Below are 62,101 nucleotides of genomic sequence, written 5' to 3'. Positions count from 1 at the left end.
GGTAACTGACGGGGGCCCTCCTTAGCCGTTCCGTAAGACGCGCGGCTACAAAGCAAGACCATGCTGAGGGTGGCTGGGTTCGATTCCCGGTGCCGGTCTAGGCAATTTTCGGATTGGAAATTGTCTCGACTTCCCTGGGCATTAAAGTACACTCTAAAAAATCATCACGTCATATTCACGTGAAAAATCACGTAACACGTCTGTCTTGAACAAACGACGATTGTTACGTGACGTTAGTAATGCTCACCTGAAATTCACGTAACTTATACTAAAAATCTTGGTGAATATGACTGTATACCCACGTAAACAATTTAAGTGAGATTGTGTTAGTGTGATTGCAGCTTCGGCATTTGCGGAAGACCTGCATTGTAAACAAGAATGAATGATACATAACCTAAACATAATGAGGCTTCGCGGAGGTAAGTGATATTTTCCGTACCTGCATTTTTCCTCCTTGGAAAAAATCAACGGAGGTTGGATAAAATTTATTAGAATCGTTGAAAAATGATGTGAAAGAAAAAGAAGCTGCTTGGAAGTCTAGAGCTACAGTTTTCCGATCGCGTTGTAGTCTAGTTTCCACTACTTTTTGTTTAATTAACAGCGGCAATATTAGCAATTTTCGAGCAAAAAACTGGTTTAAAAATTCTAAGCGATTATCATTGAAATCATTTCTCAACAAATCTGATAAATTCCATTCAACATCCGCCGATAACTTTGTTTTTTCTTCAACAGTGTTTCTGCAATAACTCCAAAGCGCAAGGACCAAATGACGGCATTTCAATGTATCAATGCATCAACAACGTGAAAAAGATTCCCTTTTATAGGAAGTCCCTGTTCATGTTTGCATTCATTCCAAAATCACTATATTTCAATACATTTCAAAACATGTAGTGGTTACCTGCTGTCTTGTAGCTTTCACGTAACCAGTACGACCAAATCACGTCAGGTTCACCTGATCAAACACGTAACTACTTTCAAGCTTCACGTCATTAGTACTGGAAGATCCAGTCAGAGTCACCGGATAAATCACGTAACTCAAGGGAACTAAAATTTGTTCAGGTTACTTGTCATTCAGGTCACTCTTACGTGAAAAGTACCCGGATAAAAAATATCATTAAAATATCATAAATTTTATTGTTACAACACCATTTAAAACATAATTTTTACCATTGAATATAATGGAATTTTGACAATAAAATCACATGAGAAATAATGGTTTTCCACGATAAAATGAATGGCAAATGGGACTTTTACAATTAAAAAGGGGGGTTGTTATGTATCTTTACAATAAAAAAATCGAAAATTTTCCATACAAAATTCGGAGCAAAACAATTGATTTTACGGTTCTTCAATTGGATGATTTCGAGCGACAAAACAATAGAAAACTTTTTGTTTTAAATGTTTTCAATTACTGTTTCTATTGTTTTACAATAGAAATACAACAGGATTTAGAATACATTATACTCCAATATTACAATAAAAATACAATACAATTAATTGTTTTTCAAATTATTTTATTTTCCTCCGGTTGTTTAGCATATCTTTAGACGAATCCTGCGCACTACTTCCAAAGTTAAGTGGGTTGCCTGTATCTGGAGAAAAATCCAACATCGGTTTGAAAAGCGTACTAACTTTGTTCCGAATAGACAATACATATAAATATAAATCTGTGAAAAATGTAAATTATAAAAGAATGTCAGTTTTATTAGAAAAAATACGTCGAGAAGAAAAGAAAAAAATACCTGCATCAGTTCTTATTACATCCCGTTGGTGAGATTGGCCAATGGTAGCCACTGAACGATCTTCAATCAGTGACCAGCAAGCAGCAGTATTTTATTTATCATAAGCTTCATTTCTGTAAAGGAACAAGGATACATGTTACCAGGCATGTCATCAGGTATTATGATGATAAAATTTTCATTTATTTTTTGGTCGGGATTATGTGCATTGAACTTTTGTAGTATAAGATTACGATTACCGGTGGTGAGTATAAACCGTTTGTCAGCGCAATATCATTACTTGACACTTTACCGGTCGCTACTAAACGCGCTGCTAAAACAGTAGCGCAGCTGACAGGTGACCAAATTGACCAAATAACAGCGCTACTATTTGATGAACTATCAAACGTCGAACGTCACCGATACGGAATGCAGTCACCGAAATGATAACCGAAAATACCGAAAATAGTGACCGATGCGAAAAAGAGTGACTAATCTAAAATGACAGTACAGTGAGAGTGATCAAAATACTCGCGCCCAGTAATGATGCTCTAACGCGCTTCAACACTTTAGATACTCACCACGGTACAACAGCCATAGTGATCTACCGCTTTCCCAGCAGCAGAAACTGCAATGAAAAACACTTTCTGCACCATGCAGTTTCATTATTTTCCCCTCTTCACTAATTATAAACACAACTGTACACGCTCAAATGAATCCAGCCATTCTCCGAGTAAAATTATAAGCAAAAGTTTTTGTTCCCTTTCATTTTTTTTAAATCAAATTTTTATTGCAAAACATTTCTAGACCTGCAATATAGAGTTTGCTGACGTTTACTCATCCTTCTCTTTCAAGCGCATAGGGAGGATAGGATTTGTTTTCATCGGGAAACGCTTCCGAAACAAAACCCATTATTTCTGTGCGCGTGCAAGAGAAAGGTGACTACACAGCAAAAAAAGTTGTTGAATATTACATCGAATCCACTGCAACCAACTGAATCCATCGGTTGTTTAATATTACACTGCCCGATGTACTCGAGTACCTTCGGTGTAATGAAGAGGTACGATGTAATTTTGATTCAGACGTACAAAATAAATGACGTAATCGAAGGGATGTAAAATAATTTGATGTAAAACAGTGCTATGTACATGGTGTGTGCTAAATTGAATATTTTCTTCATTTCTTGTATGAACTCAAGTATTTTTCAATCCAAAATATAATATTGTTTTATTTTCCTTTTTAATTCCTATTCATTGGAACAAGTCTAATACGGAACATGAAAAAAACAATAATTATGCATTCTACCAAAAAAGCGGTGCCCGGTGCTCATGCTTCAGATGAGGCTTCTTGGCAGATTCTAACTATCGTCGTCGCACGCAGGTGTCCTTGGTGGTGTCCTTGTTGAAGGTTGTCCGTGTTGAACAAGTGGATCATTGCCCAGCGTAGTGGCCGGTCTCAGCCAGAAGTTGTTGTTAGCACCCTGAATAAAAGTGGTTTAATTGAAGGTAAACTATTTCTGCTATGAGATATTTACTATACCTGAGACCAATTCGAAGTAGAAAAGAAGCTAATGAGAAGAACTAGTGGCATACTGTCACATCTCCGAGGGCACGCAGTTCCGATCCAGGACAGCACGGCGAAAGTTGAAAAGCCTACTTCCAACCACTTCCTTGGCTAACCAGAAAGCCGATGTCGAGGCCGGTGTAGTGCGAATCATTGACACTCCGTTCCGCCCGATTCAATGATTTCCTGCATCTTAATTTCTTGCAGACATCCAGGATCTCACGGAGATGCATCCTCTTTCGTTTCAATCTCGATGTATTTTACACCTTCCATCTTGGCGTACTATGGATGAACTTGGAGTGATGGACAGTCGTGGAATATAGTGAGAGATAGGTACACCGTAGCTACACTATATAGATTACGAAGAAATAATGGCGTTCTGGATTCGACCGCCAAAAACAAACGAATTTGCAATTCGCAGGTTACCGTTCAGCCGTCAGTTACCTAAAAAAAATAGGAAATACTCTTCACTATCAAAGATTAAAAAGATTATTGTTTTTCAAATGGCATCCTTCTGAGATTCCGCAGTGAGGAAATCCTATAGGGATTCCAAAGGAAATCCTCCCGAGGTTTTCATCGGAATCTTCCCTGCATTCCCAACGAAATCCTCTTGTTATTTAAGAATTCCGTTCTCTAAGAATTCCAATGGAAATACTTTAGGGACTCCGACGGGAGTATTTAAGGGATTTCGACGAGAGTCCTTAAAAGGTTCCGAAGGAAATCATATGGAATTCCGACGGGGATCCTTTATGGTGTTCGACGAGAGTTCTTCAGGGATTTTGACGAAAATCCTTGGGGGATTCTGACAAGAATGCTTCCACGGGAACCCTTTAGGGTTTCTGACGATAGTTCTTTGGGGAATCCGACGAGCATTCCGATGGAAATCATTTAAGCATACCAAATGAGAATCCTTTAGGGATTTCCACGGTAAGACTTCAGTGATTCCGACGGTAATCTTCTAGGGATTCCGACGGGGAACCTTAAGGAATTCAAACAGATGTCCTTTAGGGATTCAAAAGACGGTAATTCAAATTCTGACGGTAATCTTTTGGGGATTTCAACGCTAATATTTTAGGTATTTCGACGGGGAACCTTGAGGGATTCCAGCGGGATCCCTGTAGGGATTCCGACGGGAATCCTTCAGGGATTCCGACGGTAATCCTTTAGGGATTCCGACGGGAATCCTTTAGGGATTCCGACGGGAATCCTTTAGGGATTCCGACGGGAATCCTTTAGGGATTCCGACGGGAATCCTTTAGGGATTCCGACGGGAATCCTTTAGGGATTCCGACGGGAATCCTTTAGGGATTCCGACGGGAATCCTTTAGGGATTCCGACGGGAATCCTTTAGGGATTTCGACGGAAATCCTTTAGGGATTCCGACGAGAATGCTTTAGGGACTCCAACTGTAATCCTTTTGGGATCCCGACAGGAATCTTTCAGTAAACCTGATGGAAATCCATAAGAGATTTCGATGGAAGTCCTAAAGGGATTCCGATGGAAATACTTTAGGAATTACAATCCCTAAATCCTATAGGCATTTCAAATGAGAATCCTTTAGGGATTCTAATAGGAGTTTAGAGTTTTCGACGAGAGCCTTTAAGAAATTCTGATGAAAATCCTTTAGGTATTCCGAGGGGAATCCTTTAGGGATTCCGACGGGAATCTTTTAGGGATTCCGACGGGAATCCTTTAGGGATTCCGACGGGAATCCTTTAGGGATTCCGACGGGAATCCTTTAGGGATTCCAACGGGAATCCTTTAGGGATTCCAACGGGAATCCTTTAGGGATTCCGACGGGAATCCTTTAGGGATTCCGACGGGAATCCTTTAGAGATTCCGACGGGAATCCTCTAGGGATTCCGAGGGAAATTCTTTAGGGATTCCGACGGAAATCCTTTAGGGATTCCGACGGAAATTCTTTAGGGATTTCGACGGAAATCCTTTAGGGATCCAATAGGAATCCTTTGGGAGTTCCGAAGGGAATCCTTCAGGGATTCCGAAGGGAATCCTTTAGGGATTCCGACGGGAATCCTTTAGGGATTCCGACGGGAATCCTTTAGGGATTCCGACGGGAATCCTTTAGGGATTCCGACGGGAATTCTTTAGGGATTCCGACGGGAATTCTTTAGGGATTCCGAAGGGAATCCTTCAGAGATTCCGAAGGGAAACCTTCAGGGATTCCGAAGGGAACCCTTCAGGGATTCCGAAGGGAACCCTTCAGGGATTCCGAAGGGAACCCTTCAGGGATTCCGAAGGGAATCCTTCAGGGATTCCGAAGGGAATCCTTCAGGGATTCCGAAGGGAAACCTTCAGGGATTCCGAAAAGAACCCTTCAGGGATTCCGAAGGGAATCCTTCAGGGATTCCGAAGGGAATCCTTCAGGGATTCCGAAGGGAATCCTTCAGGGATTCCGAAGGGAATCCTTCAGGGATTCCGAAGGGAATCCTTCAGGGATTCCGAAGGGAATCCTTCAGGGATTCCGAAGGGAATCCTTCAGGGATTCCGAAGGGAATCCTTCAGGGATTCCGAAGGGAATCCTTCAGGGATTCCGAAGGGAATCCTTCAGGGATTCCGAAGGGAATCCTTCAGGGATTCCGAAGGGAATCCTTTAGGGATGCCGATGGGAATCGTTCAGGGATTTTAACGGGAATCTTCTTATTGGCATTACATCCCCACACTGGGACAGAGCCGCCTCACAGCTTAGTGTTCATTGAGCACTTCCACAGTTATTGACTGCGAGGTTTCTAAGCCAGGTTACCATTTTTGCATTCGTATATCATGAGGCTAACACGATGATACTTTTATGCCCCAGGGAAGTCGAGACAATTTCCAATCCGAAAATTGCCTAGACCGGCACCGGGAATCGAACCCAGCCACCCTCAGCATTTTCTTGCTTTGCAGCCGCGCGTCTTATCGCACGGCTAAGGAGGGCCATGATTCAACGAGAATGCTTTAGTTATTTCAACGGGTATCCTTTTGGGATTCTTACGGCAATTCTTTAGGGATATATGGGGGGAAAACCGCTGACTAATTCTCGAGGTGTGAGGCTATAGCCTTTACTGCCGGGATTCTTAAAGCTGTCCAGTTGGAATCTCTGAAAGATTCCTATTGAGGCCCCTACAGGATTTCCGATCGGAGTCCCTGAAAGATTCCCGTCGAAATCTAAAAAGGATTCTAGTTGGAGCCATAAAAGCATTTCCGTTGTTACGCCTAAAAATTTTCGACGAAATCCCTGAAAGATTTCCATTGCAATTCCTAGAGAATTCTTGTTGGATTCCCTAAAATGATTTCGTCGAAATTCTTCAATTATTCCCGTCGGAAACCATAGAGGATTTCCGCCGAAATGTCTTAATCGTTTTCGTCGTTTTCCCGAAAAATTCTCGTCGGAATCTCCAAAGGATTTTATTCAAAAATCCTTATCTTTTCGCATTGGATTCTCGCCAAGAGTATTCATGTTGAAATCTCCAAAGGATTTTCGTAAGAATTTCTTAAAGGCTCTCGTCGAAAACTCTAAACTCCTATTGGAATCCCTAAAGGATTCTCATTTGGAATGGCTAAAGGATTTAGGGATTGTAATTCCTAAAGTATTTCCATCGGAATCCCTATAGGACTTTCATCGAAATCTCTTATGGATTTCCATCAGGGTTACTGAAAGATTCCTGTCGGGATCCCAAAAGAATTACAGTTCGAGTCCCTAAAGCATTCTCGACGGAATCCCTAAAGGATTCCCGTCGGAATCCCTAAAGGATTACCGTCGGAATCCCGAAAGGATTCCCCTCGGAATCCCTAAAGGATTCCCCTCGGAATCCCTAACGGATTCCCCTCGGAATCCCTAAAGGATTCCCCTCGAAATCCCTAAAAGATTCCTCTCGGAATCCCTGAAGGATTCCCGTCCCGTCGGAATCCCTGAAGGATTCCCGTCCCGTCGAAATCCCTGAAGGATTCCCGACCCGTCGGAGTCCCTGAAGGATTCCTGTCCCGTCGGAATCCCTGAAGGATTCCCGTCCCGTCGGAATCCCTAAAGGATTCCCGTCGGAATCCCTAAAGGATTCCCGTCGGAATCCGTGAAGGATTCCCGTCGGAATCCCCTCGGAATCCCTAAAGGATTCCCCTCTTACTAACTTACTTACTTATGGATCCTGTACACCTCCGGTGGTGCAAAGGGCCGACTTGAAAGATCTCCATCCTGAGCGATGCCCGGCTATCGCTTTAACCTGTTGCCAGGTTAGATTTCGGTCGACTTCTTTTATTTCTTTATTGAGGCTTCGCCGCCATGAGCCTCTGGGTCTGCCTCTGCTGCGATGTCCCGCTGGGTTCCAGTCTAATGCTTGCTTACAGATTTCGTTTCCGCCCCTACGTAGAGTGTGTCCGACCCAGCCCCACTTCCGATCCCGAATTTCTGTTGCTATCGGCCTCTGGTGACAACGACGATGGAGCTCGTTGTTTGAGATCCAGTTGTGAGGCCACCAGGCCCGAATTATATACCGCAGGCATCTGTTAATGAACACCTGCAGCCGTTGAGTGTTCTCCACTGATACACACCATGTTTCGCTGGCGTATAACAGCACAGATTTTACGTTAGAGTTGAAAATTCGTATTTTGGTGCGTTCACTTATCTGCCTGTTTTTCCAGATATTTCTTAAACTCGCAAAGGCAGCCCTTGCTTTCTTGATCCGTGCGCCTATTTCGATCTTGGTACCGCCGTCTGACGCCATTTGACTACCAAGATATTGGAAGCTTTCAACATTCTCCACTGGTTGCCCGGCTACTGTGAAACTGGAAGGAGTCACCGTGTTTACATCCAACGATTTGGTTTTGTTGACGTTGATGACTAAACCTGCCGAGGAGGAGCGATCGGCAAGGTCGTTGAGCTTACTCTGCATATCAGAGCGCCGTTGCGCGAGTAGTGCAACGTCATCCGCCAATTCGAAGTCGTTTAGGTGCTCCATGGTTATAGGCTGCCTTAACAGCCCGCGGTTTGGTTCACGGTCAATCGCATCTACCAGAATCTCATCGATTACGATGAGGAACAGTAACGGTGATAGAATACATCCTTGCCTCACACCAGCTACGACCCGGATAGGGTCGGACAGGACCCCATTGTGCAGCACTCTACACGAAAAGGCCTCGTACTGTGCTTCGATGAGGCCGATGATTTTCTCAGGAACTCCCTTGCGTCTCAGGGCGCCCCACATATTCTCGTGATTGAGACGGTCGAAAGCTTTTTCGTAGTCAATGAATACCAAGTAAAGGGACTCTTAGAATTCGTTGACCTGCTCCAGAATTATGCGGAGCGTGACAATATGGTTCACACAGGATCTTCCGGCACGGAATCCGGCCTGCTGCCGCCGGAGAGTCGCATCGATCTTCTCCTGAATCCGGGCTAGGATAATTTTGCACAGAACTTTGAGAACGGTACACAACAACATAATGCCTCGCCAGTTATCGGATACAGTCAGGTCACCCTTTTTGGGCATCTTCACTAAGATACCTTGCATCCAGTCGACCGGGAAAGTTACGGTATCCCAGATATTACGAAATAAACGATGCAGTAGTTGAGCGGATGTCATGGGGTCAGCTTTGAGCATCTCGGCTGATATGCGGTCGACCCCTGGGGCTTTATTCGATTTCATGCTTTGGATGGCTGTTTGAATCTCTAGCAGTGATGGAGCTTCGGTATTGACGCGTGTTATACGTCGGATCCTAGGCAGATCATGCCGAGGTGGTGATGGCCTGGCTGGCACTTGAAAAAGTTGTTCGAAGTGCTCGAACCAGCGTTTCAGCTGGTCAGTTGGGTCGGTCAATAACTGATCATTCGCGTCTTTCACAGGCATCGTTGCATTCATCTTCGCCCCGCTTAAGCGTCGTCAGATATCGTAGAGGAGGCGAATGTCCCCGGTTGCGGCGGCTCTCTCTCCTTCGTCGGCCAGAGAGTCTGCCCACGCTCGCTTGTCCCGTCGACATGAGCGTTTTACTTCCTTCTCAAGAGCCGTGTATCGTTGACGGGCTAAGACTTTGGCTCCTCTGGTTTTCGATCGCTCTATCGCGGCTTTGGCTTCTCTTCGCTCCTCTATCTTCCTCCAGGTCTCATCGGTGATCCATTGTTTTCTCTGGGTGCGTAGTTCACCCAGATTGTTCTCGCTGGTGGCGATGAAGGCATTCTTGATGGCGGTCTATTGGTCTTCCACGCTGCCACCTTCCGGAATATCTGCAGCACGCGTCTCCAGTTCTTCAACGAAGGACCGTTTCACCGTGGCATCTTCCAGTCGGCGTGTGTTGAATCGTCGTCCAACTCTTTCCTCCTGCCGACGAATTCGCGCAATGCGCAGGCGTATTTCACCGATGAGGAGGTGATGATCAGACGCGATATCGGCACTACGTTTATTCCGTACATCAAGAAGGCTCCGTTTCCATTTTCGGCTGATGCAGATGTGGTCGATTTGATTTTCTGTAAAGCCGTCACGGGAGACCCACGTGATCTTGTGAACCGGTCGATGAGGGAAGAGCGATCCCCCGATCACCATGTCGTTATTACCCCTCGGATTCCTCTCGGAATTCCTAAAAGATTCCCCTCGGAATCCCTTAAGGATTCCCCTCGAAATCCCTAAAGGATTCCCCTCGGAATCCCTAAAGGATTCCCCTCGGAATCCCTAAAGGATTCCCCTCGGAATCCCTAAAGGATTCCCCTCGGAATCCCTAAAGGATTCCCCTCGGAATCCCTAAAGGATTCCCCTCGGAATCCCTAAAGGATTCCCCTCGGAATCCCTAAAGGATTCCCTTCGGAATCCTTAAAGCATTCCCCTCGGAATCCCTAAAGGATTCCCCTCGGAATGCCTAAAGGATTCCCGTCGGGATCCCTGAAGCATTCCCGTCGGAATCTCTAAAGGATGCCCGTCGGAATCCCTACAAGATGCCCGTCGGAATCCCTAAAGGATTCCCGTCGGAATCCCTAAAGGATTCCCGTCGGAATCCCTAAAAGATGCCCGTCGGAATCCCTACAAGATGCCCGTCGGAATCCCTAAAGTATTCCTGTCGGAATCCCTAAAGGACTACCGTCGAAATCGCCAAAGGATTCCAGTCGGAATCCCTAAAGGATTGCCGTCGGAATCCCTAAAGGATTGCCGTCGGAATCCCTGAAGGATTCCCGTCGGAATCCCTGAAGGATTCCCGTCGGAATCCCTGAAGAATTCCCTTCGGAATCCCTAAAGGATTCCCCTCGGAATCCCTAAAGGATTCCCCTCGGAATCCCTAAAGGATTCCCCTCGGAATCTCTAAAGGATTCCCGTCGGAATCCCTAAAGGATTCCCGTCGGAATCCCTAAAGGAGTCCCGTCGGAATTCCTAAAGGATTTCCGTCGGAATCCCTAAAGGATTTCCGTCGGAATCCCTAAAGGATTCCCGTCGGAATCCCTAAAGGATTCCCGTCGGAATCCCTAAAGGATTCCCGTCGGAATCCCTAAAGGATTCCCGTCGGAATCCCTAAAGGATTCCCGTCGGAATCCCTAAAGGATTCCCGTCGGAATTCCTAAAGGATTCCCGTCGGAATTCCTAAAGGATTCCCGTCGGAATCCCTAAAGGATTCCCGTCGGAATCCCTAAAGGATTCCCGTCGGAATCCCTAAAGGATTCCCGTCGGAATCCCTAAAGGATTCCCGTCGGAATCCCTAAAGGATTCCCCTCGGAATCTCTAAAGGATTCCCCTCGGAATCTCTAAAGGATTCCCGTCGGAATCCCTAAAGGAGTCCCGTCGGAATCCCTAAAGGAGTCCCGTCGGAATCCCTAAAGGATTTCCGTCGGAATCCCTAAAGGATTTCCGTCGGAATCCCTAAAGGATTTCCGTCGGAATCCCTAAAGGATTCCCGTCGGAATCCCTAAAGGATTCCCGTCGGAATTCCTAAAGGATTCCCGTCGGAATCCCTAAAGGATTCCCGTCGGAATCCCTAAAGGATTCCCGTCGGAATCCCTAAAGGATTCCCGTCGGAATCCCTAAAGGATTCCCGTCGGAATCCCTAAAGGATTCCCGTCGGAATTCCTAAAGGATTCCCATCGGAATCCCTAAAGGATTCCCATCGGAATCCCTAAAGGATTCCCATCGGAATCCCTAAAGGATTCCCGTTGGAATCCCTGAAGGATTCCCGTCGGAACCCCTAAAGGATTCCCGTCGGAATCCCTAAAGGATTCCCGTCGGAATCCCTAAAGGATTCCCCTCGGAATCCCTAAAGGATTCCCCTCGGAATCCCTAAAGGATTCCCCTCGGAATCCCTAAAGGATTCCGTCGGAATCCCTAAAGGACTTCCGTCGGAATCCCTAAAGGATTTACGTCGGAATCCCTAAAGGATTCCCTGTCGGAATCCCTAAAGGATTCCGTCGGAATCCTAAAGGATTCCGTCGGAATCCCTAAAGGATTCCGTCGGAATCCCTAAAGGATTCCGTCGGAATCCCTAAAGGATTCCGTCGGAACCCTAAAGGATTCCCGTCGGAAGCCCTAAAGGATTCCCGTCGGAATCCCTAAAGGATTCCCGTCGGAATCCCTAAAGGATTCCCGTCGGAAACCCTAAAGGATTTTCCTCGGAATCCCTAATGAATTCTCTTCGGAAAGCCTAAAGGGTTCCCTTTGGAATCACTAAAGGGTTCCCGTCAGAATGCCTAAAGGACTCCCGTCGGAAGCCTTAAAAGATTTCCGTCGGAAGCTCTAAAGGATTCCCGTCGGAATCCTAAAGGATTCCGTCGAATCCCTAAAGGATTCCGTCGGAATCCCTAAAAGATTCCGTCAGAATCCCTAAAGGATTCCCGTCGGAATCCCTAAAGGATTCCCGTCGGAATCCCTAAAGGATTCCCGTCGGTATCCCTAAAGGACTCCGTCGGAATCCCTAAAGGATTCCCGTCGGAATCCCTAAAGGATTCCCGTCGGAATCCCTAAAGGATTCCCGTCGGAATCCCTGAAGGATTCCCGTCGGAATCCCTAAAGGATTCCCGTCGGAATCCCTAAAGGATTCCCGTCGGAATCCCTAAAGGATTCCCGTTGGAATCCCTAAAGGATTCCCGACGGAATCCCTAAAGGATTCCCGTTGGAATCCCTAAAGGATTCCCGTTGGAATCCCTAAAGGATTTTCGTTGGAATCCCTAAAGGATTCCCGTTGGAATCCCTAAAGGATTCCCGTCGGAATCCCTAAAGGATTCCCGTCAGAATCCCTAAAGGATTCCCGTCGGAATCCCTAAAGGATTCCCGTCGGAATCCCTAAAGGATTCCCGTCGGAATCCCTAAAGGATTCCCGTCGGAATCCCTAAAGGATTCCCGTCGGAATCCCTGAAGGATTCCCCTCGGAATCCCTAAAGGATTCCCGTCGGAATCACTAAAGGATTCCCGTCGAAATCCCTAAAGGATTTCCGTCGGAATCCCTAAAGGATTTCCCTCGGAATCCCTAAAGGATTCCCCTAGGAATTCCTAAAGGATTCCCCTCGGAATCCCTAAAGCATTCCCGTCGGAAACCCTAAGGGATTCTCATCAGAATCCATAAAGAATTCTCGTCGGAATCCCTAAAGGATTCCCATCGGAAGCCTTAAAGGATTTCCGTCGGAAGCCGTAAAGGATTCCCGTTGGAATCCCTAAAAGATTCCCGACGGAATCCCTAAAGGAATCCCGTTGGAATCCCTAAAGGATTCCCGTTGGAATCCCTAAAGGATTTCCGTTGGAATCCCTAAAGGATTCCCGTTGGAATCCCTAAAGGATTCCCGTTGGAATCCCTAAAGGATTCCCGTCAGAATCCCTAAAGGATTCCCGTCGGAATCCCTAAAGGATTCCCGTCGGAATCCCTAAAGGATTCCCGTCGGAATCCCTAAAGGATTCCCGTCGGAATCCCTAAAGGATTCCCGTCGGAATCCATAAAGGATTCCCGTCGGAATCCCTAAAGGATTCCCGTCGGAATCCCTAAAGGATTCCCGTCAAAATCCATGAATGATTCCCGTCGAAATCCCTGAAGGATTCCCGTCGGTATCCCTAAAGGATTCCTGTCGGTATCCCTAAAGGATTCCCGTCGGAATCTCTGAAGAATTCCCGTCGGGATCCCTGAAAGATACCCGTCGGAATCCCAGAAGGATTCCCTTTGAATTCCCTCAAGGATTTCCGCCGGAATCCTTGAAGGAATGACGTCGGAATTCCTATGAAATTGACGTCAGAATCTCTAAAGAACTCTAGTAAGAATCCCTGAAGGATACCCGTCGGAATCCCTGAAAGATACCCGTCGGAGACCCTAAAGAATTCTCGTTGGAATCGTCGAAGGATTTCCGTCGGAATCTCTAAAGGATTCCCGTCGGAATCTCTGAAGAATTCCCGTCGGAATCTCTAAAGAATTCCCGTAGGAATCCCTAAATAATTCACATCGGAATCCCTGAAAGATACCCGTCGGAAATCATAAAAAAATCTCGTTGGAATCTTCAAGGGATTTCCGTCGGAATCTCTAAAGAATTCCCGTCGGAATCTCTAAAGAATTCCCGTCGGAATCCCTAAAGGATGCCCGTCGGAATCCCTAGAGGATTCCCGTCGGAATCTCTAAAGGATTCCCGTCGGAGTCCCTAAAGGATTCCCATCGAAATCCCTGAAGGATTCCCGTCGGCATCCCTAAAGGATTCCTGTCGGTATCCCTAAAGGATTCCCGACGGAATCTCTGAAGGATTCCCGTCGGAATCTCTGAAGAATTCCCGTCGGAATCTCTAAAGAATTCCCGTAGGAATCCCTAAATAATTCACATCGGAATTCCTGAAAGATACCCGTCAGAAATCATAAAAAAATCTCGTTGGAATCTTCAAGGGATTTTCGTCGGAATCTCTAAAGAATTCCAGTCGGAATCTCTGAAGGATTCCCGTCGGAATATCTGAAGAATTCCCGTTGGAATCCCTAAAGGATCCTCGTTGGAATCCCTAAAGGATTCTCGTTGGAATCCCTAAAGGATTCTCGTTGGAATCCCTAAAGGATTCCCGTCGGAATCCCTAAAGGATTCCCTTCGGAATCCCTAAAGGATTCCCCTCGGAATCCCTAAAGGATTCCCCTTCGGAATCCCTAAAGGATTCCCCTCGGAATCTCTAAAGGATTCCCCTTCGGAATCCCTAAAGGATTCCCGTCGGAATTTCTAAAGGATGCCCGTTAGAATCTCAGAAGGATTCCCGTCGGAATCCCTAAACGATTCCAGTCGGAATCCCTAAAGGATTCTCGTCAGAACCCTTAAAGGAATCTCTAAAGCATTCCCGTCGGAATCCCGAAATGATTTCCGTAGGAATACCTAAAGGATTCTCGCCGGAGTCCCCAAAGTATTCTAGCCGGAATCCCTAAAGGATTCTCACCGGAATCTCAAAAGAATTCCCGTCGAAATCCCTAAATCCCCTTTGGTCGGAACCTTTAAAGGCTTCTCTTAGAAACTTCAAAAGATTTCTGCATAGGAATCCTTAAAATCCCTAGTTCTTAATTGCATCCCTGAAGAATTCCCGTCAAAATATCTAAACGCTTCCCAAGTAACCAAAAGTTCCTTTAAGAGTACGTTTTTCGCCTAATCAGCTCAGTCAAGCTGATTAAGCGAAAAACGTACTCTTAAAGGAACATTTGGTTACTTGTGTTACCGTCGCATCGGAGTTTCTAAAGTATTCCCGTCAAAATCCCTTAAGTAAATCCGTCGAAATTTCCAAGAGTCCCATATAACTGCTCGACAAATCCGGTATCCTTTAAGGATTCTCATCGTCATCCCTGCAGGATTCCCGTCGGTATCCATATAGGATTCCCATCGCAATCCTTTAAGAATTCCCGTCGGAATCCCTGAAGGATTTCCGTCGAAATTTTTAAAATCTTCCCGTTGCAATCCCTAAAGGACTTATTATCTCTTTGGAATCCTAAAAAGATGCGCGTTGAAATCGTCACAAGATTTGCATCGTTTTTGCAAAAGGGATATTGGCAAAAATTCTCATTGGCAGTCCTGAAGGATTCCCTTCGGCATTCCTTTGAAAATAATTGATTATACATTCCATCTCTCGGATAACACTTCGGTCAATAATAGCCCTGATAGTTAAACTTTCACTTACCTCACTCCAATTCAGATTTCTATTTGCAGTTCCTACTCTTGACAGGAACATTCGACGAATGTGCTGCGAGATCGCTTCCCTCATATTTGCAAGGAAGCTTCTGTGAGATCCGTTCACAATATCTTTATTCCTCGGCAGAACAGTAGCTACGTCGACTCTGCAGGGTACCATTAGATTCGTTACGTAATGATTTTGATAACGAATCCTGAATCTGAAGAGTGGCCGCGGAGTGCCTTATCGCCTATCAACTATTACTACGTCGCGTAAATTTCATGGAGCGAGCATCCGCATTGAGGAATCTTCAACGAATGGGACCGAAAATCACTAGAAAAAGGAAAAATAAAAGGGATAAAAATATTGTTAGATAAAATGTATGAAAATCTCTCAATTAGGCGTTTTTTAGCAATAAATACTTAATACTTACTAGTTCTCTTTCTGCTCTATGGCATGGGATTCGATTTAGATGCGATGAAGGACAAATTTCACTGTAATTTTGATTTAAAAAAAAGATTTCCCCCAAAACAGCACAAAACGAATCGCCAAGATGGCAGCTGCTAAAACGCCACCAGCCTGCCAGGCGCAGTCATAACAAATTACGCAGTGTTGCGAGAAAAGCACATAATTTTTAATGTGATATTACACTCGATTTGTGTAATAACACAAAACAATATCTGACACGCTGGGTTGCATGTTTTACTGTGTAATATTAAATGTGACAACACTATAATATCACACAACTGCGACAGAATGACAAAAAGTGAATCCGTTCCACTGTAATTTCCAGGAGATGTAATATCACATTCAAATGAATGTCAATTTGTATCTAAATTTTGCTATCACATCGGAAAATCGGTACATCGTTCAAATTACGTCGATGCACTTTACATTTTTTTTTGCTGTGTAACGTCAGCAAGCTCTATAAAAATATATACTTGAGAATCGGCATAACATTTTTATTTATTTAACAAACAAAGCTATTGTAATTTTATTGTTTTCAATTGTTATTTCATCAATATAATAAGGCTGTGAACCATTCCACCGATTCGTTTAACTTTTAGTTAAAATTTGACACTTCGATGGTTATTTTCCCATCGTGGTTAAAATTTTACTCCGAAGCCGACCCATTTGAGTTTTGACAGATTGATAGTTATTCGGAACGAAATGGATTTGGCGCCAATTTTCTCGCGAACAAAGTTTAACTATTGAACTGTCAAATCTAACCATGCTCCGGAGCAGGGTTATTTTTAACCACGGCGAAATAACCATCGAACTGTCAAATTTTAACTAAAAGTTAAACGAATCGGTGGAATGGTTCACAGCCTAAATCTATGAAATATTCCAAAATTATATTAATTCAATAACATTAGACGGATTTCCAGATCATCCAAACCGAATACTTTTAAAAATTGTTTAGTTTTTGGATGAGCAATACTAAACATAAGCGAACAATAAAAATATAATAGAATATATCGGAAACATTTAAATATATTGTTATTTTAATGTACGTACAATAAAGATCTTTTACAACCGTGAACATTTTACAATAAGCATACAATAGTTTGTATTGTTTGCCACACAATCTATTGTATTTCAATGGGTTATGTCATACAAGTTACTGTAAATTTTTATCCGGGTATGGTGGATGAGAACCACATTTGTTTTCAGGTAAATATGACGTGAAGATTTTTCAGAGTGTATCATCGTGCTACACGCTTAGTTCAGTTCACCCAAATATGGGTGAAGAGTACCCATAATCGCCAAAAAGTGCACATACCTATTTATGGGTGAAATGGCATTTACCCATATTTGAGTACAAGCCAATTTCAGAAAAATTGGTAATGTTTACCTATTTATGGGTATACTATTATAGGTGAAATTAACTCACATATGGGTGAACTTTTTGTTTTGGTATTGAAAATAGCATTCGATAAAATTTTCGTATTCCGCACGTAATAAATAAGTCAATTGTGCGAATTCTTATCATTTTTATTTATTAATTGGTGGCAGTATCTTGACCTGCCTTTTTAATCGAATCACAATACATAATAATCTACTCGTTGCCGAGTGTTGGGAAACGGCTGCGTTACCAAAACTGATGATCGAAGCATTAATATCACGTGAAACCGGAACTAACGACAGCTTGGATGATCGGGTCGGGCAGCAGCTTCAGTCGAAAATCGTTAATCGCAGCAGGCACCGGGTCACCTGCTGGAAATGTGTATAATCCCGAAACATGGCAGCTAAAAGATGATAGACGTACGAAGAAGGTATTGGTACTGCGTCTAAAAATATATTTAAAATCATAATAAAAACTAAAATATGCTTCATATGCAAATATGAAGAGCCTACCTTTAAATCAAGATCAACGATCCGGAAGCCACTTTTGGTATCGCATAGCTGCAAAGAGAATCAGCGCCCGATGCTTTCACTTTTTCGCGTTCATATTTCATCTCGCGATTTCTCGATGACGTCTTCTTGAATGACTTCTTTTAGGTTTTTCCTCCAACGATCATGTTTTCGGTTGCCTCTGGGAAAGGTCATCAGCTTTCTCCGGACCCGCCAAAACAGTAATTCAAGATCTGATCAGTTAGGCGAAACAATTGGTTATCCGCCGCATGCTTAGTTCTAAAATAATATAGTTGATTATAATAAAGTTATTAAAATTCAATTAAACTAAATAACTTACCCGTCAAATGAAAATGTTCGGTCCGGAAGCCACAGCAACACCATCGGAAAGCAGCGAAAATAATAAATATGAATCTCAGGGCTTCGGTCTACGTGCAAGGAATTTAACAACAGTATAGAAGGCAAATGCGTTGGATCTGAAAATAAAAAGTTAAAAAAATATTATAAAGAACCGGATTCAATTTTTTAATTATCTTACTCTTTATAGCGAGATCAGTTATGTTCTTATAATTCAACTTATAATTCTGACGGATTCAGTCAAGTTCCATTTTTCATCCAAATATGGGTGAATTGCCGTCACCTAAATTTGCGTAAACTCAGTTTACTAATAAAATCAGTAAATATTACCGATAATATCAGTACATTTCATCCATAATATAGGTAATGTATACAGTACTCATATATGGGTGAAAAAAGAACCCAAAAATAGGTAAACTGATCTAAGCGTGTAGCACAGACAAACAGACGTAACAGTTTGGACATTTTTCAAAAAATTCCATCGTCCAACTCCTCTACACTGAAAACCAAAACTACCCAAAAGTGGGTTGTTTGCACTCAAAACCGTGGTTTGGGCCAATAACCCAAATTTGAGTAAAATGACTTTTCTGACACTAGGTAGTTTGCCTTTAATCCCATGTAAACAATTTACCCAAAGCTGAGTTTAATTTATCCAAAGCGGACCTTGATCAACCCAAAATAGAGAATATTGAATTTACTCAAATTTGGGTTATTGGGCTGAGCAACCTCGATGAGGTGTTTGCATCTTGCTCTATTTTTGATAGCAATCATGGGAAAGAAAGGGAAAACTACCCAAATTTGGGTAATTTTTTTCTGCGATATTCTCAATAGTGCGTATATTGAACTCAAAGTTTGGGTTGATTTATCTGTCCGTGTACCACCATCTTGCGAGCACACTGTGCCACCAAAGTACTCTTTAATGGGTAAAAAAGTACCCATTATGAAGTTAAATAGTTCAACTCATTAAAAGAGTAAACGTCGTTTACTCATTAATGAGTAAACCGAGTATACGTCAAACTAACGAGTGATTTTTACCCACTATTGATCAACAGCTTTCCCGGACAATGTGTACAATTTACCCATTATTGTTTTCAGAAACAGCCATTAGAATTAAACTTTCAATCCATCAATCAAATAGTGAAAGAAATTATTTGTAGCAAATGAATATGATCATAACGTTTATTAAAACTCTAAACGGCATAACAATAAACATTAGTTCATGTGAGTTCAGTTTTCTTCACCGGTAGATAGGGAACTCACTCATCTTTCCAACCGTCTATTCTCATGGGAAGAAAACATTGAAATTCCTTTTCTGTCTGCGGATCCGGGAGTACACAGGATTGTCCATTATTCTCCGCAAAACAAAACCAGCATAGCTTCAACAAAGGCGGATATCCGTCCAGAACAGCGATTCTGTTGACCAGTGGAACTCGTTCACCATTGCAAAGCATATTCTGTCCCGGGGAGAAAACATTCCATCAAACAGGTTCCTTTTTCATCGGCGGATCTAGCGGTTTACGGGTATTATAAGGCTTCCACAGTAAACAGCCCCGCTACGTGTGTGGCCCCAACAGTTGCAGAGGCGGAGTTCCATCCAGTCCGGTGATAGATATGGTTTTTTATGTTCCCCGACGCCAATCCAAAGGGAAAGGCGTTAGCCGCAATAACTAAATGATTTAACTACTTTTAATTATGTAATCAAACTAAATTGAGCAAAACAATACTTACAATTAAACCACACGAAATTGTCTCTCCTTCTCCCAGCTTCTTCTCGATTGTTTGGCACAACATCTTTCAAGTAAATTTTCACCCATTAATGGGTAGAAACTTTTAACTTTAAAATGGGGTGAAAGTACACATTATCCGAAATTTCAAAGTACCCATTATTTTGACAGCTCAGTATATCATCAAAAAATGGGTCTTTTCAACTCTTTAATGGGTATTGTCGAGTTTACAGTGCATATGTTGCACGAAACCCCGCACGGAAGGATGTCTAAAAGCGAACAGGAATCTACCTGGATAGGACGCAAACCACCTTAGCCAAGTTTCAACATAAGTTTGGACCCAAACCAAATGTATAATGCCTTTCGATTTTTTTGAGTGTGTTTGTTTGTTTACTTCTATACATTCGCACATTGAATCAGTTGAATCCGTTGAAACGGTTTAGCCCGTTCATCCGGTTTAGTTTTCTTCGCGCGTAGTCGCCATCTTTTTTACTTCGTTTTCAGCTCGAGAAATTGCCGAGAAAAATCTCGAGATCGTGAAGTAAATCTTCATAGAAAAAGGTTGCAATTGATTTGCAAAAAAACGGTACGGCTTGGGTGTTTCGGTGAGTGGTAGCGGAGGTGGATCGGTTCGCCGTTCTCGCGGGAGTGCAAAAGCGGAGATATACAGCATGGACTTGAGCGAATCGTCTCTGGACAAAACGAAGCTGATTCGTCGCATAAATTGTCCCCTACCGAAGAATATTCCGGTGGTTATCCGGCCCAGTAGGCCTCAGCGACGGACATCAGCTAGGATGTCATTTTCATGGGAGAGATCCTTGGAAAAATTGATTTACAAAGTGGTTTGACTAGTGACGGGGGAATGAGTTCATCTTCAGCCAAAGCGATGGAAATGTTTCAGTTCCGGTGTGAGCATGAAACATAGTGAATACCACTGGATCCCGTGGTCATACCGTTCGAAGCAGCTAATTGTAATTTCACCTCTATAGCCCGTGTAACCAAGAGGATATTTTCATAGAACTATACCAGCAACATCATTAGATCAGCTCCTAATCGTCATCCACGGAGGAGAAAGAGTCGCCATTGCACTATGATAATGACTCATACGGGTATGTAAAAAAAAAAACATTCTTAAAATAAATTAATGGTATACATATTAGGGAATTCCTTCGAAAATTTAAAAGAGATTCTTTTGAAAATGCAGTAAGGATTCCTTCAGGAATCCAGAATATATTCTATCGGGTATCCAGTAAGGATACATTCAGGAATCCAGTAGGAATTCCTTCGGGAATCGAGTAGGGATTCTTCCGGGAATCCAGTAGGGATTCTTTTGGGAATCTAGTAGAGATACCTTCTGGAATCCAGTAGGGATTCCTTCGGGAATCCAATGGAGATTTCTTCAGGAATCCAATGGGGATTCCTTCACGAATACATACCTTCGGGAATCCAGTAGGGATTTCTTCAGGAATACAGTCTAGAAAGCTTTGGGAATCCAGTAGGGATTCCTTCGGGAAGCCAGTAGGGATTTCTTCGGGAATTTAGTAAGGATACATTCAGGTATCCATTAGAGATTCCGTCGGGAATCCAGTACAGTTTCCTTTGGAAACCCAGTAGGCATCCATCGGGAATCCAGTAGGGATTCATTGGGGAATCCAGTAGGGATTTCTTCGGAAATCCAGTAGGGATTTCTTCGGAAATCCAGTAGGGATTTCTTCGGAAATCCAGTAGGGATTTCTTCGGAAATCCAGTAGGGATTCCTCCACGAATCCAGTATCGATTCCGTCGGGATTCCTTCGGGAATCCAGTTTTGATTCCGTCGGTAATCCAGTAGCGATTCCTTCGGGTATCCATCAGGGATTCCTTCGGGAATTCACTAGGAATTTCTTTAAAAAAAAATGTTCAAAGAATTTCAAGCAAATTACTCTACAATTACAATTAACTCTGATCGTTATATTGTCTTATAAATTCGCAGGAGTTAGTAGAAGCAACAGTTCGAATGCCAATAGGAATGGAAGCAAAGATCATCTCTGGCGTGAAACCGGGATATGGTAGTGATGCCCCGAAGGTAGCACTAAGCACCTGGATTTGGGACGCTATGTCAGCCAAATCGAGTGAAACTTCAAGACGTGAAATTATGTAAGAAAATAACATCCGTTGACCCCCTGCTGATCGTGGCCGTGCTGATAGTGTATTGAAGGACATCACACTGACATCAAATCAAAACGTCGATGCCGAAACGAGAGACTATTTAACACTACCCCATCAGCATCGACATCGACATCGACTTTCCGGCGCATGGGGACACTACTCCTCATATGAACTTATGCGGTAACGTTCCGATCGTGCACAAGGTCATGGCAATATCAGCCCCAAAAAAATATGGTATCTATTACACCTGAACAACTGAACGTCACTCCGTCATCAATAACAGGAAACTCCGGGGACAATAACGTCGATCGACAATTAACCCATGGACAGTATGCCTTTCATGAAACCGGAAGTTTCGGTAAGCTATCAGTCCTGAAGAGGAACGCAAAATAATGAAACTTTTCTCAAAATCCAGTAAGGAACACCTCTAATGCGAAAGTCGTCTCTCCGATAAATACTATTTATCGACAAAGCTCGTGAGTTCGGCAATGGATCGCTGCTCAACCGAATCATCTCACTTTTGATGAGTCCCGAACAGGGTCAGGAACGTTGAGTCACTTGCTGGTCAAAATCATCGAGCGAATCCTATATAAGCTGGACGATATATCTTGGATTGGCTACCATAATTTTCACTATGCGTCTCTATTTATAGTGACAACTTTCATGAATATGTACTTGCGTAACACAATGACCGTTAATAGTGATTGCGTTCGGCTACCGGAATTGTTTTGATCTGGGATTTTGATGTTGCAGATTTCCATTTTGATGGGATGCACTGTTTGCCCTTGAACTCGCTGGCAGAAATCATCAAGCACGTGCTGGTGTACGACTTTACAATTACGGCGCAGCGTACTGTATCGCGTCAAATAAATCAAATGCGTCAAATCTCTTTTTCCCTCCTAATTCCAGGCTGTGGATTTGATTTGACTTAAGTTGGCAAGGATCGGTAACGGTAGAACTATTGTCGGCAAGAGGACCCTGAAGACACGATTGGTTTTGGAGGTGAGTTGATGTTACCCCTCCAGTTTTCATTTTCGTTTATATTTAATTTTTCTCACTTAGATGCCGGTATCGTTCCTGGAAAAAAAAAATTCCTCGGTACCGGACAAGATTTGGCGAATTTACATCGTGCTGATCAGGATCCGATGGGGAACCCACGATATCGTCCATATGAGGCTGCTGAGTCGGGCCAATCTGATGATGATCACGAAGAAAAACTGCGCGACTCGACAAAAAAAAACCGGTCCTGTTCCTCCGTATGGAGAGGCTGGACCATAACCGATTAGATCGGTGGCGCCCAAGTTCCCTTCGGCGGTGCGGCATCAGACGATGCAACATCCCGCTGGTGCCCTTGGGTATTGTCGCACCGACCATCCGGAGGGGCCCTTCATCGGTGAAAACCGGTTAGGGCATTGGGCGTCGGCAGTCAACAGGACCGGCAGGTAAGTGATTTGGTTAATCCATATGTTTGTTTGGATTCCTTTTAGGTTCAATTTCCACTGAGAATGGAGGCTGTTGTTTTGGCATCAGAAACGACGAAATAATTATGTTGATGGAGAATATTCAAATGAATTAATATTGGCGAAGGGTGAGTCAGATTTTTTTAATTGATTTAAGTTTTTCAAACGGAATCCATATAAAGCGGACTCTGATTCGATGGACAGGAGCCACTTTCCCTTCCGAGAGGGGTAGTCCAAGCCCACATGCACGTTAATAATGGTTATCTACGATCGTCCGAAACGGTGATAAATTAAACTTGGAGTCCTTCGAGACGATTGGGGGAATCCTTGTGGAATGTTTTTTTTTAATCCTTGAGGCATTACATCGTGATGATTTAGTGATTCCTTTATGAGTCCTTAGGGGATTTATTCGGGCATCCCTGGAGAATGTAGGAATCTTTCCAAGAATTCCGAAAGAATTTTTGCAATGTTCTGATAGATTTTCTCCCCGAGAGATTTCCTTCAAGAATTTCGAACGAATTTCGAGGAATTCCAATAGAATTCCACCAAGAAATATTAGAGATTTTTTTCTATATTTCCTTCAGAAATTCCAAGAGAACTCCTTCAAGAATTTTGAGAGATCTCCTACAAGAATTTCTAGAATTTCCGGAAAAATTCTCAAATTCCACCAGGAGAGAATTACCTCTATAAATTTCGAAAGATTTCTTTTAGCAATTCCGAGTGACTGCCTTCAGGAACTTCGAGTGATTTGGTTTGGTAGTGCGTTTGAATTATATTATTTATTTCGTACGTCAAACAAGGCCGAAAATGTCGTGGAAGCATTTTTCATCTATTTTTAAATTTCAAATTGTTTTTTTTTTTCAAATGTTCTTTTCGACTTTTGAGTCGGAATAAAAACGCGTTCAGGATGATTACTCCACCTTTCCCTGAAAGAAAATCGAATATCGATTCTTCATTTTAGGATCTAATTGGTCTATTATATCAATTGCGCTTGATATAAAGCCAATAGCAACTCATGGTGTAGATATGTTAAAATCGAATGTTCTAAATATTTGAAATCACTAAAGAGTTCAGATGAAAGTCAACTCGGTACAAAACCGATAGCAACCAATCATATTCCGGCTGATTTGTTGAGCTCTCAGATTATAATATGAAAACATATCTAAATTTATGTTCATATGCATGGTCTTCAGGGACCTAAATATACATAATATCTTGCTATTGGTTCTGTACCTTGCGTTATTGACATGATGGACTAATTGGTCTTAATTGCAAAGATTTGGAGAACTTAGAACGTCGTATTCGGTAATTTCAGGGAATTCAATTGTCGTCCATTCGGGTATCCATAGGGCGTTCCTTCGGGAATCTGGTGAGCAATTTCTTGAAAATTCAATATGTGATCGTTTGGGAATCCAGTAGGCGTTCCTTCGGGTATCCATTCGGCGTTTCTTCGGGAATCCAGTAGGCCTTTCTTCGGAAGTCCAGTAGGCGTTCCTTCAGGAATCCAGTGAGCAAATTCTTGACGATCGGAGTTCCATCAAAATCCAGTAAGCATTCCTTCGTCAATCCATTAGGCGTTCTTTCGAGAATTTTCTGGAAAACCATACGGAGGAATTCCTGAAGCAACCTCTAAAGGAAATCATGAAGGAACTTCAGGATAAATTCTTGGAGAAACTTTTGGAGGAACTTGTGGAGGAACTCCTGGATGAACTTCTGGATGAACTTCCGGAGGAATTCCTGGAGGATCTTCCGGAGGAATTACTGGAGGAACTTCATGGAGTAATTTCCTGGAAGACCTTCCGGAGGAAATTCCCGAGGAACTTCCTGGAGGAACTTCCGAAGGAACTTCCGGAAGAATTCCCGAAGGAATTCCTAGAAGAACTTCCTGGAGGACTTTCCGGAGGGATTCCTGGAGGAACTTTCGGAGGAATTCCTGGAGGAACTTCCGGAGGAATTCCTGGAGGATCTTTCGGTGGAATTCCTGGAGGAACTTCCGGAGGAATTCCTGGAGGAACTTCCGGAGGAATTCCTGGAGGAACTTCCAGAGGAATTCCTGGAGGAACTTCCAGAGGAATTCCTGGAGGAACTTCCAGAGGAATTCCTGGAGGAACTTCCGGAGGAATTCCTGGAGGAACTTAGGGAGGAATTCCTGGAGGAACTTCGAGAGGAAATCCTGGAGGAACTTCCGGAGGAAATCCTGGAGGAACTTCCGGAGGAATTCCTGGAGGAACTTCCGGAGGAATTCCTGGAGGAACTTCCGGAGGAATTCCTGGAGGAACTTCGAGAGGAATTCCTGGAGGAACTTCCGGAGGAATTCCTGGAGGAACTTCCGGAGGAATTCCTGGAGGAACTTCCGGAGGAATTCCTGGAGGAACTTCCAGAGGAATTCCTGGAGGAATTTCCGGAGGAATTCCTGGAGGAATTTCCGTAGGAATTCCTGGAGGAACTTCCGTAGGAATTCCTTGAGGAACTTCCGGAGGAATTCCTGGAGGAACTTCCGGAGGAATTCCTGGAGGAACTTCCGGAGGAATTCCTGGAGGAACTTCCGGAGGAATTCCTGGAGGAACTTCCGGAGGAATTCCTGGAGGAACTTCCGGAGGAATTCCTGGAGGAACTTCCGGAGGAATTCCTGGAGGAACTTCCGGAGGAATTCCTGGAGGAACTTCCGGAGGAATTCCTGGAGGAACTTCCGGAGGAATTCCTGGAGGAACTTCCGGAGGAATTCCTGGAGGAACTTCCGGAGGAATCCCTGGAGGAGCTTTCAGAGGAATTCCTGAAGGAGCTTCTGGAGGAATTCCTGGAGGAACTTCCGGAGGAATTCTCGGAGGAACTTCCGGAGGAATTGCTGGAGGAACTTCCGGAGGAATTCCTGGAGGAACTTCCGGAGGAATTCCTGGAGGAACTTCCGGAGGAATTCCTGGAGGAACTTCCGGAGGAATTCCTGGAGGAACTTCCGGAGGAATTCCTGGAGGAACTTCCGGAGGAATTCCTGGAGGAACTTCCGGAGGAATTCCTGGAGGAACTTCCGGAGGAATTCCTGGAGGAACTTCCGGAGGAACTTCCGGAGGAATTCCTGGAGGAACTTCCGGAGGAATTCTCGGAGGAACTTCCGGAGGAATTGCTGGAGGAACTTCCAGAGGAATTCCTGGAGGAATTTCCGGAGGAATTTCTGGAGGAATTTCCGGAGGAATTCCTGGAGGAATTTCCGGAGGAATTTCTGGAGGAATTTCCGGAGGAATTTCTGGAGGAATTTCCGGAGGAATTCCTGGAGGAATTTCCGGAGGAATTCCTGGAGGAATTTCCGGAGGAATTTACGGAGGAATTCCTGGAGGAACTTCAGGAGGAATTCCTGGAGGAACTTCCGGAGGAATTCCTGGAGGAACTTCCGGAGGAATTCCTGGAGGAACTTCCGGAGGAATTCCTGGAGGAACTTCCGGAGGAATTCCTGGAGGAACTTCCGGAGGAATTCCTGGAGGAACTTCCGGAGGAATTCCTGGAGGAACTTCCGGAGGAATTCCTGGAGGAACTTCCGGAGGAATTCCTGGAGGAACTTCCGGAGGAATTCCTGGAGGAACTTCCGGAGGAATTCCTGGAGGAACTTCCGGAGCAATTCCTTGAGGGACTTCCGGAGGAATTCCTGGAGGGACTTTCGGAGGAATTCCTGGAGGGACTTTCGGAGGAATTCCTGGAGGAACTTCCAGAGAAATTTCTGGTGGAATTTTCGGATGAGTTGAGTCATTCTGAAGGAATGACCAGGTGCATTCCTGGAGGAACTTCCGGTTGAATTTCTGGTGGAATTGCTGGAGGAACTTCCGGCGGAATTCCTGAAGGAATGATCAGGGGATTTTATTGATGAGCTTTAAAATCAACTCGTTAACCTTCTGTCTGTGCTCAAAAAAACTTACGTTGTCTGTGCTCTGGGGTCAAATTGACCTTAAATTGAAATTGCTATAACTTTTTTTGTTGTTTGGCCGATTTTGGATTTTTGGGGCTGTTTCTAAAGATAATTTAATCATCTTTCAGGTCGTAACCAAATATTGACTATTGGTGGGCGGGTACATCGCGGGGAGGGGTTTTAGTGAACAAGGGTACAAAAACAGTGATTCCGAAAATCCTGCCCATTTTGAACTGAACCTTTTTCAAAAAGGTTATGTAGCAAGGCGTGTGCTTTGGCATGAATCGTTGATAAGTTTAGAACTTGGCCGCCAGGTGGTATATATTAGGTGGTAGTATATTTGAATTCATTATTTTAGACTACTCAAGATATTCCGATATATAGAATTCTCCTCAGTGTAAATATTCTTATCGCACCAATTTAAAATTTCTTAAAATGGCGTCTTGATCAAAGGTCGTCTAGTGGAAATGGACTGTCTTGTGACGAAAGTAATAGTTGGGAATTTTACAAATAGGCGGCAAATTGGTTGATCTTTGGTTACGCATGTAGACCCAAAGGCCTTAATCCCAGGGTTTTCTTGGATGACCTAAAACATTCTGTGAACACATTCTATTATTATAGGTGGGTATAGTCAGAAACGTCTCTGGGTAAAGTGTGGGTGTTTTATTTTTATTTAGAATGTTTATCGTTTATTTCCTTTCTTGTGTGTTTTACAGGTAACTTCGTGATTCGACACCAGACTGGCTGCACGGGCGCAGCGCAAAACGAAGCGCAAATAAATCCCACATCTAATAGATCCCGCAGACGAAATTCACAGCAGCAACGCCAACCAGACAGGATCGCCGGCTACCATTCGAAGACTATCGTCAACGGAAAGATGATCCGCACCTTTCTCAACGCATCTCCTGGGCGCAGTGCCCGCCCGTGACACATTTCGCTTCGGATTCGGAACTTATTCCGTCCCCCTTCCAGAGAGATCCTATTGGAAGGATAAGATGGTCCTGTTTTCCTAAAAGGAACGGTTGGACCATAGCCGTTTAGAACGGCGGCGTCCAAGCTCCTCTCGGCGGCGCGGCATCACACGATGCCAAATCCCGGTGGTGCCTTCGGGTATTGCCGCGCCGATCTCCCGAGGGGCCCTTCACTGGTTTATCGCAGTTAGGGCATTGGGCGTCGGCAACCGCAACAGGGCCGCAGGTAAGCTTTCGTTTAATCCATGTTTTTTTTTTGTATATTTTTAGGACCAAAACATTTCGAGCGAGCTTGTATCTGGGTTCTGGAATAATGGATCGAAGGGTAACCACTTCTAAAAACTTAGATGGGTGTTGCACCTCATTTGCTTGTAGGGAGCCTTTTCCTTGATACATACGCTATTTGTTTCCCCGATGTCGTGGAAAAATTCAAAAGCCGGCATGCCAAGGGAAATACAGGGCCGGTAGGAAAAATGAATCCTCTAAGGATTCCCCAAGGAATCCTCTAAGGATTCCACAAGGAATCCTCTAAGGATTCCACAAGGAATCCTCTAAGGATTCCACAAGGAATCCTCTAAGGATTCCCCAAGGAATCCTCTAAAGATTCCCAAAGGAATCCTCTAAGGATTCCCCAAGGAATCCTCTAAGGATTCCCCAAGGAATCCTCTAAGGATTCCCCAAGGAATCCTCTAAGGATTCCCCAAGGAATCCTCTAAGGATTCCCCAAGGAATCCTCTAAGGATTCTCCAAGGAATCCTCTAAGGATTCCCCAAGGAATCCTCTAAGGATTCCCCAAGGAATCCTCTAAGGATTCCCCAAGGAATCCTCTAAGGATTCCCCAAGGAAGGAGGAAGGAGGAATTCCTGGAGGAACTTCCGGAGGAATTCCTGGAGGAACTTCCGGAGCAATTCCTTGAGGGACTTCCGGAGGAATTCCTGGAGGGACTTTCGGAGGAATTCCTGGAGGAACTTCCAGAGAAATTTCTGGTGGAATTTTCGGATGAGTTGAGTCATTCTGAAGGAATGACCAGGTGCATTCCTGGAGGAACTTCCGGTTGAATTTCTGGTGGAATTGCTGGAGGAACTTCCGGCGGAATTCCTGAAGGAATGATCAGGGGATTTTATTGATGAGCTTTAAAATCAACTCGTTAACCTTCTGTCTGTGCTCAAAAACTTACGTTGTCTGTGCACTGGGGTCAAATTGACCCCAAATTGAAATTGCTATAACTTTTTTTGTTGTTTGGCCGATTTTGGATTTTGGGGCTGTTTCTAAAGATAATTTAATCACCTTTCAGGTCGTAACCAAATATTGACTATTGGTGGGCGGGTACATCACGGGAGGGGTTTTAGTGAACAAGGGTACAAAACAGTGATTCCGAAAATCCTACCCATTCTGAACTGCACCTTTTTCAAAAGGTTATGTAGCAAGGCGTGTGCTTTGGCATGAATCGTTGATAAGTTTAGAACTTGGCCGCCAGGTGGTATATATTAGGTGGTAGTATATTTGAATTCATTATTTTAGACTACTCAAGATATTCCGATATATAGAATTCTCCTCAGTGTAAATATTCTTATCGCACAAATTTAAAATTTGTTAAAATGGCGTCTTAATCAAAGGTCGTCTAGTAGAAATGGACTGTCTTGTGACGGAAGTAAAAGTTGGGAATTTTACAAATAGGCGGCAAATTGGTTGATCTTTGGTTACGCATGTAGACCCAAAGGCCTTAATCCCAGGGTTTTCTTGGATGACCTAAAACATTCTGTGAGCACATTCTATTATTATAGGTGGGTATAGTCAGAAACGTCTCTGGGTAAAGTGTGGGTGTTTTATTATTATTTAGAATGTTGATCGTTTATTTCCTTTCTTGTGTGTTTTACAGGTAACTTCGTGATTCGACACCAGACTGGCTGCACGGGCGCAGCGCAAAACGAAGCGCAAATAAATCCCACATCTAATAGATCCCGCAGACGAAATTCACAGCAGCAACGCCAACCAGACAGGATCGCCGGCTACCATTCGAAGACTATCGTCAACGGAAAGATGATCCGCACCTTTCTCAACGCATCTCCTGGGCGCAGTGCCCGCCCGTGACACATTTCGCTTCGGATTCGGAACTTATTCCGTCCCCCTTCCAGAGAGATCCTATTGGAAGGATAAGATGGTCCTGTTTTCCTAAAAGGAACGGTTGGACCATAGCCGTTTAGAACGGCGGCGTCCAAGCTCCTCTCGGCGGCGCGGCATCACACGATGCCAAATCCCGGTGGTGCCTTCGGGTATTGCCGCGCCGATCTCCCGAGGGGGCCCTTCACTGGTTTATACCAGTTAGGGCATTGGGCGTCGGCAACCGCAACAGGGCCACAGGTAAGCTTTCGCTTAATCCATGTCTTTTTTTGTATATTTTTAGGACCAAAACATTTCGAGCGAGCTTGTATCTGGGTTCTGGAATAATGGATCGAAGGGTAACCACTTCTAAAAACTTAGGTGGGTGTTGCACCTCATTTGCTTGTAGGGAGCCTTTTCCTTGATACATACGCTATTTGTTTCCCCGATGTCGTGGAAAAATTCAAAAGCCGGCATGCCAAGGGAAATACAGGGCCGGTAGGTAAAATGAATCCTCTAAGGATTCCCCAAGGAATCCTCTAAGGATTCCACAAGGAATCCTCTAAGGATTCCACAAGGAATCCTCTAAGGATTCCCCAAGGAATCCTCTAAGGAATCCTCTAAGGATTCCCCAAGGAATCCTCTAAGGATTCCCCAAGGAATCCTCTAAGGATTCCCCAAGGAATCCTCTATGATTCCCAAGGGAATCCTCTAAGGCTTCCCCAAGGAATCCTCTAAGGAGTCCCCAAGGAATCCTCTAAGGATTCCTCAAGGAATCTTCTAAGGATTCCCCAAGGAATCCTCTAAGGATTCTCCAAGGAATCTTCTAAGGATTCTCCAAGGAATCCTCTAAAGATTCTCCAAGGAATCCTCAAAGGATTCCCCAAGGAATCCTCTAAGGATTCTCCAAGGAATCCTCTAAAGATTCTCCATGGAATCCTCTAAGGATTCCCCAAGGAATCCTCTAAGGATTCCCCAAGGAATCCTCTAATGATTCCCCAAGGAATCCTCTAAGGAATCTCCAAGGAATCCTCTAATGATTCCCCAAGGAATCCTCTAAGGAATCTCCAAGGAATCCTCTAAGGATTCTCCAAGGAATCCTCTAAGGATTGGGATTCCTTCTGGAATCCAATGATATTCCTCAAGGAATCCTCTAAGGATTCCCCAAGGAATCCTCTAAGGATTCCCCAAGGAATCCTCTAAGGATTCCCCAAGGAATCCTCTAAGGATTCCCCAAGGAATCCTCTAAGGATTCCCCAAGGAATCCTCTAAGGATTCCCCAAGGAATCCTCTAAGGATTCCCAAGGATCCTCTAAGGATTCCCCAAGGAATCCTCTAAGGATTCCCCAAGGAATCCTCTAAGGATTCCCCAAGGAATCCTCTAAGGATTCCCCAAGGAATCCTCTAAGGATTCCCCAAGGAATCCTCTAAGGATTCCCCAAGGAATCCTCTAAGGATTCCCCAAGGAATCCTCTAAGGATTCCCCAAGGAATCCTCTAAGGATTCCCCAAGGAATCCTCTAAGGATTCTCCAAGGAATCCTCTAAGGATTGGGATTCCTTCTGGAATCCAATGATATTCCTCAAGGAATAGTCTCAGGATTCCCCAAGGAATCCTCTAAGGATTCCCCAAGGAATCCTCTAAGGATTCCCCAAGGAATCCTCTAAGGATTCCCCAAGGAATCCTCTAAGGATTCCCCAAGGAATCCTCTAAGGATTCCCCAAGGAATCCTCTAAGGATTCCCCAAGGAATCCTCTAAGGATTCCCCAAGGAATCCTCTAAGGATTCCCCAAGGAATCCTCCAAGGATTCCCCAAGGAATCCTCCAAGGATTCCCCGATGAATCCTCTAAGGATTCCCAAGGAATCCTCTATGATTCCCCATGAACTTCTAAGGATTCCCCAAGGAATCATCTAAGGATTCCCCAAGGAATCCTCTAAGGATTCCCCAAGGAATCCTCTAAGGATTCCCCAAGGAATCCTCTAAGGATTCCCCAAGGAATCCTCTAAGGATTCCCCAAGGAATCCTCTAAGGATTCCCCAAGGAATCCTCTAAGGATTCCTCAAGGAATCTTCTAAGGATTCCCCAAGGAATCCTCTAAGGATTCTCCAAGGAATCTTCTAAGGATTCTCCAAGGAATCCTCTAAAGATTCTCCAAGGAATCCTCTAAGGATTCCCCAAGGAATCCTCTAAGGATTCTCCAAGGAATCCTCTAAAGATTCTCCATGGAATCCTCTAAGGATTCCCCAAGGAATCCTCTAATGATTCCCCAAGGAATCCTCTAAGGAATCTCCAAGGAATCCTCTAAGGATTCTCCAAGGAATCCTCTAAGGATTGGGATTCCTTCTGGAATCCAATGATATTCCTCAAGGAACAGTTTCAGGATTCCCCAAGGAATCCTCTAAGGATTCCCCAAGGTAATTCCAAGCGAATATTTCCAGAAATTCTGAGAGAATTCGTTCAGAAAATCTGCGAGAATTCCTCGTTGAATTCCTGGTACGGATCTCTCAGGTATTCCGAGAGATTTCATCGAAAAAATCGGAGAAATATACCTAGGATTGCTGAAAGCATCTGCCCAACATTTCCAAAGGAATATACTCAAGATTCCCGAATTCACTTAGCATTCCCACAGGAATCCACTCTCTGAGAAATTTGCCTGAATTTCCCGAAGTACTTAATCTGATCAGAATCCACGATGGAATCTGCTTAGAATTTTCTAAAAGTCTGTCCGTCTTTACCGAAAGAATCTGTCTTATTTCCAAAAGAATCTGCCCAATATTTCCAATGGAATCTTTCCAGTATTCCTAAATGAACCCCCAATAATTACAGAAGGAATCCACTTAGAACTTCCTGAGAATCCTACCCATATTTTCAAAATGAATCTGATTCATTTTCCCGATGTAATCTGCTCATATTTCTAAAAAACCTTGCTCTGAATCTTTGATGGAATCTGCTAAGAATTCTCGAAAGAATCTGCCCAAACGTTCCACAGGAATCTGCTCAGGATTCTCAAGGCATCGGCTCAGATTCTCGTAGCAATCAGTGGATCATAATTCTCGAAGGAATCAGCCTAATGTTCCAAAGGAATCTACACAAATTTCCCCAAGAAATCTGATCAGAATCCTAGATGAATCTGCTCTGAATTCTCGGAAGAATTTGCTTGAACGTCCCGAAGGATTCTGCCTATAATTCTCAAATAAATCTGCCCAATTTTTCCAAAGAAATCTGCCCAGGATTCCCGAATGAACCGCCTAGAACTCGCTAAAGAATCCGTTCAGTATTTTCTCAGTAATCCACTCGTCTAAGATTCATGAAAGAATGCGCCCAAAATTCCCAAATTAATCCGCTCACAATTCCACAAGCAATCCTACCAAGATTCCCTATTTGATTCAATCAGAATTCCCCGAGAAATCTGCTTAGGATTCCCGAAAGAATCTGCCGTTATTTTCCAAAAAAAGGTGATCAGTGTCCTCTATGAAATCTGCCCCGAATTCTCGTAAGAATCTGTCCGAACTTCACAAAAAAACTGCTCAGAAATCTCTGAGGAGTCTACCCAGGTTTACCGAAAAAATATACATAAATATATATAATATGTAAATATATAAATACATAAATATACATAAAAATGTACAAATACATATAATGTTGGAAAGAAAATAAAGAATAAATTTAAAATAAATATGTCCACAAAAACTATTTTGTAAACAAGCCGAAAAAAGAATGCTAAGAAGAAGAATCGAGGTACCCATATCTAAATCATATCTAATAAAAATCTAGTAGAGCTGTGGTACTAATGTCTAGGAGATATCTCTGCGTTATCTAAGAGAACCGTTATGTCAAATCCTTTCCGGTTCAAACGGTCTACTCGTCTAAAATTTGAGGTAGACACCGGTTCAAACGGTTGTTGCATTTGAGGCGGATTTGAGGTCTGATAGGTTCTAGAAATCGACCATAAATATCTAGGAGACTTATTTTTTTGTCTCAGAGATATCACGGGAGATTTCTAGAAGACGTTTCCGAGCGGGACAATGTTTCGTATGACCTTCACGGAGAAATTGGAATACTCTGAAATGGGTGTTTTTTCACCCACCTTCGAGATAACTGGACTAACCCACAAGGTGGGTAAAGTAGCTTTTCCCATAAATGAGTAGAAGGCTTGTACGTCAAAATAGATGTGTACTTTTCAACCATCTTCACGAAGCTAAAATTTCTGCGGATGAGTAAAAAACACCCACCTGCAGTAAAATTAATTTCAGCGTAGGATATTTTTGCCCAGTAATAAATTTTGATCATATTATTTCAGAATATGTGGGGCGCCCTGAGACGCAAGGGAGTTCCTGAGAAAATCATCGGCCTCATCGAAGCACAGTACGAGGCCTTTTCGTGTAGAGTGCTGCACAATGGGGTCCTGTCCGACCCTATCCGGGTCGTAGCTGGTGTGAGGCAAGGATGTATCCTATCACCGTTACTGTTCCTCATCGTAATCGATGAGATTCTGGTAGGTGCGATTGACCGTGAACCAAACCGCGGGCTGTTATGGCAGCCTATAACCATGGAGCATCTAAACGACTTCGAATTGGCTGATGACGTTGCACTCCTCGCGCAACGGCGCTCTGATATGCAGAGTAAGCTCAACGACCTTGCCGAGCGCTCCTCTTCGGCAGGTTTAGTCATCAACGTCAACAAAACCAAATCGTTGGATGTAAACACGGCGACTCCTTCCAGTTTCACAGTAGCCGGGCAACCAGTGGAGAATGTTGAAAGCTTCCAATATCTTGGTAGCCAAATGGCGTCGGACGGCGGTACCAAGATCGACATAGGCGCACGGATCAAGAAAGCAAGGGCTGCCTTTGCGAGTTTAAGAAATATCTGGAAAAACAGGCAGATAAGTGAACGCACCAAAATACGAATTTTCAACTCTAACGTGAAATCTGTGCTGTTATACGCTAGCGAAACATGGTGTGTATCAGTGGAGAACACTCAACGGCTGCAGGTGTTCATTAACAGATGCCTGCGGTATATAATTCGGGCCTGGTGGCCTCACAACTGGATCTCAAACAATGAGCTCCATCGTCGTTGTCACCAGAGGCCGATAGCAACAGAAATTCGGGATCGGAAGTGGGGCTGGGTCGGCCACACTCTACGTAGGGGCGGAAACGAAATCTGTAAACAAGCATTAGACTGGAACCCAGCGGGACATCGCAGCAGAGGCAGACCCAGAGGCTCATGGCGGCGAAGCCTCAATAAAGAAATAAAAGAAGTCGACCGAAATCTAACCTGGCAACAGGTTAAAGCGATAGCCGGGCAACGCTCAGGATGGAGATCTTTCAAGTCGGCCCTTTGCACCACCGGAGGTGTACAGGATCCGTAAGTAAGTAAGTAAGTATATTATTTCAGAAATCAACACTTTATTAATTTATTTGCTCTAATGTTCTTATAAATTTCTTACAAATATTATTAAATAAATTTACAAATCGTATTAGATCACCTGCCATTATCGTTTGCGAGATTGTGTGTTATAACAAACAATTTCCTTTGCAGTCCTTTGGCATGTTATGTGTTCCTTCTTAAAACCGTCGTTAGATATCCATGGTATGCAGGTCTCGATGTTTTATGCCGTCATATGCTCAGAGATCCAATGCAAAGCTGAAAAAAACATAATAAGTCTACCTGAGAATCCTGGACGTTTTCAAGCAAATTCTTAGCATTATTACCAACGCTAATCAACTTTTTTAACAGCACATTTGTAGTCATTTTACTTACATTAATTATATAAAGCTGTCCTTCATTCGGAATAAATTGGCTAAATTAAACAAAAAGAAGATACTTAATAAAGACGCCATTCCTAAACTTTACGAAAAAATCACAAACTGTTTTTTCACCCATAAATGAATGGAAAGTACTCGCATTTTGAACCCAATAGAACTATTTGAAAATGGGTTATTTTCCCCCATTCTGCATATTTTGAAATCACCCACCTTTTTGACAGCTTCATATAGATTCCGAAAGTGGGTGATTTCTGGGTGGTGCGGATAGAATCGATTTGGTTGTCAAACTGAAGCCAAAATTTTCTATTGTGCCGGAGCCAAACATTGAAGATTGTGGTTATGTTCGTTTCTGATCTAATATTGAGAAGTATTGATATTATTTTGGGAAAAAATAAAAATAAACTTTGTTTGAGTTTTGTATTTTTTGTAACAAATATTATCACATTATATTTCGAGTGGAAAATTAATGGGAATGCACCAAAAAAGCATTCGTTACGAAATTTCACGAGATTCAGCAGCTGATCGGAGCATGAATGTATGTAAACAATCGTAAAGTCATTTAGAGTCTAGCGCATTTGTGCGCTCTCATGCAGCGTGGAAAGAGAAATTCGAAGAGCGGGAAATGTTTGACAGCCAAGTAACTGCAAAATAATATTGTTTATGGGAGTGATTTCAAAATATCCCTCTGCTCGCTTGAGAGCAGAAAAGCGGCTCTATCCGCAGTACCCAGGGTGATTTCAATACATAAAATGTGTAATCTCAATTCTCCGTGTTGTCACCAGGAGGCGCTGGAGTGAAATGTCAAACTCGAAGGATTACGACGCTAGCGCCTCTAGTTGTGAAACGCGCAATCGATCAAATTCAAATTGATCGTTGAAGTCATGGTCGATGGAAATTTCTCTAGTGTTGCGTCTGTTTGTCTGTGGTGCTAGCCTCATGATATACGAATGCAAAAATGGTAACCTGGCTTAAGATGGTTATACCACAGAGAAACAGATGTCTCACTCAACACATGTTCCATCGTTCAGATTTTTAACGGTGGATTCAATTTTCTGTAGGTGGTCGATCGGCCACCGATGGCGCTTCCATCGGTTTTGTTTGTGTTTGACGTTTGCTCACTACCGCCATCTGGTTGCCGCTTGACCACACACAGGGTATTTAGCATTGGGCGATAATGTTTTCATGACGATGATTTTAATTGCATGTTGTTCTAAGTGAGACGTCTGTTTATCTGTGGTTATACAACAAAGCCACAAATCGGCCATCTTGGAAACCACGTGCTTTTTCTAGTGATTTTTCAAGAGCACAAATTGAGGAAACCACAACGCTCATGGGGATAAAACAACCGTAGATTGTTTGCTCACTTATGCTAAACAATCGACTTTAATTTCAGCATTGTACGAACATTATCACGCTAGATATGAACTTTTGGTAATAGGAGTAGAAAACCGTGTGGTGAATTTAAAATTCACCACTCGGCTTAATTGTATAATCACCTCAAAAACCTCGCAGTTAATAACTCAAGCTCTATCTAGAATAAGGGCGAATGGCGCAAGAGAGGATTCTCTTCGTCGACTTCCCCTCTTTTTAATAAAAGTGACAAGCAGCGGATTTCTTTGTGGTTTATCCCCTCAGCACGATAGAGAACAATGCAAACTTGCATTCCGAGGTGATAACTTACTTGATGCTTGATACTTGATGGGCTACAGCTCTTCGATGAACCTACGCCGAATGGAGTATCCTTCTCCACTGGACTCGATCCTGGGCCAATCGCTTCCAGTCGCCCTGAACATTGAGCGCCCTCAGGTCCTCTTCAACTGCAAAAAGCCATCGTGTACGCGGCCTTCCACGAAGCCTGCGGCCTCTTCCGGGTTGTCTTCTAAATATTATCTTCGCTTGACGTTCTTCCGGCATACGAACGAACAACGTGATCAGCCCACCGTAGTCTGCCGTGTTGTATAAGCTTAATAATATCCAGCCCTTTATACACCTGGTACAATTCGTGATTCATGTCTTACGCCTCGCCTTACGCTTAAACACTCCGAGAGCTCTCCGATCAGCCCCCTTTAACGTCCATGTCTCATGGCCGTATAAAGCCACCGGAAGAATCAGAGTAGTATACAGCGCGAGTTTTGTTTTCGTTTGCAGACTACGGGACTTAAGCTGGTTACGAAGTCCGTAATAAGCCCTATTTGCAGCTTTAATACGCCTTTTCACCTCGCGGGTAACATCATTATCGCACGTCACTAATGTTCCAAGATACACAAATTCTTCTACCACTTCAAATTTTTCACCATCCATCTGAGGTGATAAACTGCAAAGAAATCATCTGCTTGTCTTAAAAGAAGGGAAGTCGACGAAGAGAATTTTCTCTTGCGACATTCTATTGAAGTATAATATGTGTAACTCAGTGTGTACTTTAGTCTCCACTATAAAATCTCTCTTAACTCTCCATCGGAGACCATTTTGTTTAATCACTCTGTAAAAGTAATTCGTGAGATGAAGACGTGTTTGTTATAACTAGCGAGTTGTTCTTGTCTTTGAAATCGAAGTGTGCCGGGGATACGAACAAGTCGTGAAAATGTTCCGTTGTCAAAAAAATAAGAAAATATAGAAAAGGAAAGCGTATTTTAAACGAAGAAATTTGATTGTGAGACGCAAATTATGGCGGAACACAGTGCTAACGCTGAACGGGACGAGAAATGTGGAGCGCATCAACGACTGGCGGCTGATTTACAAGTCGAACAAAGCTATGAGTTGACTTCGACGCATCGGACAACCGGAGGAAAAGAACTCGATGTTTGTACTAACTTATGTACGGAACATTTACCAGAAGGACATGAATTTGAAGTTGATTCGACAGTTATATCCGGTGAGCCGTTTCCAATTAATTATATTCCTATTCACAACATTGTACAGTCCATCATCTACAATCTCAAACAAAATTCGTAATTGTTTTATTACAATTATACTTTTTCTACGGGATACACTAGATCTCTGAAACACACTCTCTCTAGATAGGCGTGGTAACCCCTACACAACAAGACCACTTAAAGGTCACTTTTGCGGAAAAGCCATCAGAATCCGAGTACCAACGTGACCTTTAAGTGGTCTTGTTGTGTAGGGGTTATCACGCCTATCTAGAGAGTAGGAGGTTGAGGGTTCGAGTCCCTCCAAGACACGTGGATTCTTTTTCGCAAATTTCATATCAATTTGTCCATTTCGAAACATATGCTGTGCATATGCACAGCCAAGATATTTAACAAAAAAATAAACTGACTTTTAATTTCCATCAATGGTTTAATCACAACTCAATAAAATTAACAGCCAAGATATTTAACAAAAAAAAAATGGTTTTCGTACGGCCGAGTTGCCGAATAATATGCAATTAATTGTAATCAAGTGTCGGTCTTTCACCGTCATTAGTCGTTGTTACCGACGATTTCGGTTACAATAAATAAGGCTCAACATATTTTGGGAACAGTAATTAAAAATAAAAAAAACCTAAAAGTTGTGAATTAAAATAAATAAAAACATTGAATTGCTAGTAAAATTAAATCTTACCTCTATTGTTAATCTTACGAATATAAAACCTATTTTGTAAAAAAGCAAGGAAAAAACCTATATCTAATGGAGAATGTGAAATTAATTTTAAATTCAAATTTGTCTGAAAAATAAATCTGTACCCCTCGCGAAACGCAATCTATTATCAAAAGAGTTAAAATGAAATGCAACAACACATAATCCGGAGAGAGGCAGCTCGGGAATGGACGAGACAAGGAGAGGAATACGATGGAAGAAGAGAAGAGATGAGAAAAAATGAGGAGGAGGAGATTGAGTTTGGAGAGGCTTGTTCATTCGAGTCCGGGTTTGGAAGCAATTAAGTCGTTTTTTCAAAAAGTTCCTTACAATTATTAAACGGTTGAAGTGTGAGAATTACTGACTAGTTGAGTGCGAGATTAAGTTGGGAATTCTTCCCTAGTTCCGAGCAAGTTACGCGCTCGATGTGTAAGGTCCGGATTACTATTGCAATAGTGAGTGAATCCGTAAAATCTGCGCGTAAACTCAACGGGACGCTCCGGAACACGCCCCGCCGCTTCCAGGCGTGCCCCCGGATAGTAATACACCCGGACACACTGAATCCCGAACCTACCGTTAACGGTTCGCAGAATTCGTTCAACCGTGCCACCAACGCGTGGCGAAAACAGCCCTGTTAGTGGCATTCATTACGGCCGTCTACCGACCGACCCCTCACTGGTGAACCCAGCACCCCAGTACGAACGAGAGCAAGTCCGACAGCCAGCGGCGGGAACCAAGCCGACCACCAAAGCTACAGCAACGTACGTCGGCTGTGTGGAACACAGCCCGGCGGGCTTCGAGTCGGCTGATCGTCGTAGCCCCGATTGTATGACGAACTTGCGTACCACGTGCGCAACCAGGTATGTGATCGTTCTCCTTCTCCTCCTCGCATCGACAACACATCAAAGGGCCCCAACGAACAGCTGCTTATTAAGAATAGGCAAAAACAAAATTGTTAGATCCCCCCCCCTCTTGAATAAACGTAGAATAACTCAATTAATAACTTTTACTCTTGCTAAAAGAAATAGAGCATTCCCACAGTTAATTGGCCTTGCATGTTGTCCGCTGGTTGGCAGGTAAGTAGGAGATTGTTCTGTCTTCCGTGAGGTCTAAAGCCGACCCTGAGAAAGCAACCAAGGTGAGCTGGCCGAGGCGTGTGGACGTCGGCACCACAGGACGTGAGGACGTCCACGGTGATAACATCGTCTCAGTACACGCGAACGCTTACGTAAAAGGCAATCAAACTCATCAAATGCTTTAGCCAAGCAAGCCTTTGGCACAGCAGAGTGCGATTGAATTCGCATTCTATACCGTCCCGCCCAGACAGTTACTGGGGGGCATGGAGTGCGATCCTCTCGTTTAATAAACAATGTGCACTCGCTTGGCTGTGGATATACAATAGTAAAGCACATGTGGAGATTGGACAAATCAAGCATCCGAAAGATATTCAATTTGCAAAAAAGAGAGCTAACCGCGGTGGAGGTTGGTACTCGGATTCTGATGGCTTTTCCGCAAACGTGACCTTTAAGTGGTCTTGTTGTGTAGGGGTTATCACGCCTATCTAGAGAGTAGGAGGTTGAGGGTTCGAGTCCCTCCAAGACACGTGGATTCTTTTTCGCAAATTTCATATCAATTTGTCCATTTCGAAACATATGCTGTGCATATGCACAGCCAAGATATTTAACAAAAAAATGGTTTTCGTACGGCCGAGTTGCCGAATAATATGCAATTAATAGTCAGTTTATGTTAGACTAGCAAGTAGAGTAGTTGTTTTTTAAAAAGGCTATCACGTCTGTTACCGGCAACACTGTTGACCGCGAAACGACGGTGAAACCACCGTTCTGACGACAGAAAAATACTGAATTGTAAGACTGTTTTAAATACTGTTTACCGACCACTGACTAACTGAAATCTAATAAATTACAGCTTTGTAGCTGCTAAGTATGCAACTAGAAGAACGGTGTTTGTTCTGACGACCGGGAACATTCTACAAAGAATTCATCCGAAGTTGGATGATTGTTGCCCATCGCCGGTCCCTGCCGAGGAGTAAAACAACCGAGAAGACGTCCGCCTACTGAACGACCCACGATTATAGACCATCATCATCGCACCGCCGCCGCCGTCGTCGTCGCCGCCGGAGGTTTGATTGCAGTTAATCCAAGTCAGTACAGATTTCCTTTTTGCTTTCATCTGGGATCCCGCACCACAGTAGTGGCCCGTGCAGTTTGGTAGTGTAGTAGTAAGCGTGTTCTGTGCAGCAGAACTAGGGCAATTAGATTTAATCATGCCGAAAAAGAGCAAAAATGTTACCAACACGGGGGGAATCGACAATCTATGCAAAAAATGTAATCAAATTGTGGGTGATGATAATTGGGTCTGTTGCGATGTGTGTGAATCGTGGGTACATTTTCTGTGCGCGGGTGTCAATCAGTCAATCGCGGATAAGAGCTGGAAGTGCAGTGACTGTCTTGCCGATTGGGACGGCACCGATGTTACGTCGAAGTCGGGAGTGTCATTCAATGAATCAGCAACTCAGCTTGCAGCATCTGGAGGAACAACGTAGGCTGAGTAAGTTGCGGTCGGAAGAAGAGCTGCAAATGAAGAAAAAGGAAGAAGAAGCCAAGGAGGAAGCCCGACTGAAAAAGCTGCAGATGGAGGAAGCAGCCAAATTGAAGCAGCTGGATGAAGAACAGGAGTATTTGAAGCAGCGATACAACCTACTAATGCAGATTGCCGACTAAAAGGATTCATCTAGCAGGCGCAGTGGAGTGAGCGGAAAAGTAAGCAGACTGGAGTAAGTGTGAAAAGTAAGCGTGACCAGTTGGAGAAATGGTTGAAGGGAGCTGTGGTGGAGGATGTTGGACAGTCGAAGCCATCGTCGTCAGGAAATCGAGTTGCCCTGCCGGTTCACACAGTCAGTGAATCAATTCATCCAGCCGCAGTGGTTCGCGAACTACAAACACCAGTTGCGTCGTTACCGGATATTTCGTCGCATGTTTCTGTTCCGCCAAACGTGAACCTATTGCGCCCTCCTGTTTCGGGAATCATTGGAAATGTTCCCACTCTGGCAAAATCATACGAACAGCTGGTTTCCGGACAAGGAACTTCTGCGATGGCATCTGCTCCAACATCAGCAGCTACGCAACTCGCATCATCGGTTCCGCTTATTTCAGTAGCTTCTACTGTTTCCAATGTGGTTCTTCCGGAAATGCAAGATATTCGAGTCGGGAATACCGATTCTGTGGCGGTTACGTTCGCTGCACGGGATACATTAGTGTCCTTAGCGCCATGTGCAGCATCGCAGTCATTTGTTGGTTCGAGTGGTCTGATGTCAACAGTTTACGGAGGTCTTCCGTACTACACAGCCGCTCCAATGGCTCATCTAGCACCAACGAATGCAGTAGCTTCGGGAGATTTAGTTCGAGTGAATTCGTCGCAATCCTATTTCGGTAATGTTCCGCATCCAGGAGTTCCGCATAGTTCAGCAGTTCTGCACGGAAATGCACCATTAGGTTATTCAGCGGCCCTACCAGTAACGAATTCGTTTGGACCATCATTTGCGGGAGCTGGATTGCCGAATGGAACACAATCGAGTCCTGCAGTAGGACCAACTAGTGCTCAACTCGCAGCGCGCCAGGTAATGCCTCGTGAGCTTCCCAAGTTCAATGGCGATCCGCAGGAGTGGCCTATCTTCTACAGTTCTTTCAAGAACACGACGGAGGTGTGCGGATATACCGATGCGGAGAATTTGGCCCGTCTACAACGGAGTTTGGGAGGTTCCGCTTTAGAAGCCGTACGAAGTCGTCTGCTGTTACCAGCGTCTGTTCCGTATGTGATGGATACGCTTCACAAACTCTACGGGCGGCCGGAGATTTTGATCAGTTCGCTTCTGAAGAAGGTGAGGAACGTGCCAGCCCCTAAAGCGGAGCACCTGAGTACGATTGTGGCCTATGGATTGGCCATTCAGAACTTGGTCGATCACATCATCTTGGCTGATCAGCAAGCACATTTGGCGAACCCAATGTTGCTTCAGGAGTTGGTCGATAAGTTGCCCACATCCCTCAAGATGCAGTGGGGAACCTACAAGCAAGGCGTTGCATATGTCAACCTGGCGACATTCAACGGTTTCATGGCAGGCCTTGTGAACTTGGCGTCGGAGCTCACCATCGACGTGGACTGTGCACAAAATCAACACAAGCAAGCTCGCGTGGAGAAGCCGAAGCCAAGGGAGAAGTTATTCACTCACGCCAACGAATCGGCCGATGCCGCCAAGAAGGAGAAGGACACGTCGACAGAAAGGTCTGCTTCAAAAGCCTGTTCGTATTGCGGAAAGGACAACCACCAGATACTGAACTGTTCCAGTTTCAAGTCCTTGGATATAGGAGCGAGGTGGAAAGCCATGCGTCAGAAGAATCTGTGTCGTCTGTGTTTAGTACCGCATCGGAAATGGCCATGCCACTCGAAAAAGGAGTGCGGCGTGGATGGCTGTCGTTTTCGGCATCACATGCTGTTGCACAGTAACCAGACAAGCCGAAGCGAATCCGCTGAGACAACGAAGCCAACCGAAGCGATACAGCACAACTACCACCACACGAAGTCGTTCTCTCTCTTCCGTTATCTGCCAGTCACGCTTTACGGATATGGGAAACAAGTTGAAATATACGCGTTCCTGGACGACGGATCATCGTCAACGTTACTGGTAGAGGCAGTTGCAGTTTAGTTGGGGATTGACGGAGAGCCGGACAACCTTTGGCTAGGATGGACAGGGAAGATCGGTAGACACGAGAAAAGCTCCAAAAGGGTCAACGTGGAGATTTCCGGAGCTGGGAAACAAAATACCTTCCAGTTGAGCAACGTACGGACGGTGCGTGAGCTAGGACTTCCCAGTCAAACGTTGAACTATTCCGATCTGTCAGGATCCTATCCACACCTACAAGGTCTTCCCGTCAGCAGTTACGTGAATGCGAAACCCAGTATGATCATCGGAATCGAACACGTGCATCTCCTTACCAGTTTGAAGCTTCGCGAAGGTGGAAGAAGTGATCCAGTCGCAACGAAAACTCGTCTCGGTTGGTGCATCTATGGAAGAAATTCTGGAAGTGAAGGTGAATCCGTGGAGCAGCTGAATCTACACGTCGATCAGGAAAATGAGTAACAGTGATCTGTATGATTCGATGAAGAAGTTTTTCGCCGTTGAAGAAGCTGTGGTTACGAAACACCTTGAGTCCGACGAAGATCAACGAGCACGCAGCATTTTGGAGGCAAGTACAGTTCGCCGAGGAACTAGAATCGAGTCTGGTTTGTTGTGGCGCAAGGACAATATCCACTTTCCGGAGAGCTACAAGATGGCGATGAACAGACTCCTGGGATTGGAGAAGCGTCTGTCCAGAGATACGGAACTACGACGAAGAGTGAACGAGCAGATCAACGGCTACGAGCAAAAGCAGTATATCAGTAAGGCTTCACAGGAAGAGGTCGGCAGTCTGGATACTCGACGTGTCTGGTATCTACCGCTTGGAGTGGTTATAAATCCCAAGAAGCCTGGCAAAATTCGGATGGTATGGGATGCGGCCGCGAAAGCCCATGGAGTCTGCTTCAACGATATGCTACTGAAGGGTCCAGATCTCCTTGTCTCGCTAGTGGACGTTTTGTTGCGATTCAGACAGGGAAAGTCGCCGTGTGCTCTGACATTCGGGAAATGTTCCTCAGAATCCTAATTCGCGATGAAGACAGATGGTCGCAGTGCTTTCTTTGGAGAAGTAATCCGGAAGAAGAAATACAAGTCTACGTGATTAACGTGGCGATGTTCGGTGCTACCAGCTCTCCATGTACAGCGCAGTTCGTGAAGAACTGGAATGCTTCCAACTACAGTGAACAGTATCCCAGGGCAGTAGAAGCAGTGACCAAGAACCACTATGTTGATGACTTCCTTGACAGCGTCAACTCGGTGGAAGAAGCAGTACAGCTGGTTCATCAAGTGAAAGATATCCACGCAGCAGCGGGTTTCCAGTTTGGGAAGATACTGTCCAACGAGAAGGCAGTGCTAGACCGACTAGGAGAGACGACTACAGCTATCAGTAAACCACTGCCAGTAGACAAAGACCGAATATGCGAACGTGTTCTGGGCGTCACATGGATTCCGTCGGAAGACGCATTCACATTCAATCACCAGGGATTGGAGGAAGTGTTAGGCACCGATTGGGCGGAACCGACGAAGCGCCAAGTCCTGCGTATCGTGATGAAACTCTACGACCCCTTAGGAGTCATCGCACACTTCGTCGTCCAAGGGAAGATCCTGATGCAGGAGATTTGGCGAACAGGCACTAACTGGGACGAGCCTATTGCGGAGCAGCCACGTGAGCTTTGGATAAGGTGGATCGAACAGTATCGGCAGATCAACGAAGTGAACGTTCCTCGCTGTTTCTTCAAGGATTTCTGTCCGCAGCAGGTCAGCGATATCCAGGTCCATGTGTTCACAGATGCGAGCGTGTCAGCCTGTGCGTGCGTTGCCTACCTCAGAACCACAGTGAACGGAGAGAGTCAGTGTTCGTTGATTGCAGCGAAGACAAAAGTTGCGCCTCTTCGAACGCTATCCATTCCACGTTTGGAGCTTCAGGCTGCCATGATGGGTTCCCGTCTACTGCAGAATATCTGCTCAGCTCTTACCATCAATATCCAAAGACGTTTCCTGTGGTCAGATTCAGCGACAGTTCTTGCCTGGCTTCGCTCCGATAGTCGTCGGTATCATCAGTTCGTGTCCTTCCGTGTTGGCGAAATCCTGTCGTTGACCAGTGTGGATGAGTGGCGCTACGTTCCTTCTCGCGAAAATGTTGCGGACGATGCCACGAAATGGAATGGGGGGCCTTCATTCGATCCGGATTGCCGTTGGTATCAGGGCCCACTATTTCTGCAAGATCCGGAAAGTCAGTGGCCTACGGAACGGCCAGGAGATACAGCGGAAGCAGATGTGACGACTGAAGAAATTCGCCTCGTTGCCACACACCGTACAGTAGTGGAAGTGATAGATATTCAACGATTTTCCAATTGGAACAGACTGCTACGTGCGACAGCTTATGTTCACCGAGCTGTAGCGGTATGGAAGCATTCAACGAGCGGGACAAGATCGCTTAAGGTACTCAGCCAGAGTGAATTCGCGAAAGCAGAAGAAACACTTTGGCGACAGGCGCAAGCACAGGCGTATCCGGAAGAAGTTCAGCTGTTGGAAGAAGGACAAAGTTTGTCAAAAGGCAGTTCAATTCGTGCGCTGTCTCCATTCCTGGACGAAAAAGGAGTTCTACGGGTTGGCGGCAGAATCGAACAAGCTCCATCGATTTCATACGAAGCGAAGCATCCAGTCGTGTTGCCGAGAAGTCATCGGATTACATATCTCGTTGTGCTCAGCTTCCAACGGCAGTTCCTGCACGCGAACACCGAGACAGTGTGCAACGAGTTGAGACAACGATTCTACATTCCGAGGATGCGAACAGTAGTGCGGAGCGTATGTCGTAGCTGTCAGTACTGCAAGATTAAGAAAGCAGCTCCAGTTCCACCGATGATGGGACCGCTCCCGAAAGTTCGTCTGACTCCCTTCATCCGTCCGTTTACGTACGTTGGAGTGGACTACCTCGGTCACTTCGAAGTGAAAGTCGGTCGCAGTTTAGTGAAGCGGTGGATATGTCTGTTCACGTGCCTCACAGTTCGCGCCGTTCATCTGGAGCTAGCACACAGTCTGTCAACGAAGTCTTGCGTAATGGCGTTCAGGCGTTTCGTGAATCGACGAGGAGCTCCGCTGGAAGTATTCTCGGACAACGGTACTAATTTCGTGGGAGCCAGCCGTCAGTTATCAGAGGAGATCCAGATGATTAAGGCCATCAACGAGGATTGTGCAGCTACGTTTACTAACGCCCGTACGCAGTGGCATTTCAACGTTCCTGCAGCGCCGCACATGGGAGGCCCATGGGAGCGGATGGTCAAGTCCGTAAAAGTGGCAATGGCAGCAATATCCGACAGTCCGCATCATCCGAGTGACGAGGTATTCGAAACCATAATGCTGGAAGCAGAGGGATCGTTAACAATCGTCCACTGACCTACGTAGCCTTGGAAGTAGCAGATCAAGAAGCGCTCACTCCGAATCACTTCTTGCTGTACGGTTCAAGCGGTATCAAGCAGCCAACAGTTGATCAGTCAGTCAGTCTCCGAGACAGCTGGTCAATCGCCAGGAACATCGTCGACGAGTTCTGGCGCAGATGGGTGTTGGAGTATTTACCGATGCTAACAAGGAGGACGAAGTGGTTCGAGAATGTGAAGCCGTTGGCACCTGGTGACCTAGTCGTGATAATAGATGAGCAGACACGGAACAGTTGGGAAAGAGGACGAATTCTGGAGGTTTTTCCGGACAAATCAGGACAAGTTCGACGTGCAGTAGTACAGACAGCTTGAGGAGTCTTCGCCAGGCCGGCAGTGAAGTTGGCAGTCCTGGATGTTGCGAGCAACGACAAGAAGGAGGATGAAGTCGCGTCGGAAACGGAAGTGGTTCACGGGGCGGGGGATGTTACCGGCAACACTGTTGACCGCGAAACGACGGTGAAACCACCGTCCGCTCCCTGGCAACTGAGCGGCTGTCGCCGAGTGGACTGACAGTTCGGACAGCAGCAGACAGAAAGGAGAAGAACTGATTCATTCAGAGTATATCGTAATAGTGCACAGTCAGCACATTTTGATAGGCATAAGTGAAAATTAGTAGTGGAATATTTCGATTATCTAAAGTAAGTTTGTGAACTGTAGTTAGTTGAAATCCATCTTAAGTTTATTCTCATTGAATTTAGTGCACAGTTGTACCCGGTATTCGGCAGTAGTCAGCATCGCACAGATAGTGTAAAATATCAGTCAGTTGAGGTACGTTTTGTAGTCCATTAAGAAGCTCTTTCCATTATTCAGTCCGTGTTAAACAGTACATAACCCGAAACCAATTGTGTAATTTCTACAGATTGTACGTTTCACGTTTTCTCCTCAATTACCGACCCATCTAAAAGCGACAGAAAAATACTGAATTGTAAGACTGTTTTAAATACTGTTTACCGACCACTGACTAACTGAAATCTAATAAATTACAGCTTTGTAGCTGCTAAGTATGCAACTAGAAGAACGGTGTTTGTTCTGACGACCGGGAACAACGTCCGTGAATAGTTAACTCGCGTGCTGACTGGCCGAAATGGAAGTTGACCGTTCAAGAGGAGCTGGATTCATTGCGGAAAAATAGTACTTGGACTCATTGCAAACTTCCGGAGGGGCGACGAGCGATATTACGAATCAAACCTGGCGATGATGGATAGCCGGACCGCTAAAAAGCCAGGTTAGTAGCAAGGGGGTTCAACCAGAAAAAAGGGTTTGACTTCACGGAAACAAACTCTCCAGTCACCAAATTGGACACCTTACGTGTCATGTTGGCAGTCGCAAACCAAGAACGAATGCCAATCCATCAAATGGATGTGCGGGCGGCGTTCCTGAACGGTGTACTCTCCGAAGACGCAGCCGGAGGGTATGCGGCACCAGAATGGCATCAGGTCTGCAAATTGAATAAGTCCCTTTACGGCCTAAAACAGGCTTCCAAAGCATGGAACGATAGATTTCATGGCTTTGTGATCGGATTAGGTTTTCGTCGATCGAAGAAAGATCATTGCTTGTATGTACGAGGCTCTGGCAAAAGAAAGATTTTTCTTATATTGTATGTAGACGACATGTCATTGTCATTGGACACGATGTAAATGAGATCGAATTAGTTAAAAAGAATCTTGCCAAGGGTTTCGACATGACAGACGGAGGAGAAATTACTAGTTTTCTTGGGATGAAGGTAGAAAGAAAACTTCAACGACGGACGATGAGAATAAGCCAACGTAGGTACCTACTTGAAAGCTTTGCTTTATCGCTTCAATATGGTCGACTGTAAAGCAAGTTCTATTCCAATGGAATGTTGACTTCGTTTAGAAAAGGGAATCGAAGAAAAACGCACAAGCAAACCCTACAGCCCTCTCGAAGTCGCCCTCGAGGAATCAAGCTTCGGGCGAAATTAAACTTCGAAATACTTGACATTGGTGTTTGTGTAACAACATATCTCACTAACACAAATAAAAATTTTCATGTTCTGATTGCTTTGACATTTCGCAGTTTCGTTATTTCATCCGAATCAAAGATGTCCGCGCACGATTTTTTCAGTTTGGTCGCGAAAATTTAAAGAGAACATCATCGGCGAATCGAATAAAAACGATGTAAATAATCACCTAATTCAGTGCATATAAAGTAGCCAATTTACAAAGCAAAAAAGTGCAATGGAAATTTTCTTCGTTCACCAGCAGCTACTTTGCTGCAAGAAAGTCTATTGACTGCCTCGCCTTGATTGACCACCGGTGGGAAGGATCAACCTACTGGAACTTGTCCTCCATGTCGGAAGATAGGATGCCCTCAGTTTCGACCGTACAGAGAACCATTCCATCCACAGGAAATGTGAAAAATTGTATAAGAACGTTAGCAGAATGGATGGATGGCAAGGAATGCAGAAAATCCGGGTGCTTTTTGTGGTTTAGGTGCGGCTCTTCCGGATTGGTGAGGTGAGTAGTTTCGCATTAATATAGTGAGTAAACCTTGACGCATTTTTTTGTAACTTACAGAATTCTTCCCACATTGTCGACACTATTAAACGCATTCTAAAGCAGACGAATTCCGAATATTGAAGGCACTACAACGGTGGGAGCCGGAGGTATGCCGGGAGGGAATGTATGTCACATTTCGATGAATTCAGAGTAAGGCTTCTGGGGCAGCAGGGACAGCAGGGACAGCATGATGTCCAAGGGCTTGACGACCCCTCCCCAGCTGTCTGCGAGAACTGCCTAGGGCGTGGTGGGATTTAGCAGTGGGCTCTGCTAAAATCCCTCCCAAAAAACCACAAGTGCCCGTAAGCGGACTCTATCAAAGCGACTGTGTGCCGCTTCAAAAGCACAAGCCCAGGGAGTGCCAATTGGCATGTGGAGTGTCCCTACTTCGGTAGGGTAGTGCGTGAGCTGCTTCGGCAGGGAGTGAGTGATCTGTTTGTGCTGAGGCAGGAGTGCCATAGCGCGTCACCGCTATTGTCACCTCGAAGCGCAGCAGAAGTCTGAGTATGGACTGCACATGCTAAGGTAAGAGTGTCGTAGCGTAGTATCGTTGATTGGTCCCTACATACCGCTATCGACACCTCGAGGCATGGCAGTGGAGTGTTAGAGTGAGTTGTGGAGTGTACCTACTTCGTATAGGGTAGCGCGTGAGCTGCCTCGGCAGGGAGTGAGTGATCTGGTTGTGCTGAGGCAGGAGTGTCATAGCGTGTCGCCGCCGCTATTGTCACCTAGAAGCGCAACAGAAGTCTGAGTATGGACTGCACATGCTGAGGTAGGAGTCGAGGTATCCCATCGACACCTCGAGGCATTGCAGTGGAGTGTTAGAGTGAGCACCCGAAAAAGGGTCACATGGAGCGAATGGTCTTTGGAAAAGCTGCTTCGGCGGCAGGGTAGCAGTGGGTTGTACCCACACACCTACAGTTGTGCACATGTGGTGCATGGGGAGTGTCCCTGCTTCGGCAGGGTAGCGTGTGGTCTGCTTCGGCAGTGGTGTGATCGATCTGCTCGTGCTGAGGCAGGAGTGTCGTAGCGTAATATCTGTAGGCCCAGGCAGTTACCGCTATCGACACCTCGAAGCGCAGCAGAAGTCTGAGTATGGACTGCACATGCTGAGGTAGGAGTCGAGGTACCTTCTCGACACCTCGAGGCATGGCAGTGGAGTGTTAGAGTGAGCACCCGAACAAGGGTCACATGGAGCGAATGGTCTTTGGAGAAGCTGCTTCGGCGGCAGGGTAGCAGTGGGTTGTACCCACACACCTACAGTTGTGCACATGTGGTGCATGGGGAGTGTCCCTGCTTCGGCAGGGTAGCGTGTGGTCTGCTTCGGCAGTGGTGTGATTGATCTGCTCGTGCTGAGGCAGGAGTGTCGTAGCGTAATATCTGTAGGCCCAGGCAGTTACCGCTATTGACACCTCGAGGCATGGCAGCGGAGCGCCCGGGAGAGCATCCAAGTAAGACTCAAATGGAGTGAATGGTGTGCGAGCACCCAAGTCAGTCTCGCGTGGGACGAGTGCCTGTGTGAGCGATATTGAGCGAGTACGCTTAGTACTGCCGTCCCCCCAGAAGTAGTACTGCGAGGTAGTTCCTGGGGGAAACAATGGTGGAGCCCAAGGGAGTTTAGTCGGTATTACCGGTATGGTCGAGTCCGACACTCCAGTACACTTCCGTGTGGTAGTTTGGCAACTACAATGCACGTGTACTGGGTTAGTGTGTAAATGCATTCTCCCTTGTAAAAAAAAAAAAAAAAGAGTAAGGCTTTGATTTATTTGGATGGCAACGCGACGAATATATTGGACCGCGACTTTGCTAGATGTATGCTCTGATGGGATCTATAAAGCCGCGGAAGGAAAACTTAGAGCTGCAGTCTCCTGATCCTCCCCTACACGGACCTGAATACCTCTACTACGTATGGCGAAAAAACAAGCTGAAAGGCGGAGCCTGCCGAAGGAAAACTGCATCTACAAAACAGCTTTGATAGCGAGCGATACAAACTTCTCATCGAGCTATCTTTTTCATCGCTATCCATCCGTCTATCCACTTCTTTTTTGATCATGGATACTGCTGATATAACAGCTCGAAGGAGGGCAAATTTTCCAACAAGGTGGTTCGTAGATCTGTCGTCCGGGATGCTAGATTACAAGATAAGTATTGAGTTTCTTATACATTAGTAGGTAGGTATTATGTGGTTCGGAAATTCCTCAGACAATTCTTTCTGGAATGCTTGATCGCATTGGTTTGACCAGTTGAGATGCTTTGATTGATAGGATTGCTTAGAATGAATGGATTGTCTTGATTGCTTTGATAAGTTGAACTGCTCTGATTGTTTCAGTTGATTGAAGTTTGTTTATTAGGGCCGTACACATATTACGTAAGCACTTTTGGGGGGAGGGGGGTCCGTTATTTTCTTACGCACCATATAAATAAAGAATCATTTGTATGAAAAAAATCTTACATGGGGGGAGGAGGGATCGAAAAACCCAGAAAAAATGCTTACGTAATATGTGTACGATCCCTAATTGGATTGCTATAAATGATTGGAGTGATTGGATTGGTGTTTCGATTGAGTGGTATTTATAAGGATCTGATCGGGAATTCGTCGTGCAGATATTCTATTTACTAGAATTCTCTGCGGGATTTTGCCATTTTATTTATGGAACTCTCACGAATTCTTCTGAAATTTATGTAATATCCTCCCTAGAATGTCATCAGGAAACTATTCCCGAAATTCCGTAAAAATTTTCTCCGGTAATACAACTGAAATGTCTTTGAGAATTGGAATGTCATTCCGGATTCCCCCAGGAATTGTTTCAAAAACTCGTCTGAAGTTTTTGCAAGTAATTTCGCTAATAAATATTTCGGAAGTTCCCGGGAGTTCTCATTTTATGCCTTTATTGGCGTGATTTTCGCCCGAGGCTGGCTCATCTTGCCAATTTTTCAGAAATTCTGCCATCCCTCCTGGAATTTCTTAAATTCTTTCTCCGTGAAGGAATTCCCACAGGAGATCCTAGAGGAATCCTCAAAGGTATTTCCAAAGGAATTCCACGCAGAATTCTCGGAAAAATTCCCGGAGAAATATTAGAAGGTATCAAGAATTCCTCTGGAAGTTCCACGTAGAATTTCTCCTGGATTTCCTCTGTGAATTTCTCTGGAAGTTCCTGCGGAATTTTTTTAAATTTGTAAATCCTGTCGGAGGGTCCTTCGAGAATATCTTGAAAAGTTCCTCTGTGAGCTCCGGAAGTTTGCTTGGGAATTCATACGGAATTTCTTTCTCCGGAACTGCTTCCGAGAATTTCTTCGAAACTTCTTCGAGAGTTCCTTCTTGACTTTCTTCGGGAATTCCTGCAAGAATTCCTTCGCGAATTCATCCGGAAATCCTTCGGGAATTTCTCCAGGAATTCCTCTGGGAATTCATACAGGAATTCTTGCGAGAATTCCTTCTGGAATTCTGCCAGGAAATCCTCTGGGAATTTCTCTGAATTTTTTTCCGGGAACTCCTAGGAGAATTCCTACAGTAATTCCTTGGAGAATTCCTTTGGGTATTCCATCGAGAATTCCTTGGGGTATTCCTTTGAGAATTCCTTCGGGAATTTCTTGGGGAATTCCTCCGGAAATTTCTTGAGAAATTCCTCCGGGAATTTCTTGGGGAATTCCTCCGAGAATTCCTTTGGGAATTCCTCCAGGAATTCCTTTGAGAAATCCTCCGAGAATTTCTTCAGAAATTCCTCCGGGAATTTTTCCGGAAATATCTCCGGGAATTACTTCGGGAATTCCTCAGAGAATTCCTTCGGCAATTCCTCGGGAATTCCGGGAAATCCTCCGGGAATTCCTTCGATAATCCCTCCGAGAATTCCTTCAGGAATTTCTCCGGGAATTCTTCCGGGAGTTCCTACGAGAATTCCTCCGGGAATTCCTTCGGGAATACCTCTGGGAATTCCACCGGGATTTTTTCCGGGAATTCCTTCGAGAATTTATCCGGGAACTCCTTCGAGAATTCCTCCGGGAATTTCTTTGGGAATTTCACCGGGAATACCTCTGGGAATTCCACCGGGAATTCCTTCGGGATTTCCTCCGGGAATTCTACCGGGAATTCCATTGGGAATTCCTCCGGGAAATCTTCCGGGAATTCCACCGGGAATTCCTCCGGGAATTCCACCGGAAATTCCACTGGGAATTCCTCCGGCAATTCCACCGGAAATTCCTCCGGGAATTCCACCGGGAATTCTTCCCGGAATTCCTCCGGGAATTCTACCGGGAACTTCTCCGGGAATTCCACCGGGAATTCCAACGGGAATTCCACCGGGAATTCCTCCGGGAATTCCACCGGGAATTCCTCCGGGAATTCCTCCGGTTATTCCTCCGGGAATTCCTCCGGTTATTCCTCCGGTTATTCCTCCGGTTATTCCTCCGGGAATTCCTCCGGTTATTCCTCCGGGAATTCCTCCGGTTATTCCTCCGGGAATTCCTCCGGTTATTCCTCCGGGAATTCCACCGGGAATTCCACCGGGAATTCCACCGGGAATTCCTCCGGGAATTCCACCGGGAATTCCTCCGGGAATTCCACCGGGAATTCCTCCGGGAATTCCACCGGGAATTCCTCCGGGAATTCCACCGGGAATTCCTCCGGGAATTCCACCGGGAATTCCACCGGGAATTCCACCGGGAATTCCTTTGAGAATTCCTTCGGGAATCCTTCAGGAAATACTCCGGGTATTCTTCGGGCATTCCTCCGGGAATTCCTCAGGAAATTCCTTCGGGAATTCCTCCGGGATTTTTTCCGGGAATTCTACCAGGAATTCCTCCGGGAATTCCTTCAGGAATTCCTCAGGAAATTCCTTCGGGAATTCCTCCGGGATTTTTTCCGGGAATTCTACCAGGAATTCCTCCGGGAATTCCACGGGAATTCTTCTGGGAATTCCTCCGGCAGTTCTACCGGGAATTCCTTCGGAAATTCAACCGGGAATTCCTCCGGGATTTTTTCCGGGAATTCTACCAGGAATTCCTCCGGGAATTCCACCGGGAATTCCACGGGAATTCTTCTGGGAATTCCTCCGGCAGTTCTACCGGGAATTCCTTCGGAAATTCAACCGGGAATTCCTCCGGAAATTCCTTCGGGAATTCCTCCGGAAATTCCTTCGGGAATTCCTCCGGAATTTCCTTCGGGAATTCCTCCGGGAATTCCTTCGGGAATTCCTCCGGGAATTCCTTCAAGAATTCCTTCGGGAATTCATCCGAGAATTCCTTCGGGAATTTATCCGGGAATTCCTCCGGGAATTCCTCCGGGAATTCTACCAGGAATTCCTCCGGGAATTCCACTGGGAATTCCTCCGGCAATTCCACCGGGAATTCCTTCGGAAATTCCTCCTTCGGGAATTTATTCAGGAATTCCTTCGGGTATTTCTCAGTATTCCTCAAGGAATTCCTTTGAAAATTCCTTCGGGAATTCCTTCGGAAATTCTTAAGGGAATTCTTTTGGGAATTCCTTCGGGAATTGCTCCGGGAATTCCTTCGGAAATTCTTTCGGGAATTCCTCCGGGAATTCCTTCGAGAATTCCTCCGAGAATTCCTTCAGGAATTTCTCCGGGAATTCTTCCGGGAGTTTCTACGAGAATTCCTCCGGGAATTCCTTCGGGAATACCTCTGGGAATTCCTTCGGGATTTCCTCCGGGAATTCCTTCGAGAATTTCTCCGGGAACTCCTTCGAAAATTCCTCCGGGAATTTCTTTGGGAATTCCTCCGGGAATTCCACCGGGAATACCTCTGGGAATTCCACCGGGAATTCCTTCGGGATTTCCTCCGGGAATTTCTTTGGAAATTCCTCCGGAAATACCTCTGGGAATTCCACCGGGAATTCCACCGGAAATTCCTCCGTGAATTCCACCGGAAATTCCACTGGGAATTCCTCCGGCAATTCCACCGGAAATTCCTCCGGGAATTCCACCGGGAATTCTTCCCGGAATTCCTCCGGGAATCTACCGGGAACTTCTCCGGGAATTCCACCGGGAATTCCTCCGGGAATTCCATCGGGAATTCCTCCGGGAATTCAACCGGTAATTCCTCCGGGAATTCCACTGGGAATTCCACCGGGAATTCCTTTGAGAATTCCTTTGGGAATTCCTTCGGGAATCCTTCAGGAATTACTCCGGGTATTCTTCGGGCATTCCTCCGGGAATTCCTTCGGGAATTCCTTCGGGAATTTCTCCGGAAATTCTATCAGGAATTCCTCCGGGAATTCCTTCAGGAATTCCTCCGGAAATTCCTTCGGGAATTCCTCCGGGAATACCTCCGGGATTTCCTCCGGAATTCTACCAGGAATTCCTCCGGGAATTCCACCGGGAATTCTTCTGGGAATTCCTCCGGCAGTTCTACCGGGAATTTCACCGGAAATTCCTCCGGGAATTCCACAGGGAATTCCTCCTTCGGGAATTTATTCAGGAATTCCTTCGGGTATTTCTCAGTATTCCTCAAGGAATTCCTTTGAAAATTCCTTCGGAAATTCCTCAGGGAATTCCTCCGGGAATTGCTCCGGGAATTCCTCCGGGAATTGCTCCGGGAATTTCTTTGGGAATTCCTTCGGGGATGCCTCCAGGTATTCCTCGGGCAATTCCTCCGGGAATTCCTTCGGGAATCACTCCAGGTATTCCTCGGGCAATTCCTCCGGGAATTCCCGGTGGAATTCCTGGAGGAATTCCCGGTGGAATTCCAGGAGGAATTCCCGGTGGAATTCCCGGAGGAATTCCCGGTGGAATTCCCGGAGGAATTCCCGGTGGAATTCCCGGAGGAATTCCCGGAGGAATTCCCGGTGGAATTCCCGGAGGAATTCCCGGTGGAATTCCCGAAGGAATTCCCGGAGGAATTGCCCGAGGAATGCCTGGAGTGATTCCCGAAGGAATTCCCAAAGGAGGAATTCCCGAAGGAATTGCCCGAGGAATACCTGGAGTAATTCCCGAAGGAATTCCCAAAGGAATTCGAGCAATTCCCGGAGGAATTCCCGGAGCAATTCCCGGAGGAATTCCCGAAGGAATTCCCAAAAGAATTCCCTGAGGAATTTCCGAAGGAGTTCCCGAAGAAATTTTCAAAGGAATTCCTTGAGGAATACCCGAAGGAAACCCCTGAGAAATACCCGAAGGAATTCCCGAATAAATTCCCGAAGGAATTCTCGGTGGAATTCCCGGAGGAATTCCCGAAGGAATTCCCAGTGGAATTCCCGGTTGAATTTCCGAAGGAATCACCGGTAGAATTGCCGGAGGAATCCAGGAAGAATTCCCGGTGGAATTCCCGGAAGAATTCCCGAATAAATTCCCGGTGGAATTCCCGGAGGAATTCCCGGTGGAATTCCCGGAGGAGTTCCCGGTAGAATTCCCGGAGGAATTTTCGGTGAAGTTCCCGGAGGAATTTTTTCGGGAATTCCTTCGGGAATTTCTTCGGGAATTCCTTCTGAATTGCGGTGAAATACTCGAAGGAAATTGCGGTGGAATTCCAGAATGAATCTGCTGAAGAATTCCCGTAGAACTTTTGGAGGAATTGCCGATGGAACTTCTAGAAGAATTCCCAAAGGAACTTCCGAAGGAATTCCCAAAAAAAAACTTCTGGAGAAATTCATGAAGGAAATTGCGGAGGAAATCCCGAAAGAACTTCCGAGAAATTTGCGAAGGAACTTCTAGAGGAATCGCCGAAGGATCTTTCGAAGCAGTTGCTGAAGGAACTTCCTGGGGAATTCCCGAAAGAATATCCGGAGAAATTTCCGAAGGAACTTCCGGATGAACTAAAGGAACTTTCGAAGGAATCCCCGAAGGAACTTCCGGAGGAATTACCGAAGCAACTTTTGGAGGAACTACCTATCGAACTTTCGGAACAGTTGATGAAGGATCTTTCGGTGGAATTTCAAAAGGAACTTCCAGAGGAATTCCCGAAAAACTTCCGGAGATATTTTCGAAGGAACTTTCGGAGTAAGTCATGAAGGAGCTTGCGGAGGAATTTCCGAAAGAACTTCCGGAGAAATTTTCTAAGGAGCTTCCGGAAGAATCGCCGAAGCAACTGCCGGAGAAATTCTCGAAGTAACTTGCGGAAGAAGTCATGAAAGAACTTGTGGCAGAATTTCCGAAAGAACTTCCGGAAAAAATTCTAAGGAACTTTTCGGATGAATCGCCGAGGCAACTTCCTGAAAAATTAACGAGGCAACTTCTGGAGGAATTGCCGAAGAAACTTTCGGAGCAGTTGCTGAAGGAATTTCCGGAGATATTTTCGATGGAACTACCGGATGAAACACCAAAGGAACTTTTGGAGGAATTCCCGAAGAAACTTCCGAAGAAAGTCATGAAGGAACTTGCGGAGGAATTCTCGAAAGAACTGTCGGGGAAATTATATCGCCGAAAAATCGCCGAAGCAACTTCCGTAGAAATTCTCGAAGGAACTTGCAGAGGAGCAACTTCCGGAGGAATCGCTGAAGCAACTTCTGGAGAAATTGCCGAAGGCACTACCGGAGCTGTTGCTGAAAAAGCTTCCGGGGGAATTACCGAAGGAACCTCGGGAGGGATTGCCAAAGAAATTTCCGGAGGAATTTTCGGATGGAACTTCCGAATAATTCTCGAAGCAACTTCCGAAGGAATTTTCTAAGCTTGCGGCGGGATTCTCGATGGAACTTGCGTTGGAATTCCTGAAAGAACTTCCGATGGAAATCACGAAGGAATCCCTGAAAGAGCTTCCGGAGAAATTACCGAAGGAAATTCCGGAGCATATCCCAAAGAAACTTCTGGAGAAATTGCCGAAGGAACTTTTGGTGCAATTGTTGAAAGAAATTTCCGGAAGGATTCTCGAAGAAGCTTTCGAATGAATTCTCGAAGGGTCTTGCGGTGGAATTCTCGAAAAAACTTGCTCTGGGAATCTCGAAGGAACTTACGTTGGAATTCCTGAAGAACTTCCGATGAAATTCTCGAAAGAATTTGCGGAGAAATTTCCTAAGGAATTGCCGAAGGAACTTCCGGAGCATATCCCAAAGGTACTTCTCGAGAAATTGCCAAAGGAATTTTAGAGAAACTTCCGAAGGAACTTCTGGAGGTATTCATGAAGCAAATTACGAAGAAATACCAGAAAGAACTACCGGACAATTTTTCGAAGGAACTTCCGGAGGAATTGCGAAGAAACTCCCGGAGGAATTGCCAAACCAACTTCTGGAGGAATCGCCGAAGGAACTTCCGGAAGTGTTCTCGAATGAACTTCCAAAGGAATTCTCAAAGAGTTTTGGGGTGGAATTCTCGAAGAATCTTGCGATGGAATTCCCGAAGGAACTTCCAGGGGAATTCTAGAGAGAGCTTCCGGAAGAATTCCCGAACGAACCTTCGGAGGAGTTCCCATTAGTATTTATAAGGGGGGAGTTCCTGGAAATTACTTGCAGAAATTTCTTGCGGAATTTACGGAAGAATATCTAGATGAATTTCCCATGGATTTTTTTCAGAATCATCCAATAATTTCTTCTTTTGGGATGCCTCAGAATACTTCCTGGGGGCATTGCGAAGGTTGTCCTTCTGCGTTTCTGATTTAAATTTTGTCCTGGGGTTCCGCAGCTATAATTCTTTTGGGTTTATTGAGGGAATACTTGGAGCATTCCAAAGGCTTCTGAAACTCCAAAAGAAATCCTTTTGTGATTCTGAAAAGAATCCTTCAGAAATACCGAAGGGGAACCTTCTGATATTCAGAGGAATGTTTAAATAAATTCCCGGAGGAATTCTGGAAACAATCTCATAAGGAATCGTCGGTGGAGTTCCTATATAAATTTCCGAAGTATTTCGTAATATTAATGCTGGAAGTAATTTATGCAACAAATGCTTGATAAATTGCCCAGAGATGCTACCTAGATTTCCTAACAAAATACCTGATAGAAGTCCTGGAGGATTTCAGAAGGGATATTCCACAATTTGCAAGAGTATCACTAAGGCGATTCATTAGTTTAACCATGCATCATTAGATTAATTTCCTGGTTAAAATGAAATCACTAATTTTCAGTAGATCCTGGAATAAGAATGCTTCAAATTATAAATACAGTAAAATTTTTAGTATCATTCTGTGATGTTATTCCTTTTACAGATCCAGATCCGGAACGGCTAAGATTGGCTTTCGTTCTCAGGAAGGTGTGGATGCTGTTGAGGTTGATGCAGGTTCCGATGCCACTATCATCGGACAGATCGATTCCTGTGCTTTCGTGGTGGATGGAGCACTTTCTTCCTATGGATCCCACGCAGAACAATCAGTTGTGGTCAGCGGTTTTTATTTAAATTATGTATAACTTTTCAATAAAAATTACGTGCTTGAACACTATTTTTTTAGAAGTATTATTTGGTAACAGCACCCAGCATTCCAAGAAAGTTCAACTGTTTTGTAAACAAGCCTCTCGCCAAGCGAAAAGATTGTTTACAAAATCAGCTGAGCTTTCTTGGGATGATGGCTCCGATGAAGAATATTTAAAACAAAAATAAGAAGAAGAACCGCAAAAGGAGGGCTTGACAAGGGTCCGACGTTCTATAGTACGACGTCAAACCCACATCAGGCTGAGACGTCAAGTCCATTTCGCATGTTCGAAGTCAGACGGGCTCGACGCAAACGGTGCAGAATCGCGAGATGTAAGGCGGATCCTCTTGCTCTGCTCACTCTCAGATCAGGCTCTGTCTCACTGATCGGGGCTTTGATGTCAAGCTCCTGTCAGACTCAGATTTCTTAGAGGGAGGGAGTTAATAGGCTGCCTCATGTATGTGACCCTGACTACTCGCCCAGACCTATCGGCAGCAGTTATTTAATTGACAGACAAGTTCATCGATGCACCTCACGGCGAAATATGTGGATGGTCGGTGTGCGTAACCACTCATCTCCTAAGGCTGTGAACCATTCCACCGATTCGTTTAACTTTTAGTTAAAATTTGACAGTTCGATGGTTATTTCTCCGTGGTTAAAAATAACCCTGCTCCGGAGCATGGTTAGATTTGACAGTTCGATAGTTAAACTTTGCTCGCGAGAAAATTGGCGCCAAATCCATTTTGTTTCAAATAACTATCAATCTGTCAAAACTTAAATGGGTCGGTTTCGTGGTGAAATTTTAACCACGATGGGAAAATAACCATCGAACTGTCAAATTTTAACTAAAAGTTAAACGAATCGGTGGAATGGTTCACAGCCTAAGATAAGTTTTTTTGAGTAACGATGCCATTACAAAAGAGAAGAGTCTACTACTAGCCATTGAACGGTTCGGACAGGGTCCAAATTACCGAGGAATTGAATCCAAAATATATGTGTAGTGTTTAAGCAAAATAAATGTAGTTTCTGTTAAATCAAGTGTTGTTTAATAAGCCAATGTAGTGCGATGTGTAATGTGCTGGGGACCTTAAGCAAATAAATATGTAAATGTGTAAACGACGTGTTGAATTTGGACTAAAAGCCCGAGGAAACCAACCCAAAGCCCACGAATAGAATCCCAATCGGCCGCCCAAGATTGTGTTCACCTCAGCCCCCACACCCAAACCAAAAATTTCTGTCATGCTCTGCATTAATCGTTTTTATACAGTTTCTGCATATGAATAATGCAAGAAATGCATAAAAAAAATCTGCAGGGTCTTGTATAATAAGTTTCATACATCATTTCAACTACCACATTCATCTTCCGCACTCTCCACTTCATGTAGCAACAAATAAAGAACAGGCGAAACATGCAAGAATCTCTCCATGCCGGTTTCGAACCCACACTCTTATAATATAATTACGTGTCTTACGAAAAATC

The 62,101-nt window shown here is 44.7% G+C and overlaps 1 protein-coding gene and 3 long non-coding RNA genes across 4 annotated transcripts; 2 read left to right on the top strand and 2 right to left on the bottom strand.

Annotated features, from left to right (window-relative positions):
- Positions 1 to 1,530: 1,530 nt before the first annotated feature.
- LOC134203677 (uncharacterized) lies at positions 1,531 to 2,383 on the bottom strand. The gene is made up of 3 exons (XR_009977666.1): positions 2,300 to 2,383; positions 1,743 to 1,855; positions 1,531 to 1,667 (listed from the first exon to the last, which is right to left on the bottom strand). It is a non-coding gene; the product is annotated as an uncharacterized LOC134203677 (long non-coding RNA).
- Positions 2,384 to 2,948: 565 nt separating this feature from the next.
- LOC134203682 (uncharacterized) lies at positions 2,949 to 15,897 on the bottom strand. Its single transcript, XR_009977669.1, has 4 exons — positions 15,773 to 15,897; positions 15,349 to 15,672; positions 3,258 to 3,725; positions 2,949 to 3,198 (listed from the first exon to the last, which is right to left on the bottom strand). It is a non-coding gene; the product is annotated as an uncharacterized LOC134203682 (long non-coding RNA).
- Positions 15,898 to 22,844: 6,947 nt separating this feature from the next.
- LOC134203678 (uncharacterized) lies at positions 22,845 to 28,369 on the top strand. The gene is made up of 3 exons (XR_009977667.1): positions 22,845 to 22,925; positions 22,986 to 23,511; positions 27,995 to 28,369. It is a non-coding gene; the product is annotated as an uncharacterized LOC134203678 (long non-coding RNA).
- Positions 28,370 to 44,841: 16,472 nt separating this feature from the next.
- On the top strand, positions 44,842 to 47,722 carry LOC134203681 (uncharacterized). Its single transcript, XM_062678551.1, has 3 exons — positions 44,842 to 45,344; positions 45,404 to 47,587; positions 47,632 to 47,722. Exons 1-3 carry the CDS (start codon positions 44,842 to 44,844, stop codon positions 47,720 to 47,722), a joined length of 2,778 nt encoding a protein of 925 aa, XP_062534535.1.
- The last annotated feature ends 14,379 nt before the right edge of the window (positions 47,723 to 62,101 follow it).

This window comes from Armigeres subalbatus, unplaced genomic scaffold (assembly GCF_024139115.2).
Source record: "Armigeres subalbatus isolate Guangzhou_Male unplaced genomic scaffold, GZ_Asu_2 Contig2053, whole genome shotgun sequence".
Classification (NCBI taxonomy): domain Eukaryota; kingdom Metazoa; phylum Arthropoda; class Insecta; order Diptera; family Culicidae; genus Armigeres; species Armigeres subalbatus.
The sequence above is the reverse complement of the archived record's forward strand: the minus strand, read 5'-3'. Positions and strand labels throughout refer to the sequence as shown.

What these genes read in the sequence shown, in the direction of transcription:
- LOC134203681 (XM_062678551.1), top strand. Translation starts at nt 44,842, where the DNA reads ATGAGTAACAGTGATCTGTATGATTCGATGAAGAAGTTTTTCGCCGTT. An exon ending in GTCTCGCTAGTGGACGTTTT is followed by an intron (nt 45,345 to 45,403) that starts GTTGCGATTCAG and finishes AATGTTCCTCAG; the next exon opens with AATCCTAATTCGCGATGAAG. An exon ending in AACGAGGATTGTGCAGCTAC is followed by an intron (nt 47,588 to 47,631) that starts GTTTACTAACGC and finishes ACGTTCCTGCAG; the next exon opens with CGCCGCACATGGGAGGCCCA.